At 39.0% G+C, this 61461-nt stretch overlaps 1 protein-coding gene across 1 annotated transcript; it reads left to right on the top strand.

The window, feature by feature from the left end:
• The first annotated feature begins 14645 nt into the window (after positions 1–14645).
• Positions 14646–40105, top strand: TSSC1 (tumor suppressing subtransferable candidate 1). Its single transcript, XM_009878386.1, has 5 exons — positions 14646–14740; positions 22774–22910; positions 26225–26392; positions 27632–27799; positions 39762–40105. Exons 1-5 carry the CDS (start codon positions 14657–14659, stop codon positions 39934–39936), a joined length of 732 nt encoding a protein of 243 aa, XP_009876688.1. The 5' UTR covers positions 14646–14656; the 3' UTR covers positions 39937–40105.
• The last annotated feature ends 21356 nt before the right edge of the window (positions 40106–61461 follow it).

The raw sequence follows: 61461 nt of genomic DNA, 5'->3' as shown, positions 1-61461 counted from the left end.
AGGGCACATTGCTGGCTCGTGGTCATACTGCTGGCCACCAGGACCCCCAGGTCTCTTTCCCCTACACTGCTCTCTAACAGGTCGTTCCCCAGCCTGTACTGGAACCTGGGGTTGTTCCTGCCCAGATGTAGGACCCTACACTTTCCCTTGTATTTCATCAAATTATTCCCTGCCCAACTCTCCAGTCTGTCCAGATCTCGCTGGATGGCAACACAGCCTTCTGGCGTGTCAGCCACTCCTCCCAGCTTGGTGTCGTCACACCAATTCCCTCATCTAAATCGTTGATGAAAATATTGAATAACATTGGCCCCAGCACTGACCCCTGAGGCACTCCACTAGATACAGGCCTCCAACTAGACTCCGCCCCATTGACTATGACTCTCTGGCTTCTTTCCTTCAGCCAGTTCATGATCCACCTCACTACCCGATCGTCCAGCCCACACTTCCTCAGTTTATCTGTGAGGACGCTGTGGGAGACTGTTCAAATGCTGTCAAATGTATATGAGCAAGTTATGCAGTCTCTTTGACAATTGAGAATTTTAAGAAAAAAAATGTGGAATAGCACAGCAGATTTTTGTAAGTGAAATGTGACAACCATGAACTGAAACCAAACAGCGATAGTGCAACATCAGTGGTAGATGTTGCTGTGTCTTACATAAAGGTAGAAAAGGCTTCTTTAGTTTTTGTATTCAGACACCTACTATGTAAGGTATCTATCATAATCTCATTATACTTAAATATATTCTAGTAGGAGTAATTTCAAATTATATTAAAAGGGAACAATACTTAATCAATCTCGGTTTCTTTTCAAAATCTGTCTGCATAAAAATTTCTATTCATTACTTACCTGATAAAAAAAAAGTAGAGTTTAGAAGTGATAGTTAATTCAGTTGGTTTTTAATTATAGCTTTTACTGTAAGTTCTAAGTATCTATTTCTAGCAACGGATTTCTTTTTTGAGCCTTTTAAATCAAATTCGAAGTAAAAAAAAAAAGGTAAATAGAAGGTAATATTTATTAGGTGGTTCTTGGACAAGATTGGACACATCAGTGTATTCAGAAATGTGTTGTCTGGGCTATTTTTTTCCAAAATCTCAACTTCCTGAATGTTAAATTTCTTCATGGTAGTATCTTTTAGTTCTTTGCTACTCGTTTCCATATGAATACCTTTCTCAGAACTCTTTGATTATTTTTAACAATTCCCTTTCAGTGGTTGAAACCTTTTGATAATTAGCTTCATAGAATCATAGAATGATTGGGGTTGGAAGGGACCTTAAAGATTATCTAGTTGCCATGGCCAGGGACACCTTCCACTAGATCAGGTTGCTCAAAGCCCCATCCAGCCTGGCCTTGAACATTTCCATGGAGGTGGTGTCTGCAGCTTCTCTGGGCAACCTGTTCCAGTGTCCCACCAGCCCTACAGGAAAGAATTTCTTCCTAATATCTAATATAAATCCACCCTCTTTCAATTTGAAACCAATCACCCCTCATCCTATCATTACACTCCCTGATAAATTGTCCCTTTGCTTCTTTCCTGTAGGCTCTCTTTAAGTACTGGAAGGGCTTTATAAGGTCTTCCCAGAGACTTTTCTTCTCCAGGCTGAAAAACACCAACTCTTTCAGCCTGTCCTCCTAGGGGAGGTGCTCCAGCCTGGACCCTTCTTATGTTGAGGGCTCCAGAGCTGAACACAACACTACAGGTGAGATCTCACCAGAGTACATCAGAGAGACAGAATCACCTACCTTGGCCTACTGGCCACGCTTCTTTTGATGCAGCCCAGGATGTGATTGCCTTTTTGGGCTGCAAGCACGTGTTGCCAGGTCATCTTGAGCTTCTTGTCAACCAAGCAATTTTGAGTGGGAGGATGCCTATGAAGAGTACCTCTTCAAAGGAGGAATATTCCACTGACTTAACACACACATAATCCAGCAACCGGGCATCATGCTGTGACTATCTGCACAGGTCAAGGATGTTCATCCTACCTGACCCTCAGTGCAGAATGGTAGGCACTTGTCTGTGAGCAAAGACTGCAGCTCTGGCAGGGGAGTTTACACCACCTACCCTAGCAGTGGCCAGTGTCTCTGCTGAGATGGAACTGCTGACGGGAGAGGCTGCAGTGCAGACCATGGACTGCAGCAAGTGCCTGGACCTTTCTCCTGGAGCAGGGACAGACAGTAGTCCTGCCTGCAAAAGGTGTGCCCGGCTGGAGGACCTCCTGCGGCACGTGGCTGAGCTGCAGAGGGGGATGAGAAGGCTGCATAATAGGGAGGCTAAGAGGGAGTTAGATAGCTGGTTCCAAGCACAATTTGTAGTGAACCCGAAGCCGGACAGCTGAAAACTCCCTAACTGGCACACAGAATGGAGGAAGCTGCCAATAACACAGAAGAATAGAAGCTTGTGATGGCAGAGACCTGTAGGAGGAAGAGACTTCCGCAAAGCCTGAGGTCCTCTTGCAGAACTGCTTCACCACTCTGCAGACTGAAGAGGGAGGACCCGTCAGCTGGAGCTTGAGCAAAGGAGCCTGATCTGCTCCCCGCGGAACAACCAGCACTACTGAGAAAAGGCAACGAGTGATATCAGTAGGTGACTGAGAGGGATGGAGGCACCCCTTTGCTGACCCAACACATTCTCTAGAGACGTGTGCTGCTTACCAGGGGCTTGTATTGGGGCTCTTGACAAGAGGCTGTCAAGCCTCATACCATCTGTGGGCTATTATCCACTGCTGATATTTCATGTGGGCACCAGGGAGGCAGCCAGGAACAGTCTGAGGAGTATCAAGGAAGGACTGCAGAGCTCTGGGAGTGTCAATAAGGGACTCTCGAGTGCAGATAGCTTTTTCATCAATCCTCACATTCAAAGTGAAGAGGTTTCCAACAACCGGTTGAATCTGACAAATCAAATGGTTATGGCACTGGTGCCATGGCCAAGGGTTCAGCTACCAGACTATGGGACTTGCTTTGAGAAACTCGGTCTACTGGGGGCTGATGGAGTCCATCTGTCAGGGAAGGGGAAGAGCATCTTTGGTTGTAGGCTTGCCAGCCTGGTGAAGAGGGCTTTAAAGTTGCTGGGAGAAAGAAACCTTGATCCATCCCTATCCATCGTAGCAGTTTGATGCCAGTGCTGGCAATAGAGCCCAAAGCCTGGAGAGCACATGGAGAGCAGCACAAAGGAGTTGCAGGCAGTAAGTCATCTTCATCAGGAGCCTATTTTAAATGCCTTTATGCAAATGTGTGTAGTATGGGCAATAACCAAGAGGATTTAGAGGGATACACATGCCTGCGGGGCTGTGATGTGATTGGCACTGCGGAGATGTAGTGGCATGGCTTCTGTGACTGAGGTGTTGGAATGGAAGGACAGGCAGGGGAGATGAGGAGGGGGTGATCCCCTCTGTATCAAGTTGAAGCTAGAGTGCCTGGAGCTCCATGCACCTGACTGAGACTTTATGGGTCAGAATTAAAGAGTGAACAGGCAAAGGTGACATTACAATAGGGGTCTGCTACAGGCCACCTGACCAAGAAGACCAAGTGGATGAGGCCCTCTGTAGACAGATAGGAGCAGCCTCACATTTACAAGCCCTCGTCCTGATGGGGGACTTCAACCACCCTGATAACTGTTGGAGGGACAACACAGCAGGACCTAAGCAGTCTGGAAGGTTCCTGGAAAGTCTCAATGAAAACTTCCTCCTCCAAGTGACAGAGGAGCCAACAAGGAGACATGATATGCTGAATCTTGTTCTCACTAGCAAGGAGGGGCTTGTGGGGAATGTGAAGCTCAAGGATAGCCTTGACTGAAGTGACCATGAAATGTGGGAGTTCAGGATCCTTAGGACAGTGAGGAGGGTGTGCAGCAAGATCACTACCCTGGAATTCAGAACAGACTATGGCCCCGTTTTTAAAAAACGAAAAAAGGAAGACCTGAAAAACTACAAGCCATCTCACCTCTGTGCCTGGCAAGATCATGGATTCTCCTGGAAACTGTGCTAGGGCATATGTAAATTAAGGAGGTGACTGAAAACAGCCAAACATGGCTTCACTAAGGGCAAATTGTGCCTGGCAGATTTGGTGGCCCTCTGTTACAGGACTACAGCATTAGTGGATAAGGGAAGAGCAACTAATGTAATCTACCTGGACTTGTGCAAAACATTTGATACTGTCCCACACGACAACCTTGTCCTGAAATTGGAGAGAAACGGATTTGACAGCTGGACCACCTGGTGGATAAGGACTTGTCTGGATGTTTGCACTCAAAGAGTTGTAGTGAATGGTTTGCTGTCCAGTTCTAAGACCAGTAACGAGTGGTGTTCATCAGGACTGGTATTGGGACTAGTGCCATTTAACATCTTTGTCAGTAACAGAGACAGCTGGAGCAAAGAGATTTCATCCAGAGGGACTTGGACAGGCTTGAGAGGTGGGCCCATGCGAACCTCGTGAAGTTCAACAAGACCAAGTGCGAGATCCTGTACATGGATTGGGGTAATCCCAAGCACAAATACAGGCTGATCATAGAACAAATTGAGAGAAGCTCTGAGCCTTTTGTCCTTTGAGGCTTGTGGGTTTTGTCTTTTGATTTTCCATAATCTGTTTCTATCTCATGAAGGATGTCAGAACTAATCACCAGAGGAGGAATTGTGGGCATATCACTGCCTTGTATCAGGGTGTGAAATAATGTGAATTACAAAAACCAGTCTTTTCCTCTAATATAGCTTGTAGCAAGTTCATCTGCAATTTTCTGTCTCTGTCATTTGACTTTGTTCTGTACTGGTGCTCACAAATATCTGTTACCATTTAATACCCATTATCTATGTGTGTGTTTATACATGCACATAAGGATTTGAGTATGTCCTGTGTTACAGAGAGATAAAAGGTATAAATGGAATACTTGGCATAAGCAGAATGCTTGGCATTAGTGTCCCTCACATCGTCTCAGACTAGCACAGCTGAGTTAGAGGATCTTGTTCTAGAGCAGGCTTTTTTATTCCTGCCTCCATCATGGTGGAAACTGCTCAGATAAATGAGTAAAATAAATGTTTTGTGCCAAATCCGTATCACTTAACAGGCCATGTCCCACTGAATGGTGTGTAGACTGTGAACAGCAGCTTCAAAATTCTTTTCTGTTACATATTTCAGATGCAGAGAAAAATATGAAAATACTTTAGACACCGTACAGTTGTTCTCAGAACTAACCATAAATCAGAAAAGCAATTTTCCTCAATGCAGAGTGTAAATACCTTTTCGAACTCCAGTGTAAGACCAACATTCTGGTGTACAAAACAGTTTTGTATGAAGTCAGTGGTGGTCTGGTTTCACACACTTGCAGTAAGACTGGCCACACATAGTCTGGCTCTTGCCATTAGAGCATACTCTTGTACCTTTTACTTAGAAAACACAGGCTGAACACTGAACCCCGAAGTTCAGTGTGACCACGTGCACTTTCAGGAGGTTATTTAATCCACAGAGCGCAGTAAAGGAATGTACCACAGCTGCTACCCTTGTTAGGGAAGCCATGATGAGTTTTGGAATGATACATTTTAGATTTGTTAAAGACTCAGAGTGCATCCTTTTAAAAAAATAAATTAAAAGCTTAAACTGGACTTTTATTGCATCTTTCTGTGCTGGGCAGGGAGGAGTGCTGTAGTTGCCAGTACAGTTTAGAGACCGGGTGTAATGTTGATCTCAGCCTTTGTGCCTCGTGTGCCTCAGCCTCGTGTGAACTTTGGTGATCCCAGGTGTAGCTCATGGGGAAGTATTTGGTTTGTCTCAGCATCCATAGCACAGATGTTTCACAGTATTCGTCGACCTGGGTTGCAGATCATAAGTAACTGAGAGTTGACTGTAATTCAAAGGAAAAAAAGCAAAACTACCTTGACAGTACAACTGGTTATGTGCTCTGGCATTCACTGCCTTTCTCAGTGCTTTACTTGCTTCTACTTTTGTTCATGATTTCCTTGCTCTGCTTTATTTCTTACCTTCTTTAAGATTTATCTCCATTAAGAGAAGCCTGATAGTTGCAAAATTACATCACATTGTTTTCTGTTTCTAGTGTTGTGTACTAGGGAATGCAAAGGGGGATTTTTTTTTCTAGATGTAATGTGTCAGGTGTTCGTTTTGCTCACTTCTTTACTGGTGTTAAGAAGAACTGATCCCGTATTTCCTTACCTTTGTCTCATATCCTTTGTGGAATTCTGTGTTCTGTGAAACTTCTTATGAAAAACTAGCAGGGACATATTTAATATCAGTTCTCTTTTCTGAACCAAGAACAAAAGATCATTTCACACTGATTGTGACTAAAATCTTAGACTTTCCTGACATGTGTCTGAACTCTGTATGTCTGCGGCTCAAGATCATTTGAAATAATTTTCTAGACAAAATCTTTGGCAAAAATCTGATCTCCAGGGCATTACAGCCAAGTGAAAAAGAGACGTGCTTTTCTGCATCTCTATTTTGTACAGATTACCCGAGTTAGTTTAAAAATTGAAGTGTAACTGTTCGCTTCCAGTTACTCAGATTATTTACCGCCTCTAAGCTTTGCATCTGGGACGCATCAGGATTTTTACTTAAACTCTTGTATGGTGTAGAGAGAGTTCAGAAAATTAAGCAGATGCTTAAATTAGGCAAGCAAATAGACCTATTACTTGTTTTGTTTAGTTCAAGACTTTTTCTTTCATCCTCTGCCTACTGTTCCTCATGTGAGCCAAAAGGCAAAGATTTCTCAAGCAAAATTCCTGAGTGAATTACTTGCAGAGTTAAAAACTCCAGAGACAAATAGGGATTTTTGTGTTTTTAAAATAAAATGTTCGTGAGGAACTAGCTTTGAACAGGTACCGCTGTTTTCTTGGTCTCAGACTCTGGTTTGCTCTCCAAAACCCATTAAGCATTTATTATTTAGAATATTTGTTCCTTAGCATGGAGTTCTTTCTCTGCCACAGTATTCTGGGATGATTATAGGTGAAGTAATATTGCTGATACTTGTTTACATGGTAGTTAAAAATTCAGGGCTTTCAAATGCGGGTCTGTCAGATGAAAAAATCGATCCCCGTGCTTTGCAATTAAGTGCATCTATTTGGTAAAACATATGTGAGAACTTAAGGGATGCACAGCAGCCTCAAACAGTCCATCCAGCCCAGTGTAAACCTTTATCATTCTTTGTTTTGGTGTTCTTTTGAACAGAAGGAGTAGTGATTTTCCTTGACTGTCAATGCAGATCCTAGGTGATCATCATTGTTGTCTTAGGCACGTTTCAAATCAGTGGAGAAACGTACTTGGAGGAATATTCTATTTTACTGGATTTTTTTCCCCTGTGCAACCATGCAGGTGTCCTGTTTGTTACAAACAGCAATAAATTAGCAAGGATATGTTGTATCCATGTTACCGTTTTTTGAAAAATACCATATGAAAGTAAACCAATTGTCCCCTGAAAAGTAGATACATGTTTCTTCTAAAATGAATCTGCAGAGATTGTTTTTGCCCACTGCAACTGTTTCACAAATAAGCTCGGTTCAGCCATTAACCCTTACCGCAGTACCTGGAAAAAAAGTTGGTATCATTTGGCCTCCAGAGACTGGGCAAGGCTTTTCCCTGACAGCTCACTGTGTGCTTTTTTGCCACATGTTTGTATTACTGAGAAGGTTTTCCTAGGTTGACCACCTTACTGATCTTTTGAAAGACAAGCCAGTTATATGTTTCTTTCATGACATGTCATGTATTCATAATACTCGGTTTTGGGCACCACAGTATGAGAAAGACATTGAGGTGCTGGAGAAAGGCAATGAAGCTGGTAAAGTGTCTAGAGAACAAGTCTTATGAGGAGCGGCCGAAGGAACTGGGACTGTTTAGCCTGGAGAAGAGGAGGCTGAGGGGAGACCTCATTGCTCTCTACAACCTGAAAGGAAGTTGTAGTGAGGTGTGTCTTGGTCTCTTCTCCCAAGTAACTAGTGACAGGACGAGAAGAAATGGGCTCAAGTTGCGCCAGAGGAGGTTTAGAACAGATACTAGGAAAAAAATCTTTACTGGAAGAGTGCTGAGGCATTGGAACAGACTGCCCAGGGAAATGGTGGAGTCACCATCCCTGGAGGTATTAAAAAAAATTGTAGATATGACACTTAAGGACATGGTTTAATGGTCATGATGGTGTTGGGATGACAGTTGGACTTGATGTTCTTTAAGTTCGTTTCCAACTTTAATGATTCTGTGATTAACTTTGGGGTTTTTTTAAGCCCTGATCAAGCAATAGAATGGAAACGGTGCCTGTGGCAGCAACTGCTCCACAAGCAGTAGGTTTGTGACAGAGGTTATGTCACTTCTGTCTATGTGCTTTGGAAATGAATCTTAGCTTTACAAACAGTTTTCCTACCCCTTCTCCAATTTCATTAAAGAAACTTGTGTATATGCTGAGTTGTTCTATTCTTTGCTATGCACTGTTTGTTATATATAGCAGTTAACGCTGCATGACCAGTGTATCATCAGTGTCTGCTTATATGAAATGTGTTACTCTTCACTTTGAAGCTTTTTTTCCTGCTGGTGTTAAGAAAGAAGGTAAAACCAACTTGTAATAGTTATGCAGATCTTGAAACTGTACGTAGTTTTTCAAGCAGCTCTTGTATGACTCTCTGGCTATGTTTCTTGCCCAAAGCATGTTGTCAATTGATTCTTTTCCATATTAATAAATAGGATTCAGCTCCTCACTGAGTTGTTCCTAAAACTGCTAAAAAGATTTGCCTGTGTAATAGTATCTACAAATCCTCCCAGCAGATACAGAGCTTCTTCCTTAGTAAAGTGCTTCTTCTGATATGAGATATAGAGTTCAACAGGTACCATAAACTATGCTCCCCAAACGTTGCGTTCATACAGTAATTTTAGTGCATGTACTCCAGACCTTTTGTTATTGTTGGTATGTTACTAAAAAAAACCCTGCAGCTATAATGCATTCTGCTGTCTCAGCACACCTATCTCACATGGACTTGTTCTAAAACACTTGCAAAAAGAAAAAAGGACTTCCAAAATGTTTTAAAATAGCCATAGACACTTCCGATATTTCAGCTGTCAATTACAGTAGGTTACTTAAAATACTCCTGTAAAATATTCCATGTGGTAATGTGCCAGAAACTTAACAAAACTTTTGTGAAAGCTGTCCTATATGTCGATATGTATTTAGCACTTAAGCAATATAGGAAGGCATGGGTGAAACGTAAGGAAGTTAAAAGAGTTTTGCACGTTTGCCTTAGACTATTATTTGCAAGTGTTTCTACCATAGTAGTTATGTATCCTTGCTGTAAATAATCCAATATATATTACTTTGAGGAAATACTAACTTTGTCATTCTTTAGAATAACTTTTTTTTGTTTCATGGAATGTCAGAAAAAAAACCAAACCACGCCCCCAAACAAACAAACAAAAACAACAGAAAACCCACTCAAACCCCTCAAAATACTTTGAGATCTCTTGGTAGGCTGTTGTTTATATAGTAGAGATGTTATGAAAATATCCTGTGACAGTGCCTTTTTTATCTTGATTGAAGACATCTTAGTCTTTAAGAATGCTACTCTGGTCAAACCAAAATCATGCTCTAACTTCGAGCCTGTTGGGTATCACCAGAACAGTAGGCGTTATACTTGCTTCTCATACCTTGATATTGTTACAGTGGTGTTTAACACTTACAAGATTAGGAAATGTGTTGTCTATATGTGATAATTCATTTGTCGGTTACTCGGGATGGATGGCAAAAATAGCTGCAGCCAAACTGAGAAGAGTAGTCGTGGAAGCCCCCTCCCTGGCAGTGTTCAGGGGCAGGATGGAACTTTGAGCAACCTGGTCTAGTGGGAGGTGTCCCTGCCCATGGCAGGGGGATTGGAACTAGATCTTTCAGGTGCATTCTATTAGATTGTCAACTCCTAGGATTCAGATTATCTTTGTTGTGTTTCCAGGTACGTACCTACATTTTCAATGCCGAAATTAATTGGGCCCATAAAGCAAGATCACAGTTCTTTTTCTCATTATAAACATGTTTAATTGCAGCTGCAGTAGATAAGGACATGCAGTGAAGTAAATATGAATATCAAGGATGGTCCTTCATTATTTTGCATTCTCCTTTGTGATTTTTTTTCAAAACGACTTTATGAGGTTGTCAACATTATAGTATGATAATTTGTGGAAAACAAAATTAAAAATATTTTAGAGGTAAGTGCTTTTTCTGTTTCATCTCCTTGTTGGGATACTCTTGTATTTGTTTATACAGAAGTTATTCTTCTGAATGTAAAAATAATTTAAGAGCCAGAATAAAGCTCATGTGTCTTTGGATGTCTCATCCAAATTAATCTTTAACTTCATTTCTCATTCCTCTCAGATGCACCTTAACTAAAACGGCACTTAAAATAAATTCACTCTATGTTTCAGTTTTTTTAGGAAGCTATGGTTCTGGTTTTACTATGTCTTGAGGAATTGGACATGAAAATATATTTTAGTGGCTGAGAATTTTGAGGCAAAACATACCTCACATATGCTTCCTGCAGGATGACCTTAAATACACTACAAAATAGCCAGAACTCTTTTCGTTCAGAGTTTGGCCACTCGGTAAAACACTTGGTTAAGGAATAATAATCATAGAATCACAGAATGTGTGGGCTGGTAGAATTGTGGATTCTAAGTTGCCCTCATTCTGGTCTCCTTCCTCTTAGAGTTATGTCCAAATCATCTGGTTAGCAGAGTCACCATTAAGTTTGAATCAGTGTACTGCAGCGAAGACACAGTGTTTGAGTCCATAACGTGAATTTTTCTAATGAGCTACTTTGAGGCTACAGGATGTTCTGCTGAGTTACCAAGTGTCTGGGTGTATTTTCTGTTTTGAAGTGCTTGAGGATTTTCAGCCTAGCAAAATTTTTCCACTTACATAAATGACTAGTTGTCACTTCTATAATTATGGTTAAGCAGTAGTTAATGCTTGCTTTGTCCAACACATTGTGGCCGACTGCAGTTCACATCTATGAAAGCATTTTCATGTTGCTTTATTCTTCTTTAGTCTATAATGGAGAACTTCAAATTGTTCATTTGTAAAAGCTCAGTACGTTAATAAATGATGGTGTTAACTATCTTTTCAGCATAAACCACAGATAATAGGGTCCTTTCATGTGTGCATTTGAGTGAATTTTTTAAATTCTCTGTTTTTCTTTACTAGAGAAATGTTCTCTGTAGGATGTAATTTTTTTTTTCTTTTTAAACAAAACCTACTAGCTAGAAGCTAATTTGAAGCATCAGGAGTCAGGTGATAACAAAATAGGGTAAAAGACAACAAATATAATTGCTTGTCTGCTGTTTATAGATTATCTAAAGAGCAGTGGTGAAGTTGACACTCAGCTTCTGAGTGGCAGCTGTGATTTTGAGAATTATCTTGTTCATTTCTGAAAACTGTAAGCATCAGCAACTGTTAGCATACTCAGGAAAATGGTGTTGCCTGGTTTATCTGTTTTCCTCTTTAAAGATTATCACCACCTCTTCTATGTCTGAAAATTGTTCTAAAGGAAAATGTTTTCTGGTAAAATTTGTATCTTATGTGGAAAACCAAGTTTTTTTTTCTCACAAGTATTTTCTTTTTTCCTTCTCCATGTTATTTCCTGTTTAACACTCAGTCATGACTAGAGAATACAGCTGAACATGTTTCAAAAAGTGATTTGAATAACCTTCGCTTAGATTATAAAATCTGAATGATCCCAACAAACACAGCCATAAAACAATGAACTTTCTTAAAAGACAAATTAGATAGAAACAGAATGGGCATCTCACAAGGACAGAGTGAATGCGGAGAGACCTTTTCATTCCAAGATATGTCAGTTTGGTTATAATTGGCTGTAATTAGCACACTGTATTCAGCTATAAAAATTCGTTACCTTGAAGCTCAGTGACACTCAAAGATATAAAATTTCTTTCTACTTTTGAACACATCAAAGAAAGTGCTTCCAGTTGAACTTTCACAATTGAAGGTTCAGCGATCAGTGCAGAAGGGGTGCAAATACATCAACAAGCATGAAGAATATTGATCTCTGACTGGAAGAACTCGAAGAGTTAATTGATCACACCAGATTTCATTGTCTATAATTAAAAATTTATCGACACCAATGCCAGCTGGACTTTCAGCAATATATAAGAAAAATGATAGACTTCAAATCAGTAAATGTAATCTGAATCAACTTGAAGATTTCTTAGTTACCCATTCAGTTGTATGATGATCCTGATGTTTTTTAATTTCACTTTGGAATACTAGGTTGTGAAAGGTTAGCTGTTACCACATGCAGGTGTTAGTGCTTTATTTTTTAATCCTGGTATATGATGTTCATAAAATGCTTTCATCTCTTTGAAGGATATAATAAATGTATATGTGGAGAAGAACTATATGAAATTCTCAAATACCCATGCCAGGGCCTCTTGGTTGCTCCTCGTTACTACCAGCCAAATGATTGTTGAACATTTAATTGAAATTACTTTGTCATTTTTATTATCAATGCTCGTTTTCAATTGCTTATAAGTTTGTGCAGTTGTACTGTACAACTTTACCCAGAAACACTTTTGAAAATTAAATTGGCAATGCTATAGACAAACCAGCCAAAATTAAAGCAAATCATAGAATTATTCTAGTACCATGTCCTTGTTAAAATGCATTTGAAAACTTGATGATAGCTTAATGTGCTAAATGAAGATATTTTGTCTTAATACAAGAGAGCTCATTACAAATGAACTTTTAGGAGTAGTTAATTTTTGTGGATTGACGACATAATAAGTATGCAAGTCCTAACTCCAGAAGAAGGTGGGTGCGGAAGCCAGTCCTTTCTTTTACCGGCTCTGTTGCCTCAGGGAAAAGTTCGATGGTTAAGGGGTCAGCCAACATAACTTTTTAGTTATAGTTCCAGCTTTTTCATCTCCTTGGTGTTAGTTTTCTTTTTTGGCGTAGTTCTGTTTTCTCTGCATAGTCTTGCTTCTCTGTAACAGCAAACAGGTGCAATCATCTGCCCGTGTATGAATCACAGAATGTTAGGGGTTGGAAGGGACCTCGAGAGATCATCTAGTCCAGCCCCCCATGCCAGAGCAGGATCCCCTAGGACAGGCTACGCAGGAACACATCCAGGCGAGTTTTGAAAGTCTCCAGAGAAGGAGACTCCACAACCTCTCTGGGCAGCCTGTTTTACTTGTTTTACGGAGTTAGAAACAGTGAAACTGCTTATGAGAATAACCGAGGTTGTGTTTCAGTTATGGTGTGAAAAAACCCGACTCTGTCACTTCTTACTCTTACTGGCAATTTCTCATTTTCTTTTCTTTGTGTTTTATAAAATAGACGGAGTTTCATGGCCTAGATCTGAGTCCAGCCAGATCTGGGTCTGCAAAAGGGGTGATGAACTAGGAGCTTGTGTAACGTGTAGCACTAAGTTAGGAAGGCAGCTAGTGACTGCCTAATGTTGGGCTCACTTGCCCAAGGCTGCATGTACTTATGCAACTTTCTTTCATCTCTTCAATCTAGATACTGAACTGATTAATGTGAAAAGCTAAACAGGCTAGAAGACTTGTGTCTAGTGACAGACTTTTGACAAACTTCAAGAGGTGATACTTTATATATGCACTGAGGATGAGAAGAGCATATCAAATGCCTTTGAATAACTGAGGTTTTTGTCAGGAGATGGAAAGAAGTTTCTTCATGTAGCTTTCAGTACTAAGGCTGTGATCTCAGCCTTCAGCTATGTTGTGTCACTAAAAGATGGTTGGGAGGTTGCGCAACTAAAACCATTGTTGTATGGAAGCCTCTTCTCATCAAACAACAAGTTTTATTCTGTTAACCTTACTGTTACCTCTAGCAAATTCATTAGGCTTATAATGCATATACTTAGCTGTACTGCCCATGCTGACTGGCTTGAGTATGCTGCTTCTCATAGGCAGAACTAATCTTGCATTCCTTCATGTATAACATAAAACTGGTGAATCACAGGTAAAAAATACGTGTTGACTGAGTCAGGTTGAACCAGAAGAGGTGTGCTTCAGAGCTCTGAGGCTTATGACTTTTGGTGCATCTTCAAAAAGGATGCACAACATTATATACGAAGAACTTGGAGATTTCAAGCTAAAGCACTCGAAAGTGAATGTATGTCAAAGTCTCTGGTTTTTTTCTGTGTACGGATACAGAATGACAGCTCCAATGATGTAATCAGTGTTTTGTGTGATTGCTGTATTACTGAATATGCAGAATGGACAACAAATGGAGAAGGGATTTCAGGAAGTGCTCTTTTTACAGTTCGACTAGCATCTCGGGAAGCTGACTGGCAATCCTTCTGACGGTTTTGGATGGGGTGTCAAAGGATGCTCAAAAGAAAAAGAATGTGTACATTAGCACTGACTAAAGGATTCCATGAGCAAGCCTAAGTTTGATATCACATAGCTTTTAAGGAACTGATGCTGCAATAATGTTCATCTAGTATGTGTAAAAATGGCTAGATTTCTAGTTAATGGCAAATTTTACACTTAAAATATGGGATGGATTTCAGCTGAAGGAAAAAAAATATGGTTTATTATGATTTTGGTGTAGATCCAAAGAGTTAAAATGCCTTTCTAGTGCAAATTCTGATTGGTTTGAACGTTAGATTTTTTTTGTTTGTTTCTCTTCTGTTTTACAGTGTTATGTGGGAGCCAATGGGAGATGGTAAAAAGATTATCTCGCTGGCTGATAATAACATATTATTGTGGGATTTGCAGGAAAGCTCAGCCCAAGCTGTGGTAAGACTTTTTTTTTTTTTTCTTTTTGAGAAGTCATGATATACTTGAATATAGTACAAACGACACCATTCACTAGCCTAGAATTTGCTAATCTTTTAACTACACATTCAGAAATACCTTGTTGTCTCTAACATGTGTGGGGGAAATGACTATCAGTTGTCTTGAATATGCATGTTTAAGAATAGTATTTTGCATGTGTTGCTAGTGGTTAAATATTTTCCTTCTTCTAGAGTTCCCCTTACTTTCCTACTGGTTTTAGAGTGAATAGTTTCAAGTAAAGTGGTGCTAATTTGATAAATGTGTACATGGGAAGAACTGGTGGTCAGTAAAGCCAAAGGGTATTCAATTCGAATAATAGTATATTAACATATGTTGTTTAATACCATGAAGCCTTCTGTTTAATTTACAATCCTTATTGTACAGATAAGCACAATATAAATTTCTCTATTTACTGTGCAGTGCTTTGAGTTCTTGGTATTAATTTAATTCAGCACTATACTGTCTACTCAGATTATTTCATTTATTGTTAAAAGTTTTTGTTCAGGAACATATATAAAAAGGTGACATTGGCATAGATTTCTGTCTGATTGTGCCACCTCTTATTGATATTTAGTGGATAAAAGGAAACAAGAGAAACCAAAATTGAAATTCTGCGTCAAAAAACCTGCTTCATATAATGAAGCTAAGACTAGAAAATAGATATATTAACCACTAACTGACATCTCGAGATAGGAACATTTTGAAATGTTTGTTAAAAACCTTAATCTGCGGAAGTTAGGAATATTGTTTTTATAGTCAAGCTTTCAGGAGACCTGATACAGAATTTCACTGATTCTTTATACTTGTTTAAAATAATCTAATATCTCATGTGAATGCACCATAAATTAGAATTGTTTATGATTAAAATGTTGCCTGGAAATAACTGTTTACGGTTATGTCTTCTGCTCCAGCAATTTTAAATTACTCTTAGACGATGTTTTTTTATTCTTTGAGTCAGTGACTGCTTTTAAAGTGGAGTTTAATAGCGAAAGTCCATGGAAACGCAACTCTTAGAAAACATATCTCCAGGCATCTAAATCTTAAGGCAGGTGAATCTCTTCTAAGATGACTAGTACTGTTGCATTCCTGTTGAACTTTTGGCTGCAGCAAATTTGTCTTAAACATGTCTGGGTTCCTCACTTAACCAGAGTCCAGCTGAACAAGACTCTAAGGAACACAGATGTTTGATGTGCAAGTTGAATGGCATCGTCATTGTTAACTAAAAGTAGGATCTGGTTTGCTATATCTTTGTCAGGTAATAGAAGTAAGGAGATATTCATTATACTGGTGCGAACAGGAACACATTTCAGTTGCTTCCATTTTGCGTAGTTGTGTGTTATAGGCACAAATATTGAATATTAACTTTAAAGGCAAGAGGCAAACCTAGTGCTACTCTTTTTGGAATTTTCATGTTTGTGGAAAAGTTCATCTGAAACTCAGATGTAGTATTGTTGAAAAACTGAAAATACGTGTGTCTTGAGAATTTTGCATAGGCCAAAATTTCTGCTTGCTTACACTGATCAGAACTTCAGAGTCTTTTATGGGGTGCATCTCCTATCTGCCTGGGAGTTACAAGTCACAGTGTTTAATTAGAATTAACCTGAAGAATTTTAGGGTTTCGGATGCTTTCAGAGGTTCTCTGTAATAAACTTACTGGTGTGTTCATTCTCTGAAATATATGGTGAACCTGTCATAGGAAACATTTGCTAACTGTAACTTACTGAAGAGTTCTTTTTTTTTTTTCTCTTCAACTTTTTTTTTTTGCTAGCTTGTTTCTTCATTATAGTGTTTAATACAGGAATATTTGTCTGTATTTGCATTAAGACAAGCTTCTCCTGTCTTTTCGATTACTCCCTTTATTATTGTTTTGAGGACATTACCTTCTGGGGTGAAACTAATCTTATGCTCACTGCATCATTACCTTTTGCAATTAAATTAGCTCTCTGTCGTTTATAATCATTAACTGAGCCCAAGAGAAGCCCAACCAACCTAGAAGGTCTAGGTAGATTCTGCTGAAAAGATGACAGTTAGTAGTTCTGTGTACAGACTTTAGGTCAGATGTCACCAGAACTCTTCTGTGGGTAAGTGCAGTGTGTTTGGAATGGCAGCTGAGTGCAACAGAGTGAAATGGAGATGTTTGCCTTGTGTTTTCACAGCGGGGAGGAGTACAGCTATATTCTTGATCATTCTGATCTAAATGATTAATTAGATTCCTTTTAGATCTCTTGTCCCTTCTGGATTCTTTAGTAGCTTTAAACACATAGGTGATCTTAATTCAGAGCAACAGAACATATCTGGTAGTGGCATCCCAGGCAAGATAGAAGATCTCATGGGGAAAATTTCAGAGTCTTATCTTGATTAAAGTAACATATCCAAACATAAGAGGATGTTAGGAATTATCATTACATGCTTTCTTAGCAAGAGGGCTGCTGTTCCTCAAGGCAAAAAATACATTGTGGACTTCGGTGGAGAGCTTTGTAGAGTGCCCTGTAATTACTGCAGCTGGCATAAACATAGATTAATTAAAGGAGGACAAAAAACTGTCTAAAAAATGAAAGGGAAGTTATTGGATCAGAAAGGATAGAAAGCAAATTCTTAAAGAGTTGATATTTGGACCAATTTTGATTAATCATCTCCTTATCCATAACATAGAAGTAGAAGAGCAATGGTGAAAATCATTGATGACAGAAACTTGAAGTGCATCACTGTATGTATATAGGAGTAACAATATATTTCAGAGAATGAACTTGATGTTTAGTTGTGGTGGTTTGGCCCTGGCCAGAGGCCAGGCACTCACCAAAGCAGAAGACTTGTGTTTAAGGAATAAAAATATTTTCTTGCTGTGGCATAGAAACCCAACACTTTTTTTAAAGTATTGTAGATTCTTTTACTTAGCTATTCTAGGAATGACTCTGAGCTGCCAATATGATGAGGCTATTTGAAAAGGCAGATGACTGTGAGATGGTTCAGGAGACAAGAAGAGTAACGAAATGACTACGTGGCATAGTTGCCTGCAACAGGAGGAATTCAAATTAGTGAATTTAAAGTCCTCATCAATATTTCTATGTCTATCAGTAACAAGCCACACCAACACTCAACCCTTCTTAATGTGAATCTCAATATAGTCTTTCAGTGGCTTTGTTGCTGTGGTTATTAGGATAGTTCCTTGAGGCTGCCTTGAGATCTTGGTGCATCCTCCAGCATGAACAGAATTGTGACCCATTTCCAGTTCATGAGGGGTATGACTAAAAAGCAAAAAAAAATGGTTGTATGTGATTTATCTCAACGAATTTAATATTCACTGCCATAAGTTAACTTCCAGTTTTGGTACTCTTTAGAAATTCTAAATTTTTATGGTCTTAATGGTTTAAGGTGTCTTCACTACCCTGTATTCACTGAAGAGGCAGTCAAGATCAAATAAGCATGTGTAATATAACCCTGTGAATATTTCATAGATGGTGTAATGACTTAACTGATCTTACCTAGAATGCATTAGAACATCTGTTGGATTTTTAGTATTATGGCCTCTTGGGTAAGATGTGAGTAGTTCCTTAGAGTGTTTTTTTTTATTTTGTTTTGTGGGTTTTTTCCTGTGTTAAACACAGTTGCTGCTTTAGGTGTAAGAAAACTAAAGTTGTTGAAAAAGTACTTACTTTGAAAAAAGGCATTCAGAAGTCAAAACCCATGTTTTCTCATTTATAAACTAAAAGATTTCTGTTTTTTATATTTCAAATAATTTCTAAATGTTTAAAAAACCCCAATGATATGTTTTACATAGTTCAAATTGTAATGGCCGCTTTTGTCAAGAAAGGAAAACAATTTCCTTAAAGAAGAAGAAAGATACTAGTGTATTGCTAAATATTTAGAAGGTTGCTGTAGTTGCTAAGCCTTTACATAGAAATGTGCATCTTTTACTCTTTCTATGTAATGACAATATAATCCCACTTTTTCAAATGAGAAAATTCTGGAAGTAATATACGTCTCTTTGCTGATGTTACACACTCTAGCAAGTGGATTGATTTTGATTAACAGAAAAGAAAACTTCATAGTTCTAGCATTTTCATGCTAGTCTTTGTTTTAAGAACATTGCTTGAGTATTGCTGGTAACCATTTATATGTACTAAGAAGCGTAGCATTTGGTACTTTTTCTGTTATCCGTAAGGGTCAATTGTTTTAATTAATCAAATTACAACGTTAGAACATTTTCTGTTTTGTAACTATTTTGTTCTTGGGAGTTGTTTTCTGATGGTTTATGTCGAAGTCTGTTTGAGGGAGACAACTGACCTTTCAAATGCATGACATAATTATTAATTTTTAGCCATTCTACCTTAGAATTAGTTCATACATTAAAAATAAAGAACCTCAAACTCCAAATTGTGCATACAGAAACTTACTTATTAGAGTGTAGTGAGGGAACAGAGCTACATATTTCCAGTTACCATTTCATCCAGAAGTTTGTAGAACTTTAGAACTGGTCCTTTATCACATACTGTGAGAGAAGAAAAGTACTGCCCCTTCAGCTACCCTCAGAGGGAAGATTGATAAATTCTGCCATTCATCTGCTTCGTGCTGCTCAGGTCTGAGTGGTTACGCTGGTCAGTACCCACGTCCGTCCTGCCCTGGTATATTCTGCTTGAAACGGTGGCCGTAGTGGACTCCAAGGAAAGGTTCAGTGGGCCAAAGGTGTCGAATGCTTTGCCCTTAACACTCAGGCAGTCTTCTACTTCCAATCCAAGGATTTTTTGAGTCTAACTGAATTTGTCTGCTTAGTGTAACCCTCAATAAATCTTTCTTCCAAGTACTTTCTTATTTTGTTCTTGGACGTAAGTAAGTTTTATGCATTTCAGTGTCTTTTGTCAAGGAGTCTGAGTGGAGAACCACTTTCTTTTGTTCACCTTTGAATCCAACTTCTACAAACTTCATGTGATGGCCCATCCCTCTTTTTTCTGAAAGAGGGTATGAACAGTTGGTTCACTGTCTTCATTCTGCTTGTGGTTTTTCTAGATAATTTTTGTAGCCTCTAGAGGTTAATATATGTTGATTTTTGTTCTTTAAAGATCCTGCCTGTCCTTTCCTTTTTCCTAATCAGTCCTTACAAGATCAAAATCTGAAGCAGAAAAAGAGATGTCTCAGTTATTACCGATGTTTTGAAAAAAATAAGTTGGAGTAACTGATGTTTTCATTTGAACACACAGAAGTCAGTCATTCAAAGCTAGGATAGCCTTTTTCATATTCAGATACTTTGCTTTTGTAAAGCCACTTCCTTCATTGAGGACAACATACACAGTTCTATTCTGACCGTGTTACATTGCTTAATTTTTTTCAGATCTCCTTTTTTTTTTCCTTTTATTTTATTCCTTATTATGTCACATTTTGTGTTTATAAAATATCACCATGGATTGTTTTCCTTCAGTATCCACTAAGGCTGTCAGAGCTGCATCTTTTCATCTGGGCAGCACAAATCCAGATCCTAATGTGAGATTAATGTCTAAAATATGCCTTTGTCATGTTTTCCTTTCCTTCTGTAGTCAGCTTTTCTGCCTCTAAAGAAGTGGAGAGAAGAGTTGAGGATAAAAAGAAAGCTTACTTGCCTGTCTGTACATTTAGGTATGAATTAAACTAAAGCTAAGGGGTTTTTTTGAACCTGCATTTGTGATTCCAGACTGTCAACTTTGTTGCCTTTAAGCTCATTTCCTGGATTTCCAGGAAGGAAACTTGCAGACCGCCTTCTGCTACCTAAGGCTTCTTTCTTAGGTGTGAAAATTTCCCTCCTTTACCTCTTAGATGTCTTTTAAATCCATCCAGATCCTTTCAGGCTCATAGAAGACATGCAGAAAAACATTGAACAAAAACTGATTGAGTAACTTTGGGGATTTCATTTTATTGACAAAGTCATCCATACAAGGAAGGATGTAATTTAATTCATACAAGTACGTAAGAATTGTTTGGAAAGGCAAGGATGACTTGGCCAGTCCAACGTGTATGTGATTTTTTTTCACATGCGTTGTTAAGAAATAGTGCAGGATGCGTATGCTGGCCTCACTCCTAAAGTTTTGGCTGAGAAGAAAAAAAAAAAAATCATGCTTTTATAATAGTTTACATGATGAAAGTTGAAATGAAAACTTAAAAAAACCGCCATAGAATATGGCAAGAATGCTGGGGAAGATATTGTCTACTACTGACAAAGACCTTCTTCCCGGAGTAGTATTTTGGATATGTGATGCTTTTTCTCTCAAGAGCAAATTTGGAAATGCCTGATAAGAGATACTCTTTTTGTCGTTACTATCTTACTGACGTTAACATTTGTTTCCCTCCTCTCCCTCTAGTCTGAGCTTTGTATGGCCTCGACTACTTACTGAAGAAACTTAGTTTAATTTTTGAAATTACCTACTCCAGCTCTTCATGTTCTCTTGTGCCTGGAATCTAGCATGTGCCAAAAATAAACAGTGCAATTTATTTTATTGTCCTCCCTCCGGTGTCCTGTACAGTAATTTTTTAAAAATATTAATAATTTGCAAGTTGTAGAAAAATTTCCACATTGTATTTGTACTTGAGGAGGAGGGGGTGTGGCCACAGTGTTCTGTCACTCATTAACACATGAGCAATATATGATCTTGCATAATGGGAGTTCTACATCATTTAAAAGAAAACCGAAATATTTTTGAAAAATAACACATCTTAGGTAGCATAGATTTCTGCCACAGAAGAATTGTAATTTCTAGATTGTTGATCTGGATGCTAAATAAATATGATATTCTTGGTAGAACTGTGATAGTAAAAAGTTAGCAAAATACAGAAATAGACACTGGTGCCTTATACAAATACATTTAAACATTGTATTGCAAGTGCATTTTTTTTTTTATGTCAGTTAAAGTTTATTTAAACAGTATGTGTGTTTTAGTCTTTTTCATCCGTTGGACTGGAGTATTTCTGCTGAGAAATCTTCTATTTAATAGAGTATTTGTGATGTGTTAGGATTTAGGTAAGGGAGAAAAGTGATCCAGTGAGATCCAGCACAGTAACCTGCTTTTGTGGAAATACCTCTAATAAAACATTTTGAAATATGAACATCATGTGAAAGATGACTAAATAAGTCTTCTGTCTGCAGAAAAATTTGTATAAATTTTGTAGCTGATTGAAATGCAGTTATTTTGGTTTACTTTCCTCTCCTACAGATAGTAAAGAATCAGTTTCAGTAGGTGATTGAAAGCAATTTGCAATGTTTGCAGCTTCATTTTTCCACAAATTCGTGTAGAATTGGACAATAACTTGCTGTATGACTTCAAAGAGAAAGTTGATTTATTTTCATCTTCCTTTTTTAATTGTGTAAATGGAAAGCTGTTTGCTTGATAACATGCAAGCCTGGTTTTGGAACTGAAACCTTTTAATTTTCACATGTTGTATATTTGTGTCCTAGTACCTGTTATTTTAATAGGCATGTATGTGATGACATGGGCATTGGGGCGTTGAGTTTTTTTTATTTTTAGAAGTTTCTATACTTTTATCAAAGAGTCTTTGACACTATAATTCTCTTCCTACAGATAAAATTTGCATTTTGATGTGGAAAAACAGTCTTGTAGAACTGTTCATGAAACTGAATGCATGTGTTTATTCATTTGAGGCAGCTACAAATTTATACGGTGTGCCCATATTGTCTATCTACTGTTTCAGCAAATGATCTGAAACTATTTATTTAGTTTAGTTTATAAAGTAGTACAGTACTTCTCATATTTCTGAATACATTACAGTTCATAGGCCTTTGTAAAAATTACTTTGCAGAATACAAAATGAGCTCTAACTTTTAATCTTTTCTGAGGTTTTTTGGGTTTTTTTGTGCTGCTGTTTTTTGTTTGTTTTTTTTTTTTTATCCTAGGATTTTGGTAGTCTGTTACACTTGGAACAATAGGCTATTGTGCAGTTTTTGTCTTCAGTGGAACTAATTTCATTTCAGCGTTACATTCAGAAACATTGCCAGCTTTGTTTCATTATTTTAGCTCTCTAGTTCTGCAGCCTTAGAAGGGAAAGGACAATTAAAATTCACTTCTGGAAGATGGAGTCCACACCACAACTGTACACAGATTGCAACAGCCAATGATACCACAGTTCGAGGATGGGATACACGAAACATGAGGTAATGAGAAATTGCAGTCTTATCCTCTAAAGAAGGCAATCACCTTTGGAGATAGATTATTCATTGCTGCTAACATAATTGCACTTTCTTTTTTTTTTTAATATTAGAAATGTGGCAAAGCTATCACTTGTAAAAGGAATTATTGGACTTGTATAGCTGTTATAATTACAATTTAGTAAAGATTTTCTCTATTTTTCCCACTCTCAGCTTCAATTCTAACTTGTATGTTGAGTTTTACTGAACTATGTACTAGTCTCAAAATGATCCGTTCAATACATGAGCGTTACCTGCATGAAGCTATTCTGTAATTCAACCTGAAAATGATTTAACAACCGTCCTGACTATGCTATGAACTGTCTTCATAGCATGCTATTTAAAGGTAACTTTAATCTCTGAAGGTAATTCACAGCTTAAGTTCACTCTTCACTTTTCTGATTTTAATAAATAGCATCCTATACTATATTGAAGGTTGTAACTTGCTAGCTATATGAAACTACTGAATCCATCAAAATCATAACCAAATCAATTAAAGCTTTGAATATACCTAATAAGGTGTTTTCCCCCCTGCTCAGTTGTGATTTTGATAAGCAAAGGACTGATGTTGTGCACATCTGTTGCCATGACTACTAAAGCCTGTGCAAGCTTTTTTAAGATACGCTTTATCCCCTTAGCACATAGTAATTTATCACTAAACCAAGAAGACTGATGTCTTGTAATAACTTTTGTTGCCTTAAAGGGGGATGACTTTAAATTTAGTTCTATGGTTCCTGCCAGCTCAAGAGTGTAGCAATAAATCCCCATGTTTGCTAGCCTTGTGTGGTTTTTCAAAAGAGGTTTATTTAATTAAAGAAACAAAAGCTAAAAATACAAATATAATAATTAAAAGTCACTTCCTGTATGCTTGTCATCAAGTTTGAAAGTCTTATGCTTTGCCTTGTAAAAGGATATATAAAAATCTAACTTCACGTGTATGTGTATACTTTCATTTATGAAGACTCTTTTAAATGAAACATACAAAGGAGAAAGGTATTTTTTTTAAGTTGCTTTTTTGTGATGCTTTTGTAATCATCCTTTTTTTAACATATACTATGTAGACCTTAAGATTAAAGCCTGTGTTCCTGGGTATGAAATGTTAAATATTGTGAAGTCTGCCTCGTGCTCTGTCTCATTAGATAAAGCGTCTCAGTAAATAAATACCGAGTAATTTTATGAAAGATAAATAGTCCAGATATTAACAATGGAAGGGCAGCTTGGTTAAAAAAAGCAATTCCCAAAATTCTAGTTACTTTAAGCGAAGCTCAGCTTACATGGTCCTTGAACCAATTTACAAGTACTAAGGTATAACAAAGAGCTGTTTGCAGTGTTCTTGAAAAATACATGCAAGTATAAGGCTCATCTGCAATTACACTGTAATATATATATATAATGACTAATTAGGCTAGAAGTAGGAGTTTAAAGTCAGGGCAGTATAAACTGTGGCAGAATACAAAGCAAAATGTGATACGGGGCAGAAGAAAGGACAGAAAACTGCTATACCAGCAAAGCTTAAGACAGGAGAAATAGTAAAAAAAGTGGCTAGAAATAGCTACTTCTGTGGAGTGTGATTATGATAGCTGTAAGATAGAGGGAGTAAATGATTGTGGGCAGAGCAAACAGAAGCAGAGGGAGAAAAAAACAGTTGATGGGAAGATGACTAGACTAGACTCGATGATCTTGAAGATCTCTTCCAACTAAAACTATGATTCTGTGACTAACAAGCAGTCTTAATCAGAGAAGAGCCTGTGAAGCAGAGGAGGCAGAGACACTAGGCTAATGGATTTAGAGAATTGTATCAGGAAAATTCAGACTCCGCAAGTATAAATTTAAAAAATACGGAAGAATTAAAGTATGAGAAAGTAGAGCCAGTAGCTGGAGAATAGTTCACATGGTCTGGCATCTTAGGATGTGAGAAATTCAATGTGGGTATTGCTGTAGGTAGGGTGACAGAGTGAAGAAGGAAAGGGATCAAATAATCAGAAGAAGAGTTAAGTAACGGCTTTCAGCATAAACACTATTCAATATATGGTGGACAGTGGTATTTCTTTTTAAGCTCTTATACACATCTCCTTACCCATGCAAGAAGTGCACGAAAGGAGTGAAAGGGGCAACAAAGGAGAAAGGTGTTTTATTGCTGCAAGCACACTTGAGATTTAAAAAATTTCCCATAAGGATGTTTCAAGAAATTAAGAGGAAATGTTGAATTCAGCTCCCAGAAGACTTGATAGAAAGGCATATGTTTAATATATCCTCAACCTCTTAAACTCTGAGAGTTGATGTTGGATATCTGAGTAATATCCTCTATCCTGAGAGACTGCCATAGCTGTCAAGGTAAGATTTACTATAGCCCTGGTGTACTTTGAATCTCTCCTAATGGAGCTACTTTGCTTTGTATTCGTAGCTAGGTATTAACAGCAAGAGACTTCTCTATCTAGTTTTGTTCAGTCTTATGTTTTCTGAAGATAAACATTTTCCATCTAAAAAAGAGAGGAAAGCTCACAAATTGTTAACAGATTCTAATGAATATTGTACAAGACTGTCAAATCTAAGCAGAACATTGGTAGATGGTGGCTTTGGGAAAACTAGTAATGAATCAGCAAAAACAAACAAAAAACCCCTCATGTAACCAAACCCAAAGTTTAAAAGGTGAGATAGAGAGGCAAACTAATGGAACGTGATGTTTTGAATAAGGATGCTAGGTTGTTAGCAGTACTGCAGATGTTTTCTGAAGTGGTCCAGATGGATGAGGATGCGCATGGCTAAGTAGTTTAAGGGCCACAGGTAAATGAATGATAAATGCCAGAGCTCAAGAAGGTAAGTTCAAAACAGAGCAGTAATAAAAAGCTGTTGTTTGTCTCTGTTGCACCCCTTGCATCTCAGTGTTTCATATAAGGAGAACTAGATGTCATAAGTACAGAATTAATGTAACTACTTAGGGGTGGAGAAGCTTTTATCTGAAAATATTATGGTTTAGTAGCAGACATTTCATAACAGTCGTTAGAGAGCTGTGCTAGAAACATCTGGAACTACTGTTTCCTTTTAGCTCCAGATGATCCTAAGGCAAACAAGGAAAAAGCAAAGCTTGAAAGCAAGCAGAGAAATCTATACAAGTCACTGTTATTAACAGCTGGGATTTCCCTAAACTATGCACTAGCAACGGGAACTCTAGGTCTGCGGGTGCTAAGGGGATTATGCAAGTTTCCAGGGAAACAGATTCCTGTCAGTGGAATGCAGTTAGCTTTTTATAGACCATTTAATTTTTTTAATGTGTTTTACAGGCAGATATATTGCATAGAAAATGCACATGGACAGCTGGTACGAGACCTAGACTTTAATCCCAATAAACAGTACTACCTGGCTAGCTGTGGAGATGACTGCAAGGTGAAATTCTGGGACACAAGAAATGTCACTGAACCAGTGAAGACACTAGAGGAGCATTCCCACTGGTAGAACAAATTATCTGCATGCTGTTTTGTGGGTGGATGGCTTGTGTAATTTATTCAGCTAATTATTTTACTGTTTAGGAACAATGCAAACTAACTATGTTTGTGCTATTGTGAATAATCATTTTTCTGCACAGAGGAAGGGTTTCAAACGTGAATGTTCCTTGAGTGATTGTAAATTAAGAGTTTAGACAATGTTAGCCTAATTGGCAAGAAGCTGTCGTTAACATTGTTGGGAGGTAGGGTAACTCCTTTGAGAAGCACAGAGCTTGGCTTGTAGGGCCCAGCTGGGACACAGGTGTGCTTCCCAAATTGAGCCTGATCTGATGCACCAAACATGTAGAAAAGCAGCTGCCATCTATCCTTCCGTTGCCGAGTGGCTGAAATGTTCAATCATTCACTCCCGCTTTTTTGCATGCTCTTCATAGCCTGTTAGCCAGAATATGCAAGTGACTAATTTTATTTGAGATAGTATTTAGAGCCTGTATCTACCACCCTGTCCTGTGGCTGAAGCAAGAGGAGAATCTTGTCCGATGTTGCAGGCTTCAGCAGTTAAGAAAAGATGAGCAGTTCATATTTTAAAAATTTGGGCTGGAGTAATTCTTGCAAAATAGATCTGGACCCTGAAGCTACTTTAAGGGGAATGAAGATGTGAATTAACAGAAACGGCATTTATACTTTTTTTCCAGAAAATTAAAAGAAAAAGAATAAAACAAGAACCATAAGACATTTGGTATTAACTTGATATGTAAAATGTAAAAATTGAAAAGAAGTATAATCCTACTTTTGTTTTAGGGTCTATTTTAAACTTTACTGTAAGAATATTGTGAGATATTTGTTTAACAGGTTATTTATAATCCATATTTTGCTTTGGGGAAATTTTTGTATTTAGTACTTAAATATTTATCTGACTTACCAAACAAGGAATCGGCGTGTTCCCTCAAGGACTAATACCACTGAATGGTGTGTCTTGCTCTTTGGATTTTTTTTCAAAACTTATTTGGTGAATTTTAAAGACATCTCTTAGAAAATAGATGATGTGAAAGCTTAACAGCCAAATGAAGATGGCAAAAACCAGTGTTTGGAATGAAGCATGTCACTTCTCTATGTACTTTCAACATTTAAGTCAAAGACCAATTTCTAGTGCTTTTTTAAAAAAAAAAACACACAAAGAAGTTAACATTGATGCACTCACTACCTGCAAAGAATAACCTCTTGTTTTTTCTGATTTCACTTTTTTAGGGTCTGGAATGTCAGATACAATCATTCTCATGATCAGCTGATCCTCACAGGAAGCAGTGATAGCAGAGTTATCCTGTCTAATATGGTATCAATTTCTTCTGAACCATTTGGACACATGGTAGATGATGATGAACTAAGTGACCAAGAGGACCAGCATCAAGAAGAGAAGTATGGAGCTTCTTGAATTGTGTACAGATGCCTATAGTTTGTATTTTCATTGTGATGCTTAACATGCTTTTTTTTTGTTGACTAGGATTTTTGTATACAGGCCTTTCAGGTAAGTAGTTACAATTCCTCCTTCATTCTTCTTCACACGGAGTCTTGGGTGGAATACCCTCTTTCAGTCTGATTGGCATGGTCACTGTATGTTCACTGGTAGGAAGGGGGTCATGAAGCTGAGGATGAGTCCTAAAGTCCACTGGATCAGTGAAAGGATTCATTTTAAGAGAGCTGTGGATCAAGTCAAGCACATACAATAATCTTGGTTAAGTGATGAGAAATGAAAATCTGCTTTTTGCATTTTTTGTGTATGTATACTAAACTTTAGGAAACTTTGCCATCCTAATGGTGAGCTTTGCACAGATGAAAGAAAGAAAGTGTGCACTTCTTTTTTAGCGAATTTTGCTCTTAGTATTGCTGGCTGTTCTAGAAATCAATAACTCATCAGACCTGCTTCAAGCAAAATGGAAAGGTTTCTTTGACACTCTTGGTAGAGAATAATGCACGTTATTGTAACCATTTGTAAATACCATCCACTTGGGTGTGTGAAGAAATCAGGTGTTCTGCATGTGAATTTTGGAGGGATGGGACTTTTACTAAAGAGTTAACTCAAATGCCAAAATAATATTTTTTTTCATCCTCCATTTTCGTCTGCTTTGAATGTTTTCATTGTGAAATATGTGATGCTTGTTTTTGTCTTTGTACTTCTTCAGGAATATATGCAAATATATAGGGAGTTCTGTAGATCTAGTGTGAAGTTTTCTAATTTTGCCATGAGCTTACATGGTGATCTTCAGCAAACTCTTCCTTTACAAACTGAAAATAATGATACTGAAACTCATATAAAGCATTTTGAGCCCAACAGGCTTTAATCTCTATTTTTATATTCTTTGCAACTATGAATATCCATGTTCTGCATGTTTGCACTGAGCACTTTTTACTTCCGTTAATTTATTTTAATATGCAAAGCCATCTGCAATGAAGTAGGCAGGTTACCTACTGATCTGTCTTTTTAAATGAAGAATATTCAGATAGGATGTGGAAGAAGGAATACAATAAAGATCCCACAGGTAGTTGTGTTTGCTATATGTTTCAGTTAAATTTTAAGAAAAGTTTAAGTTATTTCTCTAGATGCATTTTTAAGGTTGCTCTTGCACCTTAATTTTATTAATAAAGGTGTAGTTTTCCTCTGAATAATTTTGACAATTTGTCTTCACAGAGAACTTGGAAACCATTTTTTTTACATTAAATAAGGAAGCTATCCCATATATAGAAACAGTAGGTAGTGTAAATACCTGGAAAAATCAACGTGTATCAAATTAAGTACATGGAAGGTTGCTCACATCAATAGTAGAATCACAGAATGTCTTAGGTTGGAAGGGACCTTAGAGATCAAGGTCCGTGCTGTGGGCAAAGATACCCTTAACTAGACCACGTTGCTCAAGGCCTCCTCCAATCTCACCTTGAACAGCTCCAGGGAGGGGATATCCACAGCCTCTCTGGGCAATCTATTCCAGAGTCTTGCCACCCTCGTACTCAGGAATTTCTTCCTAAGATCCAGTCTAAACCTGTTCTCCTTCAATTTAAATCCATTTCCCCTTGTCCTGTCGCTGAACACTCTTGTAAAAAGTTGCTCCACAGCCTTCCTGTAGGTTCCCTTCAGGTATTGGAAGGCAGTTATAAGGTCCCCCTGGAATCTTCTCTTTTCCAGACTGAACAGTCTCAGCTCCTGCAGCCTGTCCTCGTACCACAGGTTCTCCAGCCCCTGGATCATCCTTGTGGCCTCCTCTGAACTCACTCCAAGAGATCCATATCCCTCTTATGGTGAGGACACCAAAACTGGATACAGTATTTGAGGTGGAGTCTTCCAAGAGTAAAGGGGGAGAATCACCTCTTGATCTGCTGGCCACACTCTTCTTGATGCATCCCAGGACATGGTTGGCCTCCTGGGCTGCATGAGCGCACTGCCGGCTCATGTTGAGCTTCTCATCTATCAACACTCCTAAATCCTTCTCTTCAGGGCTACTCTCAACCCACTCTGTGCCTAGTTTGTATTTGTGCCTGGGATTGGCCCAACCCAGGTGCAGGATCTTGCATTTTGACATGTTGAAGCTCATGCAGTTTGCACTGGCCCATTTCTCAAGCAGATCAAGGTCCCTCTGGATGGCATCTCTTCCCTCAAGTGAGTCCACTGCACCAAAGAGTTTGGTGTCATCAGCACACTTGCTGAGAGTGCACTCAATGCCGTTGTCCATGTCACTGACAAAGATGTTGAACAGCACTGGACCCAGAACAGACCCCTGAGGAACTCAGCTTGTCACTGGTCTCCACATGGATGTCAAGCCATTGACCACAACTCTTTGAATGAGGCCTTCTAGCCAATTCCTTATCCACCGAGTGGTCCATCCATCAAGTCCATGAATCTCCATCTTAGAGGCAAGGATGTCATGTGGGACAGTGTTAAATGCCTTGCAGAAATCCAGGTAGATGACATCAGTTGCTCTTCCCATGTCAACCAGCTCTGTGACTTTGTCATAGAAGGGCACTAAATTAGTCAGGCACGATTTACCCTTAGTGAAGCCACCTTAGCTGTCACTGATCACCTCGCTATTTTTCATGTGCCTGGAGGATCCACTCCATAGTTTTAACTGGCACTGAGGTAAGGCTGACTTGTTTGCAGTTCCCTGGGTTTTCTTTGCTTCCCTTTTTAAAAATGTGGGTTATGTTTCCCTTTTTCCAGTCTGTGGGAACTTCACCAGACTGCCACGACTTCTCAGATACGATGGCCAGTGGCCCATCAACTTCAGCTGCAAGTTCCTTCAGAATCCGTGGGTGTATCTCATCAGGTCCCATGGACTTGTGCACCTTCAGGTTCTCTTGGTGTTCCTGGGTCTGATCTGCTCCTAAACTGGGTGGTTCTTCACTCTCACAGACCCAACCAACGCCCTCTGTGACTTGGGTGGTGTGGCTCATGTGGTTATCAGTGAAGACTGAAGCAAAAAAGTCATTGAGTACTTCAGCCTTCTCTATATCCTCCATAACCAGGTCCGCTGTATCGCTCTGGACTGGCCCCACATTCTCACTTGTAGAATCCTTTTCTGTTATTTTTAATATTCCTGGCCAGATTTGATTCCATCAGGGCTTTAGCTTTTCTAACCTGATCTCTGATTACACGAGCGACTTCCTTGTAATCAGCCGAGGTTACCAGTCCTTGCTTCCACCCTTTGGGGGATTACCTTTTTGTGTTTGATTTTGGCCAGGAGTGCCTTGTTCATCAGTATAGGTGTTCTGGCATTTTTGCCAGATTTCTTTCTTTTAGCGATGCAGTGCCTTTGAACTTGGAGGAGATGATCCTTGAAAGTCAACAAGCTTTCCTGGGGTTCCAGGCCCTCGAGGACTTCATCCCATGGCATGCTACCAAGGAGGTTCCTGAAGAGGCCAAGTTCAGCTCTTCTGAAGTCGAGGGTTTCGAGCTTGCTGAGCGTCCCCTTCTTTGCTGCCTGTAGGATCTTAAACTCCATCATCTCATGGTCACTGCAGCCAAGGCTGCCCATGAGCTTAACATTGACCATGAGCTTAACATTGACCACGAGCCCTTCCCTATTGGTGAGAACAAGGTCTAGCATGGCACCTCTCCTCATTGGTTCCTCTGTTGCTTGGAGGAGGAAGTTATCATCAACGCTTTTCAGGAATCTGCTGGATTGCTTATGCCCTGCTGTGTTGTCTATAGTACTGTTTACTTTCTAGAACATAACTAAACTACATCATTTCAAATATAATTTGCCTTTTGATTCGTTACATTTGGCTGGGTGGAGATTGTAGTTTATTCTGTTCTGGATGAAAGATAAATAAACGTAGGTTCCCTCATTAAAGTCCTAGGTGTTGCTGGAAGGGTGCTGGCCACAACTTGTTGAGAGCACACGCTGTCTGTTGGTACTCTTTCATGTGGGTGTGACTGACAGCACAAACCAGAACTTGAGCAGAATCAAGGAAGACTACAAAGCCCTGGGGGTGCAAGTGAAAAGTATTGTTGCTCAAGATACCTTTTCTTCCATTTTACCAGTTAGAGGAAAGGATGCACCCAGAAATAGACTTATAATGTAAATCAACTTCTGGCTTTGTGCCTGGTGCCGTCATGAGTGTTTTGGCTTTTAAGACAAAGGAACATTCCTCAATAACTATAGCCTGCTAGGAAGGAATGGCATCTACCTGTCTAGAAGAGGCAAGGGAATCTTTGGCAGCAGGCTGGCCAGCTGAAGGAAGCAGGAGGAAGGGTCCAAAGTGGTGATGCTCATGCCATGGCAGCCAACTGGAGAATAAGCCAGGCCAGCCAGAGGAGTGACAAATGTTCCCTAGCTGCCTCCCAGGATGTGAACCAGAAGACCAGCCACTTCAAAGTTCTTCGATCTGCCATCTCAGTGGAGGCAGAAGATTGATACACGTGGCAAAAAGACACAAGGGTTATTGATATGTTAAAAACCATGGAAGTGCCTGAGAATGGTCACATAGGAATTAGGGCTTCTCCCCTCAAAAAGGTGATGGGATCAATAACCCAACTGAAGTGCACCTACACCAATGCACACAGCACAGGCAACGAACAGGAGCGAGTGGAAGCCATTGTGCAACAGGAAAACTATGACACGGTTGCCATGGCAAAAGCATTTTTCTCTTGTTGCAGTTGTGTGACACAACTGAAGTACTGCAATGGATGGCTATAAGTTCTTGTTAGAAAGACTTCTCCTTTGAGTGTTTGTCCATGTATGTGTGGACATCTCGGGACTTTATATGCTCCCATCTTGGAGACCAGAACACACTTGCATAAGCGTTATAACTAGGACTATATCGCATGAGGATTTTTCTCTTGTTGCAGTTGTATGACCTTCAGTTTCTCTTAAGTGACAATTCAGATCGGAGCAACTAGTTTACTGTCTCTTCCCTACTTTTTAGCTGCTATTGTTGTCGTTTCTCGCTTCAATCATAACAATGTAAAAACAGCCTCCCTGTGTTATATCCAAGGTCTCCCTAGACAGTATCATGTCTCCAGTACTGGCCAAAAGGAAGGATTATAAAAACAGGAAAAGGGGAGGATACTTCCCCCAGGTATGCTTCTAGCCCCTGGCTATTTGCAGCTCAGGGACCTTTCTGCCTTCTGAAGCATCTTTGGAGACTTCTGATTCTTCCCTGTAGGATTTTCTTTTGCCATGAGTTATATTCTTCAGTTTATCTCTTTTTCCTAACTGGTTTTGTTTGTTCCAAAACATGCCAGCTGTGCACACACTGCCTTTTTTGAAATGTGTCTAGGAGAAATATGCCAACCGCGTTTGTTTTCTTGCACTGAATAAGGAAAGGCTTCAGTGCTTTCTGTCTGGGAAGCCCGAAGCCTCTGTTTGAAGTAGGTGGTCTGAAAAGATAATCAAGCCGTCCACAAAGAGGAGGTATAGGCATATGACCAGAGGAGAGCTACGGTATATTTTGTTCAAGTCCCTAGTCTGTATAATTTAATGCATGGTTGGTTCAAATGTGGAAAAAATATTAGCTGAGAAATGGGGAATGAAGTGATGTGCTCTTAGCTTAGTTTCTAGCACCTTGATCCAGAGGTAGAAAAAAGCATGCAACACAAATGAAAATAGTAACAGCTGAGTTGATTAGTTGGGGTGCATTTAGCTTTCATCCCCAAAACAAAGCTGGTGTGCCTGGAGAAGAACAGTTTGAACAAAATATTTAAAGCATAGGGTCAGTCCACACCTGTGGATGCAACTGATTCAGGCAGGCTTCTCCTTGGCCTCTTTCTTTAATGGCTTTGCACCATCTTTCTTAGCTCTCTTTGGGGTTTATAGGCTTAAGGTGTCTGCTGTGTTTTCACAGACAGAACTGATTACTAAGGTCAGTATGCTGCCTTCTCCCTTATGCTACATTTTTTGACAATATGTTCTAAGCTTATCCTTATCTTTATCATCTATTGAAGATTGTACCAGAAATTTATGTTAGGAAATGCATTTGTAGTGTTTATCCTGAAGTGTTATATTTCCATCTTTTTCATCAGAGTTGTTATCCACACTGTCCTTTGATTCAAACAGACCAAGATCTAACACAAGCATTTCTCACCATTTTGCATTTAAAGCTGAGAGATGGTAAAGGATTGATCCTTCGAGTACAGAATACCTCTGTCAGATAGTGAAGTTTTTAATGAGATTTTAAGTGTAAGAACATCTTCAGCAATTGAAATGGACCAGAGAGAAAATAGTTGCTGGCCTCTCTTTAGAAAGATATTTTCTTGAAAATTCCATCTAAAGAGGGTTGTGGTTTTGACTTTTTGTGATAGAAATGTGTGATCTTACGTAACACCTTTATATACACATGTGTGACTTCAGAAGAGTGAATTGTCAGCACTAATATTTTGAAAAGTATTTGCCAGACATTCATGATAAGGCAGGCTTTCAGAGTATTTTCACACAGCTGCCAGTAGTGTTAGTTTTGATTATATTTTTCTTGTGGTATTTATGCCTCAAAGAAATCTAGAAATCATACGAGACTCAATTAATTAAAACAGCTTAAATCATTTCTGGTTTGAGGAGTGCTGGTATTCAGGACTTCACTTCGTTGGATGTGTAAGAAGTTCAGCCGAATCTAGTGCAGCAGCACTTTCCAATTCTTAGACAATTTTACTTTGAAAACGTGTGGGTTTTTTCCATAATATTTTTTTTAACGTTCATCAGCAGAAATACCCTCCTTATTTTGTGTATTAGGACTATGAAACCATTTATATTGAAGTATGCGTTTCTTGTTTTTAAAGATGGCATTTTCCTGTAGAAGCAGGTCAGAAGGCTGTTTTTTGGATAAACCCCACTTACTTATATATATACTCATATACTCACAATAGTATGAATGGCCAATTATTATATATAAAAACTGTGTTCCAGTATAAATATTCTTGATCTCTATTTTCCTTGGGAGGATGTAGTGTATTGTCTAAGCTTACCAGAAACAAAACCTTACAGTTGCTAAGTTTTCTCTTCCAGTTAAAGGGAAACGGCATCCACAGGGCTTATTCTGGACTTCAACAGCCTGCTTTTCAGGATTCATTTTGGACATTGCAGAACATACTGCTGCTCTATTGAAACACATCCATTTTGTAGTAATTTTTAGATTAAAGAGGATTTAATTTTGACTGTGATAAGGAATTAATGATTTTAGTGACTCTGAAAAACATATTTTATTGAACATTGTGGTGACAAAACAGAATCACAAGCACTGCAAACTTAAGTGGCTGTTAGCCTGAGAAGTAATTGGAAATAACAGCTCTCTACATGAAAACAATTATCCAAGGCTTAACAGGCTTCTCTCTCAAGTCTATAACACAATTAACCTGAAAGTTATCTAGTAAAATGAAAGCTCTTCTTTCGTAGGAGAAGCTGGTAGGGGTTGTACTCTGTGAATAAGACTACAAAAAAACCCAAACTAGTCCAATTTCAATACTGTGTGGCCCAGGTCTTAAATTAATGCAGCAAGTAGGTAGAGATTATGCACTTCTTACTGTGAGTTCTTGGTGACATAAGAGTTTGCCTTGACAGATGCAATGCAAGAACATTTGTAAGGAGAGAAAAAGATATTTCACTCTGTCCAGAAAAAGTCTTTAAAATAGTACAGGAAAATGAGAAACTAAAGAAATGTTTTAAGGGGCAGAGAGATTTAGGACAAGGAAGAAAATAGCTTACTCAGCTTGCCAGGCATATAACAAGTGATTACACAGAATTGCCTAGATTGGAAAAAAAACCCTTTAAGATCATTGAGTCCAAAAGTTACAAAGTAACTTTCATTACGAGTCCAATTACAAAGTATGTTTCTCAAATATAGTCTATTCAGACTGCTCTCTCAAGGGATCAGTAGGCCAAGCACCTACACTTGCTGTACGCTAAATTAGCTATAGCATAGCAACTGCGTTTTTACACACATAACCTGCAGCTTTTATGTAAAAACAGAAATCTCCGTCTTTTGGCAACAACCTGAATGATACATATTAAAGTATTATATTAAGGTAGTGTAGAAGAGAGTTTGCTTCATATCCTACTCTGTACAGGTCCTCTTCTTGTTTCTGAATGTCTCTAACTGGGAAGAAATTTCAGGTCCTGATCTCCCCTCCCTGTTCCAAAACCTGCCAATGATCTGCTGGCTATCCCAGTGTCCAGTCTGCTTTGAATGCTCTCCTCTTCTGTGTCTGGTGTTAGGTATCTAACTTAAAGCAGCAAATAACCTGAGCATTGCCGCCAGGAGTTAGAAATTAAATGGAAAGTTTCTGAGATAAGGAAGTATATGAAAACACATGAAAGTATAGCAGTATTCTTTTAGTCGTTGCTGCATTAGGAATAGAGTATTAGAAAAAATACACTTGTCAGTGCTAATGTTAGGCTCTGAAATGACCTACTGGATGTTAAGGAGAAATACAATTTTAGCAACTGATGAAAACAGAAGGATACTTAAAATGTCTAAATCGATATGATAAAATAAATAAAAGCTGTTTTTCATATGTTCCACTACTACGTGCTGTGACCAAAATAATATTTTTTCCTAGGCTGTTTCTATATATATACACACATATTTAAAGGTATTTCTTGCCTTGCTTAATGTTAGCTGTTGAGTCTGTTAAGTTGGTAACTTCTTACATTAATGTGCTCTCAGCCCAGAGGGCCAATCAGATCTGGGCCGCATCAAAAGAAACGTGGCCAGCAGGTGGAGGGAGGTGGTTCTGCCCCTCTGCTCTTCTGAGAGCCCACCTGCTGTGTTCAGCTCTGGGGCTTCCAGTGTAACAAAGGCGTGGACCTCTTCAGAGGAGGACTACAAAGATGATCAGGGTGCTGGAGCACCTCCTGTATGAGAACAGAAAGAAAGAAAGAGTAGGGGTTGTTCAGCCTGGAGAAGAGAAGGCTCCAGGGAGACCTTATAGCGACTTTCCAGTACTTAAAGGGAGCCTACAGGAAAGAAGGGGAGGCACTCTTTTTCAGGGAGTGTAGTGATAGGAGAAGGGGTAGTGGTTTCAGACTGACCATTTGAGGGTAGATTTCAATTACATATTATGAAGAAATAAATTTCTGTGGGGGTGGTGAGACACTGGAATAGGTTGCCCAGAGCAGTTGTGGAAGCCAGGGCCAGGCTGGATGGGGCTTTGAGCAACCTGGTCTAATGAGAGGTTTCTCTGCCCATGGCAGGGAGATTGGAACTGGCTTTGTGTAAGGTCCCTTCCAACCCAAACCATTCTATGATTTATTAAATCAAAAATGTGTAAAATCTCATTCAAACTAAATAGTTTGTTGTTGAACTCAGAAACTGAACAATTCTAAGTATTCTAGATTCATATAGACTCAAAAATAGTATCCTCACCCTATTCCTGGATTGACAAAAAAAGCACACACATAGACAAAATGTAGACAAATCTAAGGTGTTTTCTTGGAAATGTCTTAGTGTGGGTAAGGTCTTCTGTCTCCAAGAGACTCCTGTTAGGAAAACAACCGTGCTCCATTTTTTTTTAAATTATTTTGAACAGTCTTTCACATACATGAAACAAATTCTACTCTTTATTCTACTAGCAGAATCCTTCTGGGTTCATTAACCATTTCATAATTTAAAGGCTAATCTATTTTCATTCATGGTGTTTGTAAAGGATGCTCATGGACAGTTTCTTTTGAATCTTCTGTATTGTTCCCGAGACACATGTCATCTTGGGATGATTTTTTTGCCATCTTGATTATCTTGTATTTCTGACACCAAGTGATCATTTCCGTAAGGATTTTCTCAGATTCTCAATAACTGTCTCAAGGTTATGCTGTGCTTAAGCACAGGTAATGTGTATATAACATTATCATAGATCTGTGCTGCTTAAACTAAAAAAACACTGAAAACTGAACTCATGTGGCCTGAAGAAGCACATGCTTTCTTTTTCTGGGAAGGCACCAAATTGCTTTCATACCCAGGAAGAAATCTTGTGTACAGATAATAAGATGGTTTAACATTGGAAATGAGAAAGAGAAGTTCATCTACAGGCTTCTTTCCTGAATACTCATTCCCTTATGAATTCTGTAAGTTAAATTACATGAACTGTGTTATTTAAATGAAATACTGAAACCACTCTGAGTGTACAGAAAATAGTATAATCCGGGATCTTATTTGTCCTTGTTTATCCAACCTTTGGTTAACTGAGACTCCTGGTTAACTGAAAGTCGGTCGTGTCCCCTGACAGCCATGTGCACTGTGCATTACTCCCCTGCTTATCCGGAGAGACATCTGAAACCTTCAGAATAATGGAGTTGTGGGTAAGTGGGTGAGCACGGCATGAAACACATTGCTGTCTGGGGACGTGACCAACTTTCACTTAACCAGGCATGTCAGTTAACAGGAAGTTAGAAAAATACATTGCAGGAGATGAAGTGTCTCTGCGTGCGTGTGTGTTTATTAGCTCTCTGCTGTTAGATGGTTTGTATCAAAGTACATATTCAGGAGAACTGGAAAACAGGGCTGCTTTTTTGCGATTAACCAGGGGCTGTGTGTTGTTTGCACTGTGACTTTTTTTTCTTTTGGTGAGTTGACCTTAAATGTAGCATAAGTAAATGATAAAAGTCCTTGAAATGAAATATCTGGAGCTATTCTGCAGTATCAGACTGCTTTCGGTTTATTCATTAAATTCAATTTTAATTGTGATGTTAGGTTCACAGCTCTTTATGCTGCCTAGGTGGAGCGGTGCAAGCAATTCAGACACGATACCCTCTACACTTTGTGGTCGTAGGGACGTGTGCTGGCAGAGAGCAGCGGTAAAAGGCAAAGATGGCCAACAGCAACCCTACACTTCTATACCAGCAGCATCTGTTTAAATGATTGAGTGGCATTCACAAAGCTCTTTGGCTTTAGTTTCTGCTGGGAGGATTGCAGCTGTAAGACAAGGCTCTGTCTGGGAGGCAGGGGGGATGCTTCTGAAAGGCTGACTGATTCCTGTCAGACAGAGGTGATCGTACGTGGATGAAGGAGCTCTAAGGTCATCTGAAAACTCACCTACCCTGTAGCTACAGAATAATGTGCTGTGGTGTTGCTCTGAGAGGAGGGATGAGATATGTGAGTGGAGGGAAGAAGGGCTGTTCTCAGCTAGCAGAGCACAATCAACGACTTCTGGGCAGTTTGGACTTCGGAGAATCACCTTAATACGTTCTTAAATATTTGCAATGCAAAAAGAGAATCTGTTTGTCTCCCATGATGTAGACGACCAGGAGTTTGGGTGTTGCAGTGAGAGGTGAGGTAAACAATAATAGATGAGAATCTAGGAATGGGAGACAAAAATTAATGTGTTCAGAGGGATGCCTCCATCTCCCTTCCATTACTCTGGAGACAACGGATCCAGGATGGCAGCAAAGGAGAGACAATGATGTTACGGACTGCAACTTCTTACCTGTCTACACATGTCTAATAAGATTATATATTAAGGGTTCAATTAACACAACAAAGAATAGAAGGAAGGGATGGAACATGGTGACAAAAAAGGTGTTAAAGATGTGTGTTTAAGTGCATTTAGATCATACCCTCTTTAGTTTCATTTGCTTGAGAGAGAGAGAGAGAGAGAGGCTTATTGTAGGTTCTGAGAGACTGCAAAATGCGCTGAAGTTGTAAATTAGAAGTTCTTTGTCCCTGCAAATGGGGTCTTTAACATTGACTTGACTCTTCTGTGTTTTCTAGAACATAGATATGTGCAGACATATGGTATAAAATATTTCCTTAGAGCCTACTGCTGTGTTTTTATACTATAAATGGGAGGCTGCTTCTCTAGGTGTTAGTAATGTTAGTAATGTTGCCTTTTAAATCAAATGTGGTCACAGATCCTTACTATTTTCTTTTTCTTTTGTTTTCTTTTTTTCTTTTTCCCCCTCAATTTTAGGATTAAAGAGCCCCTTCAGGACAGTGTAATAGCTACCTATGAAGAGCATGAAGATAGCGTATATGCAGTTGAATGGTCCTCAGCAGACCCGTGGCTATTTGCCTCTTTAAGTTATGATGGGAGACTTGTTATTAACAGGGTTCCAAGAGCTCTTAAATACCATATACTGTTATAATTTGTTTGCATTATGGTGGAGTTGTTACCTTGATGTACACAACTGCAAGGTATTGTTTAGGGTTTTTTTTTCAGGATCTATTTTTATTAAGTGTAAATGTTAAAATTTTATTAATAGTATCTGTACTAATATAAGACACTTCTAATTTGTTTTTTTTTGTATTTGCCTTGGAAAACTACTGTGTTTTCTGAAGGGTCTGCTAATTAGATGAATTTTTTTTTTTTTGAGGGGCTAATAATTTTATAATTCACAAAGTTTCTGGAGTTATCGGATACTTAGACTGTTGCTTTCTTACTTCATCTTTATGCAAATATAATGGGTTACAGAGATGTTATGCTGATATAAAACTGAGACAATGTAGGGTGCATGTAGCAGAAGTGATCTACTTGTTTACAATAATATTTTATCCTGATACGTGCACCCTTCTCCTAGCTAGGACTGCATTCTGCTAACTATTGTGAGTGTTCTTCACTGTTTCTAAATACAGTTGGGAATGGTCTTAAAAGGCTTTCTTAATTAAGTCTAATATTTTAAACATTTTTGTCTCCTGTTTTGCATATCTTAAGGAGAAATGTTATATATTCCTTTTTTCGTTTAAGCCTTATGGTAGTATCAACAAAGTACCATCCTGTAATTTGCAAACAAAATGTAATTTTGACTTGTGTTGTTATTGGAAAAATTATTAGTCCTTACAGAAATCTCTTATATATTTATTATCCCATGTTTATAGAACTTGTGCTGTAGTATGTTTTGAGGGACTCTGGAGCTATGCCATTGTTAACTTGAAAAATCTCTTTAATATTTGTAAGTAGTCTCACTTTCTTATCTCTTTGGCTCTGTGCCGTTCTGCAGCATGCTGACATGATGTAGCAGGCTTTCACCTAAGCACAAAATACCCTCTTACTCTTTGCAATTCCTGACCTAGGTGTTGGTGACTGTCATGTTACAAATGCTGGGAACAGGCGTATGCTGGTCTGTAACAGAATGCATGGAAAATGTGAATTGTGGATGGAAGGCACGGTGAAATGTGCCTGTGTGTACTGACAGCCCCCTTCCCCTTGCATAGCTTGCGTTAAGATGAAAATTCTGCCACTTCTTTGTGTATGCAGACGACCCGCAGCAGAAATTATTCCTTGTTGCCTTTTCATCGCTGTCATTTCCCATTAACTTCAGAACCTTGGGCATGTGCGATGGTGTTGGTTGTGGTAGCATTGTGTAAGGCCACTCTGAAGAAATGGCAATGAACATGGGATGGAAAGATCAATACCAGCCTCTTCCTGCGATTCTTCCTGTTGCTATGGGAACCGTTGGTGTTAGTGTTGAGGGACAGCCTGCTGCTCACCTCTGCTTGTCCTTACCCACTCTTGGATCGAAACATTTCCAAATGTGACTTGTGTATACACAGCTGCTTCTGTGAGAACATGTTTTGAGAGCATGACTGACTGCTATAGGCCAAAACATCTGGAAAAGGTGGAAGTGGATTTCTATTTCTGGCTTTCTTAAAGGGCTTGTTTGGAAGAATTCATAGGAGTGAAGTAATCCAATTAAATCATCTGTACTATTGTTTGTATTTGTGTTATGGTGCTGCCTGCTGCTCCAGAATGAATGCTTCATTGGAAATTCTGATGGTTTGATTTTCTGCTTTGAGATTTTAAATGTGCTATTTCACATTGTCTCAGTCTGTAATTAGGCATGAGCTATTCACCTGTATACTGCAAAAAATTACATTTCCAAGCCAATAGTCCTTCATTTGTCTGAATATCAAAATCCTTGATTGGGCTGCAGCTTTATATGTGGAGCTTCCAATCTTCAGACGTGAAACTTCATTGGGTTTACCCTCGGCAAACAAACCCCAACCCTGCAGTATATCTTTTGCATGTAGCAGAACTCTTTAAAACTTTCTTCACGTTAGCAATAAAGGTCTAATGAAACTTTGTCTGTTGATGTATATGGCTTGCAGTATGAAGGTGATGGGAAATTACATAACAGTATGTGGGATTTGGTTTGGTTTTTAACAGGTAATAAATGCAGGACAGATTTCAGACTAATTTTTATGTAGCTCTATTTCCTTTAATACTGTAAGATTAATATATATAAGCTGGGAAGCTCTCTACACAAATGATATCAGGAAAGTTTTCGTTTGTTTGAGTTCTGTTCAATGTGCGTGTCAATAGGGAAAAGAGAGGGGATGAACACCCCTCCCGGTAAGGGAGGGAGTAACAGGTCAAATTTGAATGAAATGCATTACAGTGGCATCAAGAGAGCAGGAAGGTTCAAGTTTTAAACATTTTCAGCTGTCTGTAAAGTGGGATCTGAGCTACATGTACAGCACTGGCAGCAATATGGAAATGACCTTCAGAAATGGAAAGCTTTTGACAAGGTTTCATCCCAGGCTGTTAGAGGAAGAAAGCTGCTGTAGGATAAGAGGAAGGGTTGAAAGATGGTTAAATAACTGATTAAAAGATATGAAATAGGAAGCAGGAATAAATCATCACATTTCACGACAAGAAGAAATTACCAATGAAGCCCACAAGGATCTGTGCCTCGGCCTGTGCTTCACAGGATACTCATGACCTTTTTGGAAAAAGGGCTGCATAGAAATATGGGAAAAATTGCAGATACTGTTCAGAGTAGTAAAACAGACTGACGAATTATGGAAGGGCCTTACCTCACACAGTGGCTGGATGATAAAATGGTAGATGAAATTCAGGGCAGGAAATGTGAAGTAGGATATGGGAGAAAACAGTCATTTTGCATATCTACCACTATATGGCTATTCCTTGGAAGTAAGATCTTAAGGTTTTTATAGGTCTTTAAAAGCATCAGATTAATAGAGGTTAGCATTTTACTTAAAATGTCGGGAATTACTAGAAAGCAAGAAGAAAATAAATCATTGTTAATCTGATAAATAATACATATTTATAAACCTGTGGTGCATGTACATCTTGAATACTGTTTGTAGTTCTGATTTCTTCCATCTCAAACCCAACGTAGTAGAACTGGGAATAATTTTAGAGGAGGGTGACAGGAGTGATGAATAGCATGCAACACCTGTATGAGGATAACTAAATAGACTGAAAGGCAGATGGTTGATAAGGAATGATAAAAGTCTGTAAAATCACAAGTGACAGAGGGAGAGGATGAACAGGGAGGGATTGTTCACTGTCTCTCCTGATACCAGAACTGGAGGTTATTAAATGGAATCTGCATGTGGTGGCTCAAAACATACAAAATGAGATGGTCTCCACAGGCGTGAAGGTGAGCTATAGCAATCCTCTGTAACAATCCCTTCCCCTTGCAAAAAGACCACCCAACGAAAGAAACAAAAAAAATAATCTCATTAGTGTTAAAGTTTACATGACTTGAAAGTAACTGAAGCAGTACTTGAAAGATGTATCCATTAAAGGCTGCTAAATATAAAGGCAGCATCTGTGACCTAAAAAGTCCTTTTGAACCATGAATCACTGGACACTACAAAGAGTGCTGGCAGAGAATCCCTGTGTGCATGTCGAGTCTTTGCTTACCTCCCTGGACCATGTGCTATTTGTGCCAGTAAGGGTGGAAAACAAAAGTGAAAAATAATAACTTACTTTCTAAAGCTTTTTCTCTAGTGCTGAGACAGCACATTGCTCCTACATGTTTCTCTCACAACTGTTTACTTTGGTCATAAGTTGTGTTTTAAGGGATTTCATAGAACACTTATGTCTCAGGTGAATTTCTTACAGTATTATTTCTGCAAACTGTCTTGTCGCAAAATAATCCTTGGCAGTAAGACTGTGCAAGCCAGCAGATTTCTGTACAGCAAAGTCCATCACTGCCTTGCAAATTCAAATTATGTTCTAACTGGTCTCACAGCACTGGGTTATTCAGTGTCGCATCGAGAATGCTGTTTATACAGTCACATATCAGCACTGGTAAGCACATAATTGTTGCGTTTTCAAACAAACACTTCTCAAATGATTTTTCTTTCTTTACAGACTGTGTCCAGGTAAGAAACTTTAATAGCCCTTGATTTTCAAGAAGTGAATTATGGTATTCCTTAAAAATGTCAGATTGTCAATGTTGCAGTCTAAAAACTTGTTTTATTCCAGATTTTAAAGTCTTGTCCTTGTCAGCAATTTAATATATGTGTCTGGTATGGAATTACAGAAATGTGGTATTTTTATTCTGCAGAAAGTGAATTACTGAAGGAGAAAGGAATTTATAATATTTTTAAAAGGTTTCGAGAATCTTCTAAATGAAACTGACCACAGTCAATACAAGTCTTGACAGTTTAATGAGAAGCTAGAAATAACTGTTTCACTTGAACTAAAAATGGTGCTAAGATCATATTGAAAATGAAACAAGAAACAAAAAACAACCAAGCCAACACAAAAAAAAAAGCAATAAAAAAAAAAAAATCAACACCACCACCGAACACCAAAAATGCAAAACCTCTCAGCACTGACCTGGGACTTTCCCGTGGTGTGATGCTAAAATTAGCCTGACCTGTACTGAAGCTCATGAAGTTAGTGAACTGCTTGTCAGCATTAGAATTAATGAAGAACCTGTATTGGACAGTGTGAGTAGACTTGACATTTGCTCTAGACCAGTCCTTGCCTCATAACTTCTTGTTTCACAAAGGTGAGTGGAAATAAGAAGCCATATGAATGGAGATGACAAGCTATGTGGTCTGGAATATGTTCAACACTAAAACTGGTTGAAAACAGTAAAGATTTAAACTCTCTGATCATTGTATTTTCTATCAAACAACAGAAAGCATTTGTTCTGTATTTGAGTCTTACATTTGGAATTCCCAAATCTTACAGCCTGGTACCTCTTGCAGTATTTGAGACTGAAATTCTGTACCTCAAGATGACCTTCAACAGAATCATCTGACTGTAGTCTGGTGTGGTAAGACATCATGGATAATGCCTTTGATGTAACTGAAGCAGTGAAAAGTAGGTAACAATAATTGTTGAGATCGGTATTTGGATACAAGGTCTTAGTGCTATAGAGCTGTCATTTGGCTTCACTGAGGACGTCAAGGCTGGGTGGTTTTTTGTTTTTCTAGGGGTTATGACGAAAGCACTTAAGACTTTAGTGTGATGCTTGTGGTATGAATGCCATTCTGAGGCTGCAGAAGGCGTATGATTTCTGGAAGAGCAAGTGAAGTGACTGAGAGAAAAGTGCAAATCAGTTTTAAGAGAAGCCTGGCCTTCCCGTAAAGGAAGCTGCTGGGTGTAAAGCCATGGGTGCTCTCCAGAACAATTTGCACATTGCTCCTGCTCATTCCACCTGCCACTTTGGTCAGTGAGGACCTAATGAAGTGAGAAGAAAATGACACATAGAGATTTGGAGAAAAAGACGAAGGAGAAGAAAAAGTAAAAGGAAGACTGACAAATACAGAGTGAAAAGTAGATTGGAAAAGACAAGATCAGGGAAAGATCACTTTGGAAAACAGAAATGGGAAAGGTGGAAGATATTGGCAGCAAATCATATAAAGAAAAAGGTATACAGGAAGGAGTAAAAATAAAAAGCATCTTTATTTGCTTTTTTTGGCCATGACATTAAAGGTCCTTAAAATTCTTCCACGTTAATTTCCGTGTGTGAACTGATTTAAGTGCTAGAAAGGTGTCATTTTATATTGCAGCATTTTAGTTCTGATGTTAGATAGTTTCTGTCAAGTTCTTGTTAGTCTGAACTTGTAAGGTTTTAGGTGTTAGGATTTTTTGCTGGTCATAATCACATCCTGGGTTGTGTCAAAAGAAGGGTGGCCACCAGGTCGAGAGAGGTGATTCTGCCCCTCAGCTCTGGAACCCTCAACACAAGAAGGAGGTGAACTTGTTGGAGCAGGTCCAGAGGAGGGCCACAAAAATTATCAGAAGGCTGGAGTACCTCTCCTGTGAAGACAGACTGAGAGAGTTGGGTTGTTCAGCCTGGAAAAGAGAAGGCTCCAGGGAGACCTTCTAGTGACCTCATGCTGCCTGAAGGGGGCTTACAGGAAAGCTGGGGAGGGACTGTTTACAAGGGTGTGTAGTGACAGGATGAAGAGCAATGGTTTTAATCTAGAGCAGGATAGATTTAGATTAGATACCAGGAAGAAGTTCTTTACAGTGAGGATGGTGAGACACTGGCACAGGTTGCCCAGAGAGGTGGTGGAGGCTCCATCCCTGGAGGCATTCAAGGCCAGGTTCGATGGGTCTCTGAGCAACCTGATCTAGTTAAAAGATGTCCCTGCTCACTGCAGGGAAGTTGGGAGCTTAAAGGGACCTTTAAACACGTACTATGATTCTATTATTTTCAGAGATGTGGTTGCAACTGCAGGTTTGAGCAGTCGTAGTCCGTTTTAGTGCAAAGTTATCACATTGGGTAGTCAACCCAAGGGAGCAGCAGCCTGAGAAGCAGGAATAACATTTCAGGTGGGCTGTTTCTTGAATCACACTAGATAGATATTCAAAAGAATCTGGTTTTGACAGACACTGTTTAAGAGTTCAGAGGAGTGTCCTAGTGAGAACAATTCACCTTATTAATCACATCCAATACGTTATTTGAGACACATCCTCCCTTCCACACTGACTTACCTTATGGCAAAAGAACTTTGAGCTCTTCTTGAGACTATCCTCCCTGTTTTGATGCTACAGCCTTTGGTGCTATGGCAGCCCCAGCTTCATAAAGGAGTTTTAGTGCTTCACAGAAGATAGCTTTGGGGAGAAAGAGATGAATGAGTCTTACTAAATCCAGGAGCCAAGCTCCCAATGTGGGGACGCATGGCAAATAAGTGGGTTGCTGTTGCCCTGGAGCTATAGCAACAGCTGCCAAGCAGCTGGGCTGAGCAGGGAAGACCTCTAATGTATCTTCTCAGCAAATCGTCCATTTGTTCTGTCACTGCCCCGAGTTCAGGATTTTGGCAGGAGGAACTATGGAAGAGATTTTAAATGGAATGAATTTAGAAGAGTATGAGAAACCTTGGAAAACCCAAAGAGCTCACGTACTAATCAGCAGGTCTAGATGAAGTGAAGCTTGGAGGGGGTAATAGACTTAGAGACACGTTCTCTGAACTGCTGCCGGTTACTAAAAATTTACAGAAGACTGAGAAGGCAAGAAAGACTGGGAAGTAGCAGAAATAATGTTGATAGGAGCTATATGGAACAGCAGTGCACAGAGGTAGATAGGGAAACCTGTTTCAGAGTGAGGAAATTTAACCAACTTTTGTTTTATTTGTTTTTCGTTTCATTTAGATATTTTTTAACTAACACTATGCAAAACACTAGCAAATACCAGAAATTATGTGATTACGTCCATGCAGCAAAGTATAGATTAACAATTGGTGAAATATTGGAAAAGGTTGCCTAGAGAGGTGATGGAGGCTCCATCCCTGGAGACATTCAAGGTCAGGTTTGGTGGAGCTCTGAGCAACCTTATCTGGTTAGAGATGTCCCTGCTCACTTCATGGGAATTGGACTAGATCACCTTTAAACGTCCCTTCCAGCCCAACACATTCTATGATTCTATGGAATAGCCAGAATTACAATATAAATGTTTGTATGATTTCACTTACATCTCCTGTTTTCCAAAAAGGAAGGGTGGAATGTCGTATATAATGGCAATTTTAACTTGTCTTCAAACACGTATGAAGAAAAAAAGTAAACCCTCATATTCTCTTAGTTTTTGTGTTTCTGCTTAAATGAGTAATGAACCAGCCATCTTTTGAAGTCGGGAGATACCTGGAACTTGACTTTGCAGGGACTGTGAACAAGAATAGTCTATTTTCCAGCATGCAGTTTTTGTGGGCTTGCTCACTGGAGTACTTTTCAGCTGAGTCTCAGTATACACATATCAATATTTTGAGCAGAAGTTACTTATCTAAAACTGCTCCCAAAAAAAGGATTAAACTACTGAGAATAATGGTATATCAGCACAAACAGGAAAGCATCTTCTTAAAATGAAAGATGTTTCCATATCAGGAGTGCCAGCTTAACACATTTATTTGTAACTCCAAGTTAGGCTTGGGTGCATACATGACTGCTGATAGCAGCTGGTAGGTAGATGGAGCCACAGATACTTCGATGCTGTTGCTTTTTTTTCTATATGTCAATCTGGGTAAAATGGGAGAAGTTTGATTAGATAAATTGTTATTGTAATGTCTATTAGGAAAAGCACAAATGAAAGCTTTGCCACAAGAGGAGCTGTTTAATCCTTCATAAAGCAAATACTAGAGAGCTTCAACAACGGTTCTGGCCATCCTGTCAGTTATGAGTGACGGTTACTTGGATTTAATTTTCTAGGTAGATGCGTATTTCTGATCTGTGTTCGAATCATCTGTTTTCAGTGTTAATGGTACTTGAATGTCATCAGTCTATTGTTTGAATGACTTCGATAAATGCTGTAGATTCTTTTTTTGTTGTTGCAGTTCACAGGCATGTCTTGTAAGACAGAGGGAAAAGCTGCTTTTGTTTTAATGTCTTCATGCTGCTGGATCAGGTGCTATTCTAGTTTCTGTTCCTGTGTCCTGTACCTCAAGGCTCAAATCACAATTTAAATTCTACTGGTTTTGGACTGGTTGCTGCTGAGGGCTGTGAAGAACTATGGATGAAGGCTGAGCCTGACTGACATGTTCATATTCATCAGAAAACAGAGTCAGCTGGAGAGAATGAGAGAGTAATTGTTGCAGTGCTCCCTCCCTCACTGCTTGTGCAGAAAGACATAGGCTGCAGGGAGGAAGCTACCTGAGGTTATTAAGATTAATACTGCTAGAAATTTCAATCAACTCACACAAGGCTGCTCCTCAAGGCTGTCAGATGCCTACTGCCTTCTCTGATTCAGGCGGGGCCACATCAATTTCGAATTTCCCAACAGAGATTGCAATGATTTATGAGTTTAGGGGGCTGATAAATGTGGTTAGTTGAAGTGTTCATGAAATAATTGAATCTGAATAATTTCAGTCAGCTGTGCTCAATTTATTTTCTCCGATAACCACAGGAGGGTGCAATTCTGGATTGGGAGCTTCATCTCAAGGATTCCTATCATGGGAAAGACATTCTGGAACCTGGAATAAGAGCAACTTAATTTTGCTGCCAGGCCTGTCTGACAGTCTTATGAGCTGGCTTAAGACCCATCAGAATTGAAGAGTAAGTACCTTATGCTCTTCTGGAATTGCCCATGACAGAGGCTGAGTCATTTCTGGTTTATATGTTGTTGGATAATGTCTGCTGGGAAGGCTAATAACTGTCTTACTATTTAGTGTTTGAAAATAGCTTTACTGTTCAGTTGGGAGGGCATTGTTCTTAACAGCTGGTTGTAGCAAATTATTTTCAGATGACAAGTTATATCAGTATTTCACTTCTGAGTTTTGTGAAGTTTTCTGGACTGGCCATCAGCATCAGTTCTGTCCTTAAAGCGAAGGGAGCGCCCGTGCATCCCTGAAACATAAAACTTTTAAATAAATGTGTTCTTACGAGCTTATAATTTGTCTGCCTAACTTTCCGACATAGCTGAAAAAGAATGCCGTTTTGTATGAATTGTCCTTGAAAGAGTCCTGAATGTAAAGGGCACTATAAAAACGGAGGGTGCACAGGTTGCAGTGTTGCGACATATTGTGATGACTGGCTGAAGTCAGCAGAGGATGGGAATTCCTAGCAAGCAGAGCTAGAAAACCAGTAGAGCAAGTGTGTTGCAAACAAATACCTTCTTGTTGTTGGAAACAACAAGAATAATCTGAAAGCTGCAGCCAGGGGAGGATGTGTGAGAAAAGGTAGTGGCTTGTGTCTGTCTAAGTGTTAGTCAGTTCTGGTATCTTTTTAAATGTGCAAAGAGACTCTGCAAGCAGGATACAGGCAAAAATTTAACAGGCTACTGAGTCTAGCACCAGTGTATTCCCCGTGTCTGATAAGATGTCTGAAGTGAATTTTGCTGGCCAGGAAGGTGCCAGTAGACTGGGGAAGGGTTGTCCTTGGAATAGAGTTGTAGAGTTGCCGTCTTCCAGCTCCGCTTATCCCGTTAAGATTTTTTACCTTTGCATTTAAGTGTCTTTTCCCTGTTGAATCCTCGAGGTGCTAGTTTCCCACTGCAGCAGTATTACCTCTGTCTGCAATTTTATGTTAATCATTTGTGGCTTTTCCCCATAGACTTTCATACAGCCTTTTCTCACAACTCATCAGCGTTCTCAGAAGTCATAACCATGGCTGGGCAGCATGCCATAGATGACAAAGGGCTGCTGAGAGAGCAGCTTTCCCAAGAGTCCTAATCTGTGCAAGATAAAAATGGGCAGGTTTATGCTATGGTGACACAGGAATGTAGACTGCGGCTACTGATACGCATCACCCCAGATGGTTTATATCGACAAAGATATGCTGACGAACATATCATGACCATGCAGTCTACGTATGAACTAATCTCTGATCATACATGGCTGAAGAGATGTAGGGTAGATCCTTTCACTATGTGGCGAAGAGGAGCCCTACACTTGCACAGAAGGAAATATTTTTCTCTCTCCGAGCTGTTATGCTGAAAGATTTAAATTCTGTCAGTGGTCTTCAGTTTGGTGGAGGAGATGTCAGAATATGGGGGAACCAGTAGCATTTGGCCATGCAATAGAAAGATCTGAATAGAAGGATTTGTGACCCTAATGTAAAATGATACATTAAAACCCATATGGCAACCTCTGTGGTGGCGTACATCAGACTTGAGTGTTTCAGACACATCAGGAAGCTGTATTGAAGAAGAAGATGGTACATTCAGTTCGTATGGGTAAGTAAGTGATGTTCTGAATATGAAAGTCCTGTTAAAATTCAAGTACCCAGGTTTTAGTGACTTTTCTATGAGTACAATTTAATTCCTGAAATTAATTCATGGTAGTTATTTTGTCTCTAATGGTGGTTCCTTTTGTCTCCAGATAATTTGGTACCATCCCTACCTGCTGTACTTTATTTCTGTAGATCACATAAATGCCAGTTTTGTATAGTTTTAAGAATGTTCTATGTGGTGCAGGATCTCTGTGCTCAGTGTTGTGGCAGCTCTGTCCTACCCAGGAGTACGGTAGAAGTAAGTTAAAACATTTTCTAAGTTTTTACTTAATTCCTTATTTCACTGTTCAGCAGTTAGGAAGATTCTTCAATGAATAACTCACCGAATCTCCTTGCCATGAAGTACGTGCTGTGTTGGAGAAGGGTAGGGGAGACATTGAGACAAATCTTAGTCGGGATGTGGATATAAACTGCAGAATGTTTTCCAAATCAAATTTGGATTTGGGGCTTAGCGTAAAATCAGGGCACAAAATAACTACGCTCTGCAGAAAATGTTAATAGGAAAAATCAGGATTATAGTAATGCATTCTGTGTGGTCTTTGGTGAGTGGAGAACAGCAGAAGGGCATGTGGCAGGACTCTCACTTGTGGTTTTGCTTCTGCTGCTGTGAAAAGCATTTTCAATACTTGCATAATTTAGAGCATGACATTATGATTTTCAAAGCTTCAAATTGGAGTAAAGCATTTACATAATCTAATTAAATCATGTAAATGTTTTATGATAATATTCAAGTAAGTGCAAAACTTGTTCCGCAGATGCATCCTGTTCTTAGACCATTGGGGAAACCCAACTAACGCATGCAGATGTATGTTTCTAACCGTGCATGCTCTGGGAGGTCAACAGGGTACTTACTGAATGCTCTGTTCTTAGTGTAACCTCCGAAGCCTGCTTCGCAGAGCATCATCTTCCCAAGAAGCTTGAAGGTAAGCTGGTACCAGAGGGAAAGGCAAAGCAGATTTAAAAGGCTACTCGCAACTTCTTATAATTTGAGTGAAAGCGATGCTGCTTCAGTATGTAATAAATTGCTTCCATTTCAGTAAACATTAAAATAATCCCATGGTGACCCTCTTAGCAGCAGTCCTGCCACATGTAGTATCAGATCTCACAAGGCATGCGTCGTACTTGGCTGAGAAGCTACCAGGGGAAGCCCCACAAATCCTCCTGGTGACTGTTTGGTTTGTTTTTGCCTCTGGCTGCACTAACTCACAAAATATTGGAAGCACTTGGCCAGCATCCGTGATGAGAGATGCTGTCTTGTAGTGAGATTATTTAAATAATGGGTTTTTATCAGCACATTCTCACTAAGCTCTCTTCAACAGTAGTTCTTAGTAAATCCTGTCTTTGCTAGGCCTTACTGCTGCAATAAGCAAATGAATTGAATCCTGATTTTCCAAAGATAGCCAAGCTAATGCTAAACCAGTACTAACAAGATTCCGTCAGAAAGTACGGCACTTTGCTAAAATAAATTCATGTCATTGGTAGAAGTAGGCTCTTCAAGACCAGGTCTCTGTCTGTTTTAAATAAGCTCGTTGCTGTTGACTTTTATCAGTGCCATACTGATCAACTGGTGACAGAAATGTGCATGTGTACACTGCCAGGTGTTCTGTGCTCTCACAGTAATTATAATAACTAGGAAGCGCTTGGACATTGCCTATGCCAGGCTGTTGATGAAGCCTGTGTGCTGTTAGAAACACAAGACTGACTGTACACCCGGTGTTGACCTGGTCTGTGCATACATCGTGGCTGTAGTGAGCCCAGCAGCTCTGATTTTTAGCTGAAAATGTAGATGTTTTCAGGGAAGCCTGGATCTAACGTACCTCTAAATCTAGGGATCTTATTATTTATTGTCATGCTACATAATAATACCCAAAGTTTATAAATTAGTTTGGAGCTCAGTGTTATGGAAAGCTCTGAATATGTGAAAGTCATTGCTAAAGTAGCTCACGGAAAGGTGAAATATATCAGTAGTGAATTAAGTCTTTGCTAATTAGACATAGAAATCTAATTACTTTGCAAATTTTTCATCTAATTTTTAAGGGAGTGAAGCTAGCGTAAATTTAAAATGGAAGCCGAGATGTTGGGCACGTAGTGTTAACTGCCAAGGAGAACAACACGGTGACCTTATTTGCAGCTGCACATGCATCATGTGTAGGAATGCCTGTCATAGCCATAATGATTTAACATCAGGGTAGGCCAATATTTCTCAGTTCTTCCTCCGCAGTGTAGGCAGTTTCCTTTATAGGTGGAATGGGAAGCTGTAGGTGTTTCTGGTGAAAAATGGTGATGCTAGAGAGGTGCCCTTTACTACAAATCCAGCACCATTCACTTTAGTTCACCTCCTGAAAAAGAATTTGGAAAGTCACAGCCTGAAGAATGAAGTCACAGCTGGGCAAAGTTTAAGTTTTGGTGTGGTTGGATTCTCCTTTTTTTGGATTACTTGGCTGTTGATTGTACAGTGTTTGAATGTAGTAGATGACATTGGGGAAGTTTAAAGATGCTTTTTTTTTTTTTTTTAAGGTGCTAAGACTATTTCATTGCAGAAAAGAATACTTTTAGTTTGAAACCTGCAATGTTGGTTGTAGTAATTTTACATTTAGACGTGAAAGCTTGTAGAGCTAAGTTTAACTCCGAACACCAAGACATTTACCTTAATACAGTTATAAATACCAAAAGCATTTTGTAAGAATACAAGTATTAACTGCCACTAAATATCCTGTGTGAATTGCTGTTAATAGTGCAATAATAAAATCCCCTTCAATACAGTATCTACTTCGAGCCTGATATATCATCTACTGAAACTCTGCTAAAGGATCTCAGGTGGCAGTTTTTAAAAATGTGGGGGCACTTACCCATCAGGCTTCGTAAGCACCTGATCTGTAAGCATCCATGATCACTGGATCACTTCTGAACTCTTCATTGGTTATATTCCTGTTACTGCTCACCCAAGGCATCCACATTTCAACAGGAGGCAGAGCATTTAAGTAATTTTTTTTAATTACTAAAAATTATAATTTAGCGTCTACATAGTGCAACGATTCTCTGTCCTCCCTAGGAGTGCAATCTGACCTCCGTAAATAACTGTTTCCTTGCTTAGAGCTATGCCCTTCTCCACATTTTAAATAATAATTTTTGAGTGACTTACTAAATGTGTGTGTGTGGATCATGAAAGTATATAACCCTGTCTGGGGAATGTATGAAAGCTACCATATAAGTACAAACAGGGGAAGGTGAGCCTGATACAAAGCTCATTGATGGTGCTGAAAGCTTTTCTGTGGCTGCAGTAGTTGTTATATTAACTTCAATCTTTGCAAGATAGTTCTGTCTCTTCTACCAGGGTGTACCAGCTGAGGTTTGCACTTGTACTGATGAAACTTAAGTAGATTTGTGTCTTAAGTCTTTGGAGAGACATCATTAACCTTGTCTGTTTAAATAGAAAAGAGTACTTAACCAAATATTGACAGCAAGAGAATAGAGTATTGCTGCATGTTTCATAACAAAAATCTTAATGTTGTGTCTCACCAAAATTTAGAAAATTATTCTTAAATATCCTATACACCAAAAGTCAATCTTTCCCATTATTCGATTTCCTCATTGACTTCAGTTTAAAAAAAATAACTGGAAATTAGTTTAAGATTAATTTTTTAAATTACTTTTTTATAATATAAAGCAAAAACTTTTACAGCGTGGGATATGGAAGCTCTCCTTTTGATGCAGAGCCTTGAGGTTCCATTACTCTGAATTCAAAACCAGCTCAACCCAGGCTGTTTACACTTGAGATGGGAGTAGAGGAAGAGAGAAGGAGCTTTTTTTTACTAAGCAACAAGAGTGTATTAGTGTTCTTTTCTAGTTTAAAGTAGGAGAATCTTTTACTACCACATTATATTATATTATTGATCCTGTTTTATTTTCTAAGTTGTGTGGACTGTGGTTGAGGCCATTGGACATGGAACACTTTTTGTGTTCAGACAGGAAGGACTCTGACAACCAAGTAGAAAATATGAAAGATCCGACAGTTTTAAGGTCTGCTTTAAAAGGATAATAAATTATCCTAAGAAAATGCATTCTAAGCCAGACTCATGGCCCCATCTCGTGTAAATCTATATAGATTCAATGACTTCAAGCATGTTTTTAATTCTTTATCTTGCTTTCCCCTCCATCTGCTTTAGTTTACCACTGTTTACTTCTCATAAGAATATGGTCCCTCTTGCAAGGGATCAAATTTGGGGTTTAATTTATTTTCCGAGTCTTTGTCTTTAGTTTTTTATGCCTAATCTTGCAAATGAGACCAACATTTCCATGGGGCAAGAAGAATTTAGTTGAGTTTTACCCCCAAAAAATTATGGTGAACCTAGCTCTAGCATCACTGGCTGTGTACCCAACTGCTTAAGAAAGGAAAGAAACCACATGGAAATACTGTGAGAAAGCTGAATATCATAGAAGTACTTGACAGCTCTCAAAAATTTTGGAGCAAAGCATAGATTGGTTTGAATTAAAAAAAAAAAAAAAGTGTGTGATTTTTCAACTCTGGATGGTTTATTGCCACTAATTATTTTCAGCCATGGCAATTCTAAAATGTAAAAATTCAATCGTGTTATTTGTGTTTGCTTTTTGTATGTTGTTCCCAGCGTAAGAGATCCTGTTAACAAAGGAAAAAGTAGTTCTGTCTGGTTAGACGCTGGAATAGGTTGATTCAGTATTTTTTCTGAAACTTTTGATACATTTGTTAATACAACCTTAACATGTTCACTACTTTTCCTTTTGTTGCTGTCTTTTAAGATGGTTTTACAAATGTTACAGTTGGTGTCACTGACAGCATACTTAACATGAATAAAAACAAGAGGGTAGAGACTAATCTTCAATAAATCCTGGGTCTAACATGACTCCTCTCTTGTCTTTGATCAAACTGATTGGCATGTTATTCTAGTTGACCATAGCTTAAAATAATAACTGTATTTTTCTTGTATCTTGAGTCCTGTATATCTCAATATTCTGAATATAGCATCCATTTTGCTCTCTACGACTACAGTGTCTATACACATAACATGATTAATTTTTCTTGCATATTATCCAACTGTAACAGAGAGAAAGGAGGATGTCCATTGTAATAATAACAAACAAAGACACAAAGTGACTTAATTGATTTACTTGGGTAAATTGAACAGAAGATGTCTGTGGACATGTGTGAAAATTTAGCCCAGGGTCTTGAGATTCTGTCCAGCAACTCAGTTTTCAGGTCATCCTTTTTAGCTTTATAGAAACATTACATTCTGTTGGTATTTATTAATGGCATCATGATTCAGGGAAACACCTGTTGGTACGGTTATACGCTAGATAAATGTCTAAATGGAAGAGAGTGGTTAGGTGGTTAGTGCCCAGATGTTACATTTAAATGTCAGAGTCAGTTCAACAGCCGAGATCATGTCTGCAAGAACATCCTTACAGAAGCATAATGTCTATTTAGAGATGGAAACAAGCTGTCTCGTGTGCTCCATAGCTGGTTGTACATCATGGAGCTGTTTGCCATGCTTTATGATCATGGTCCCATCAGCTTTTCTTTCACCCTTGGAGAACACAAAGATCAGCCGAAATGAGCAGAAGGACAGCAGTGTATTGTAACAATAAAACCTATGCACCATAATTCAGAATTAAGTAGTCTTTCACGATCTACTCTTGCAAAGTATGGTCAGTGACTGCTCCGCTATGATGGCATGTGATCTTAAGTGTTGGGAAGGGAGTTTAATTAAAAAAAAAAAAAAGACTTCAGTGCATCTGGCAATGGAAAAAAATTAATTTTGTTTAATTTTTAATCAGACAGCCTGAGACAACCACTGAGCACTACTCGACAATTAGAATACTAATGAACTGCACACTGGGTTAGTCTGCTTTTAAAGGACAGCAAACAATGCACTCAGAGTTGAGGAATCCTGCTTCATTTCAGTCAAGACTTCACATATTTACCTTCTCACTTTGTAAGAATTCAGAAAATATTTGCCTTGTTGTCTTCTTTAAAAATCCCACGCCATGGTTAATTATATTTCAAATACTAAAAGCACAGGAAGTGGTAAGTGGCTTTCGCAAAAGTATTCTTGAAAAATACATAAACAATCTAAAACATTAATCTTCGCTGTTTGGGGCACCTTCGGTGCCTTAAGCATTTTCTTTTTGTTTGTTTGTTTTCATTCTTCCTCTAATGTATTTGCAACTCTGTACCATTCTGCAGCAGTTTGAAGTCTTTGGTTTTCATATTTTCTATAAATTAGATATTGTAGTTATTGGTTGATAGCATGCAATTTCACAAAAGATAGTCAGGTTGAAGGCAGAAATAAATTGCCCATGCCTAAAGTGTTTATTTCTTATGACCTTTATAAGTAGCTATCTATAGCAAGGCTGAATATAGTAGGAAAAGCTTAATGAATTCAGATGAGTTCTGAAACATAAATTAAGTAGCCTAACCATCCATAGTAGCCGTGTCATACCAGCCTCCCTGTGAAATGGGTATTTTATTGCCCCCTCTATGTCACATTGTCAAGCAGAATGATATAATTATACCCTAGCAGGGATGAAGGATTTGCACCAGCTTATATTAGACTCTCTCTTCCTGTTCCAGCTTTGAAAGTTTGTGATGTCTGTAGCTGCCTGTTCTGGGATGTAATCCTTTCGGGCACAATCTTTTCGATTGCTCCTCCGGCAGGTGGCTGCTGAAATGTGAACTCTGGCACTTCCCTGAGGCCCTGACCCAAGACTTGGCTCTAGGGTTGAGGCAGTGTCTGAGGCACATGTTTGCTGAAGGTTGCAGAACAGTTTAAAGGGCTGACAGCTTCGTGTCGTCTGGGCCCCCAGAAAGCCAGGCTTGCTGCATCTCCTCATGGTAGCAGAAGCAGAGCTGAGGCATGGCCGTTATCACTAGGAGAAGGGAGGCCAGTGTTACCCAAATCAGAGTCTTGGCCTACATCCCTGGTGCTTCCAGTGGGATGCAGAGCAACAAACCTGATTCTTCAGGGCTTTTGTTTCTCTTTTGAATTAGCTCTGCAGTCTCCTGTCCTCTCCTCAGAACAGGAGCTGTCAGTAACGAGCACCTCAGACTTGGGAGGCAAAACTTGGTTCACTGCTGCACTCAGCAGATTCCTGGTTTACCCTGATCCATGGACTCGCTGCCCTGTATTTCCAGTGTTGGTTTGATCCCTTTGTAGCCTTTTCCACGCCAGCTGTGAAGGTGTTGCTGTGGGAGGCAGAGCCAAGTCTACATCAGGGAATACCATTTCCCTAACTCGTTCAAAAGTGATGGAAATACACGTGAAATGGGACATACCACTTGTTTTGTGAGAAAGAGGCATGCCTGGACTTCTAGTGATGTGAGTAAACTTTTGCTCCGACGCCCGGCAAACAAGCTGAAGTCCAAGTCATCCAGATCAAACTGGGTTATACCAAGCCAACAGCTGTTGCTCTTAAAGGAGAGGTTTGTTCACCAGTTGTGAAGTTACTTATGAGGCAGTACATAGGAAATGTTCTGTTAAAAAAGGGCTGCTTAATTTGGATTTCTTTATCAGACTCTTCCAGTCTTGCCTCTGCTTTGCAAAAAGATCATGTGGGAAGACTGATCCGTATCATCATTCTGATATTTTTTTCATAATACTATGCTGAACTAAAATGTTTTAGTAAATGGAACTGAGTTTATATTATTTTTTTCCCAGGTTTTCAGTAAAACTAAAAATTCAGAACTTCCAAAATTGAATGAAAAAGTTGAAATCAAACCTCAAAATTAGACTTGTTAAAACAACAGAGGTAATTATCTACCATGCCAATATGTAAAACCAGTCTGACTCATACTTTTCTGCATATTGGACCTCCATTAAAAACATAATAACCTTCATTTAAGAACTTACAATGTCTTATATACTCATTCCTCATATCAAGGGGTTGTATTTCTGTTAGGATTTCTCCTTGCACAATGCCCAGTTCTGGAGGCTGTCATGGTTTCTTTGGAATGCACAAAAAGTGTACCTTTGCAGACAGGGAGGTTTAGTAAGGAGTAATTTTGCTATAGATAGTGGTTTTATATTTCAAGATAAGATGTATTTTTAACAGTTGATTTGATGCAGAATACAGGCTTTATTGTAAAATGAGACCTTGAGCAACCTGGTCTAGTTAAGTGTATCCCTGCACATGGCAGGGAGGTTGGATTAGATCATCCCTATTGTCCCTTCCAACCTAAGACATTCTATGTTTCTATGAAAATATGAGTGTATCAGTAGAAGCCCTTTTTCTTTGGATGCCCATGGATTGCTTAGATAATGTTACCATTGTATTTTCATATTCTTTAATTTTTTGACTCAGGTGGAATTAATTCAGGAAAGTTATGTGAGCAGTCATTGCACAGTGACTGTTTCATGTGCAACCAGGTAAATTCTCATGCAATGAGGAATAGCTGTCATTTTCTTTTTGTTACATATACTAAACAAAAGAAAAAAAACACCATAAAAGACAGAATATTATCTAAATATGATAAGCACTCTTTCAAAATATAGAAACACTTGGCCGTATGTTGGAAAGAAAACTCATCCCCACTTAAACTCTGCCAGAATCAGTAAATGAAGACCAATGTGTTCAAAGAAGTATTTAATATGTAACTGAGATGAAATATGAAACTAAGATACTTTAGTGAGGAGCCTTTCTAAGATATTGCTGGGGATGTGAACAATCCAGCAGTAAAAGTGTAGGGGGATAAAGAGTATGGAAGAAGGAATTCTGACAGAGAATACCTAGGAATCTGGAGAATACCTAGGATGTGTGGCATTCCACAGATGACTGTAGAAATTTTCACTGGGATCTGAGGTCAGATGAACAGGAAACCATGCATTTTAAACAATAGGAGCTTATAAAGAGAAACTCCCTGGAAGGAGAATAAGAACTTAATATTGTATTTGATATCTTAGTTTTGCTCCTGCAAAAGTCAGTACATGTGACGTATTATATGATAAAGATGGAACCAGTGCTGGAGAGATGGAAAAGGAAGAGATGTAGTGTCAGGTTGAGGAGTTACTTCCTCATGCAGAGACAGTGTTCCAGTTTGTTCTGAATCATAGAATCATTTGGGTTGGAAAAGACCTCCCTGCCTGTTACATGGCACTCGGGTTTCAAAGCACTGGTTGCTTGTTTGTCAGTGTCTAATTCTCATTAGTAAATGAGCAGACACTGAGTTTTCGTTAGGAAGTGTGGGAATTAGGAATAATCTCCCTCAATGCTAATAGTCTAAGCAGGCACTCTGGCTTCATTTTTTTTATTTTTAGTGAAGGTGCAACAATAGGTTTAGGTATACACGCTGGGCATAGCAAAACAGAGAAGTAGCATTTCCTTGTTTAGCATGCTGAGGTTCTTCAGCTAGATAATAGAGACTTTCGCCTTTTTCCTTCTCCAACCTCTGCTCTCTTGGCCGTCAAAGTTACAGAGAAAGCAATTGCACATTTATTACTGCTCTGACCACTGTGCTGCTCTATGGTGATTTCTGCTACTCTGTCATCGTAATCTATTTTTCAGCCTTGCTGCAATATGTGTATGTGAAAGCTACCTGACATGTCTGGCAGTGTAGGAGAAGCCAAAGATCGTGTGGTTTACAGGTGGCATTTTTTTATGGCTTCTATATAGTGACTTTAGTCCCTGTACTTAATCATCTGAGGCATGTTAAACTAGGAATATTGGTGAGGCATTCTTTTTTTAATTATTATTTTAAATGTCTTAGAAATAATTTAAAAAACCTTTTAACTTCTGTTTTAAATCACTGTAAGTCAATCTTGATGCTAAGATGAATTAACATAGAAGCATCAGTTTTAGATGGGGAAGCCAGGCAATGATTACTGTCTACATTCATTGTTAATACACGGAAATCTCTTAGCAAGTAGTATATTTTGCTAAAGACTGCAGCTTCCTTTTCACAGGAAGGTAGGTATCTGAAGACACTAAAAAGAGAGAATTTTTTATTTCTTAAAATGTACTAATCAGAGAAAGTGGAACAAAATAGTACAGCTCAGTGTTTTGTACTAACGGTTAGTCATCATCATCATCATGATGGCTAGGCTTTGCGAACGAAGATATGGGAAGGGCTCTACCCACACTTGCTACAAACACGCTGATGGCTAAAAAGGCCGATGTGGAATAGGCAAGTTCAGTTGCAAAAGGCACAATGGAAAATCTCCTGAGGCGGTATTGGCGAGGCACGGTTCTTTCTGCGTTGTCTTTTCTCCTCGAGACTAATTCTACATGCATTCTCAAAGGAGGCAGCAGCGTCAGGGATGGTGTGTCTCCACACCCACACTTGCTACAAACACGCTGATGGCTAAAAAGGCCGATGTGGAATAGGCAAGTTCAGTTGCAAAAGGCACAATGGAAAATCTCCTGAGGCGGTATTGGCGAGGCACGGTTCTTTCTGCGTTGTCTTTTCTCCTCGAGACTAATTCTACATGCATTCTCAAAGGAGGCAGCAGCGTCAGGGATGGTGTGTCTCCACATCTCCCATTTGGAGGCCAGAGTGGACCACTGATGGCAGTCAATATGGCCAAAACTGAGGTATTGTTTCAGAGAGTCCTTGTATCTCCTCTTTGGGGCTCCTCTGTTGCGGCATCCGGTGGTGAGTTCACCACAGAGCACAACCTTAGGGAGGCCGTGATCCTCCATCCTGGAGACGTGCCCTGCCCAGCGCAGCTGCATCCTCAGCAGCATGGCCTCAGTACTGGCGACCCATGCCCGC

This window comes from Apaloderma vittatum, unplaced genomic scaffold (genome assembly GCF_000703405.1).
Source record: "Apaloderma vittatum isolate BGI_N311 unplaced genomic scaffold, ASM70340v1 scaffold6221, whole genome shotgun sequence".
NCBI classification, from domain to species: domain Eukaryota; kingdom Metazoa; phylum Chordata; class Aves; order Trogoniformes; family Trogonidae; genus Apaloderma; species Apaloderma vittatum.
This window is presented reverse-complemented; position numbering and strand designations above follow the sequence as displayed.

What these genes read in the sequence shown, in the direction of transcription:
- TSSC1 (XM_009878386.1), top strand. Translation starts at nt 14,657, where the DNA reads ATGGGAGATGGTAAAAAGATTATCTCGCTGGCTGATAATAACATATTA. An exon ending in CTAGAGGAGCATTCCCACTG is followed by an intron (nt 26,393 to 27,631) that starts GTAGAACAAATT and finishes TCACTTTTTTAG; the next exon opens with GGTCTGGAATGTCAGATACA. An exon ending in GACCAGCATCAAGAAGAGAA is followed by an intron (nt 27,800 to 39,761) that starts GTATGGAGCTTC and finishes CCTCAATTTTAG; the next exon opens with GATTAAAGAGCCCCTTCAGG.